The following is a 72,089-nucleotide window of genomic DNA, read 5'->3' on the forward strand; positions in this document are numbered from 1 at the left end:
TACAATATCATATCATCTGCAAATAATGATAGTTTTACTTCTTCTTTTCCAACTTCAATGCCTTTTATTTCTTCGTCTTCTCTGATCGCTGTGGCTAGGACTTCCAGGACTATGTTGAATAAGCGTGGTGAAAGGGGGCACCCCTGCCTTGTTCCTGATCTTAGGGAGATTGCTTTTAATTTTTGCCCATTGAGTATGATGTTGGCTGAGGGTTTGTCATAGATGGCTTTTATCATGTTGAGGTATGTTCCCTGTATTCCCACTTTGCTGAGAGTTTTGATCATGAACGGATGCTGGATTTTTTTTTTTTTTTTTTTACAGAGACAGAGAGAGAGTCAGAGAGAGGGATAGACAGGGAAAGACAGACAGGAATAGAGTGATGAGAAGCATCAATCATTAGTTTTTTTTGTGTGCATTGCAACACCTTAATTGTTCATTGATTGCTTTCTCATACGTGCCTTGACCGTGGGCCTTCAGCAGACTGAGTAACCTCTTGCAGGAGCCAGTGACCTTGGGCTCAAGCTGGTGAGCTTTTGCTCAAACCAGATGAGCCCGTGCTCAAGCTGGCGACCTCAGGGTCTCGAACCTGGGTCTTCCGCATCCCAGTTCAACATTCTATCCAGTGAGCCACCGCCCGGTCAGGCCGGGTGCTGGATTTTATCAAATGCTTTTGCTGCATCTATTGAAATTATCATGTGGTTTTTCTCCTTCTTTTTGTTTATGTAATGAATCACATTATTGATTTACGAATATTGTACCCACCTTCCCTCCCCAGAATAAATCTCACTTGATGATGGTGTATGATTTTTTCCATATATTGTTGGATCCGGTTTGCTAATATTTTGTTGAGGATTTTAGCATCTATATTCACCAGAGATATTGCCCTATAATTTTCTTTCTTTGTGTTGTGTTTGCCTGGTTTTAGAATCAGGATTATGCTCACCTCATATAAGGAGCTTGGAAATATTCCTTCCTCTTGAATTTTTTGAAATAGCTTGAGAAGGATAGGAGTTAGTTCTTTGAGTATTTGGTAGAATTCTCTTGTGAAGCCATCAGGCCCAGACTTTTCTTTGTTTGGGAGTTTTTTGATAACTGTTTCGATCTCATTTGGTGTAATCAGTCTGTTTAGGTTTTCTGATTCATCCAGATTGACTTTTGGAAGATTGTATGTTTCAAGGAATTTGTCCATTTCATCTAGGTTGTCTATTTTTTTGGCATACATTTCTTCATAGTATTTTCTTACAACATTTTGTATTTCTGTTGTGTCAGTTGTTATTTCTCCACTCTCCTTTCTAATTTTATTTATTTGAGTCCTCTCTGTCTTTTTCTTGGTGAGTCCAGTGAAAGGTTCATCAATCTTGTTTACCTTTTCAAAGAACCAGCTCCTAGTTTCATTGATCCTCTGTATTGTTTCTTTAGCTTCTATGTCATTTATTTCTGCTCTGATCTTTATTATTTCCTTCCTTCTACTAGCTCTGGGCTTTACTTGCTATTCTTTTTCTAGTTCTTTTAGATGCAGGGTTAAGTTGTTTATTTGAGCTTTTTCTAGTTTCTTAAGGTGTGCCTGTAGTGCTATGAACTTCTCTCTCAGGACTGCTTTTGCTGTGACCATAAATTTTGAGTTGATGTATGCTCATTGTCATTCGTTTCTAGGAATTTTTTTATTTCTTCTTTGGTCTCATTCTTAATTCATTCGTTATTTAACAACCTGCTATTTAGTTTCCATGTGTTTGAGAATTTTTGAGCTTTTCTGCTGTGATTCATTTCTAGTTTCATGCCATTGTGATCAGAGGAAGTGCTTGATATGATTTCAATCTTCTTAAATTTCTTGAGACCACTTTGTGCCCTAACATGGTGTATCCTAGAGAATGAACCATGAGCACTTGAAAAGAATGTATATTCTGCTGCTTTAGGGTGAAAGGTTCTGAAGATATCTATTAAATCGAGTTGATCTAGTGTGTTCTTTAAGTGTTCTGTTTCTTTGTTAATTTTCTTTCTTGAGGATCCATCTAGTGATGTTAGTGAGGTATTGAAATCCCCTACTATTATAGTATTGCTGTTGATCTCGCCCTTTAAATCCATCAAAGTCTGCTTTATATATTTGGGTGCTCCTATATTAGGTGCATAGATATTTATAATAGTTATATCTTCCTGTTGGATTACTCCCTTTATCATTATGTAGTGGCCTTCTTTATCTCTTACTATATCCTTTGTTTTAAAGTCCATTTTGTCTGATATAAGTATTGCTACCCCAGCTTTTTTTTCATTTCCATTTGTATGAAATGTTTTTTTCCATCCTTTTACCTTCAACCTATGTGCATCTTTTGTTTTAAGGTGTGTCTCTTGTAGACAGCACATGTACGGGTCCTGTTTTCTTATCCATGCAGCTACCCCATGTCTTTTGATTGGATCATTTAATCCATTTACATTTAGGGTTATTATTGACATGTAGTTGTTTCTTGCCATTTCATTTTTTAAAGCTGTATTCCTTTTTTGCTATATTCTTTTTCCACTTTGATCTGTTTACACCAGGCTCCTTAACATTTCCTGCAGCACTGGTTTGGTTGTGATGAATTCATTGAGTTGTTTTTTGTCTGGGAAGTTTTTTATTTCTCCTTTGATTATAAATGATAGCCTTGCTGGATAAAGTAGTCTTGTTTGTAGGTTCTTGTTCTTCATTACTTTGAATATTTCTTACCATTCTCTTCTGGCCTCATGTGTTTCTGTTGAGAAGTCGGATGTCATCCTTATGGGGGCTCCTTTTTAGGTGATAACTTTTTTTTCTCTAGCAGCTTTTAATATTTTCTCTTTATCACTTAGCTTTGGTATTTTAATTATGATGTGTCTTGGTATAGATTTTTTAGGGTTTCTCTTTAATGGAGTTCTCTGTGCTTCTTGAACTTGTGAGAGTTTCTCCTGCATTAATTTAGGGAAGTTTTCAGCTATGATATGATTGAACAAAATCTGTATCCCTTGGTCTTTCTCTTCTTCTTCAGGAACCCCTATGATGCAGATGTTATTTCTCTTTATGATGTCACATAGCTCTCTAAGAGTTTCCTCAGACATTTTGAGTCTCTTTTTTCTTCTCTGCTTTCTTGCCTTCATTGAAGTTGTCCTCTAACTCGCTGATTCGATCCTCAGCTCTATCCATCCTGTTTTTAATTCCTTCCATTATGGTCTTCATTTCTGATATTGTATTTGTCATCTCCAACTGATTCTTTTTTAATATTTCAATATCCTTTTTTATACTTGCTATTTCTTTATTTAGATATTCATAATGACCATCCATTGTTGTTCTAAGATCCCTAAGCATCCTTACAATCATTATTTTGAACTCCGCATCTGGAAGTTTGATTATTTCCATATCACTCAGTTCATCTCCTGAAGGTTTCTCTTGTGGTTTCATTTGGATTGCACTTCTTTGTCTTCTCATTATCTGTGTTTGGGTGTTTTGTTTGTAGAGTTTTTAAGTCTAGGCTTGGTGTTGTCTGCCTCCAGTTTTCAATTGTGTTATTTCTAGGTCTTCTTGGGTTGGTATCAGCTATTATTTGTAATCCACTTTCAGATTTGGGCCGCTTTGAAGTCTTGATTTGTTTGTTTTCTTAACAGGTGATAGTCTTGTTTACTGATCTCAGCAGGGGGCTTCCTTGAAACTGTATCCAGGAATGGGATGGGTGTAACCTGAGACTCTGAAGGCCTCTTCCATCAACTAATCTCTCTGGGGGCAGGGTGTTTTCTCAGCTTCAGTAGGGGGAGGTGTATCTCAGATCTCCATGGAGACCTGAGTTACTGCTCCTCCTCCCCATTTCTTGTTTTCAGCTGTGTCTTTTTGCGCTGTTTGGAGCTGGAGAGATGTCTGGAGATCTGTGATCCGGAAGCAATTCAGTCTTCTTTTTTGTGGAAGGATCAGTTTCTCCCCCAGCTGTGGCTGCCTCCAGCACAAATGAGTCAGCTTTTTAGGTTGTCTCCTGCATTCCTTTCCCCCTCACAGTCTGTTCCTCTCTCTCTCCTTTCCATTTGGGAGATAAGCCAGTCCTTTCAACACACCTCGCTCCCTTGTCGCCAGGCAAGTGGCTGTGAGCAGTATTTTTTGCTCTTTTTTCTGGAATGAGAGCCACTCTGGGCTTTCAGCATCACCCCTCCCCACCCGTTCCTGTAAGCAGGGGAGATTCAGGTGCTCTCTACCAGGTTTGTTGTGGCTTCTTCTCTGCTCCTTGGTTTTTGAGAGCTGTTCTTGTAGTCCAGAGTTGGTTTCTCACACTGATTTTTCCTAAATTGATTTGTATTCCAGTTTGGTGGTGAGAGCTGGGTGTCTGGCTGTCTGTCTACTTCGCTGCCATCTTTGTACCATCTATCTTTCCCTTATTTTTTGTTGTTTTATAAAATGTAAATATGTGCTACGACTTGTCTTGAGACAGGAACCCCATAGAAGTGTCATTGTTAACACCGTATTTTTGGAGGGAAATCACACAGCCAGTAGTTTTCAAAAACTGAGGTTTGCATACCCTTTGTTGTAGAAATTCTACTTCTAGGAATATAGATGTAGTTACCTACCTTTTTCAGGATGTTCACATTGCAGTCTATCTGTAAGAAGGAAAACAGCCTGACCAGGCGGTGGCACAGTGGATAGAGCGTCGGACTGGGATGCCGAGGACCCAGGTTCAAGACCCCGAGGTCGCCAGCTTGAGCTTGGGCTCATCTGGTTTGAGCAAAAAGCTCACCAGCTTGGACCCAAGGTCCCTCGCTCAAGCGAGAAAGTCCCTGGCTCAAGCGAAGAGTTACTCGGTCTTCTGAAGGCCCGCGGTCAAGGCACATATGAGAAATCAATGAACAACTAAGGTGTCGCAATGCTCAATGAAAAACTAATGATTGATGCTTCTCATCTCTCCATTCCTGTCTGTCTGTCCCTGTCTATCCCTCTCTCTGACTCTCTCTCTGTCTCTGTAAAAAAAAAAAAAAAGGAAAGAAAACAAAACTAAAAACAACTAAGTGTCCATCAAAATTGGACCACTTATCTAAATTATGATACTCATAATTAATAGTACTTGAGCTGCACACTTGAAACCTGCATGACTTTATCAATGCATGTCACCCCAATAAATTCAATGACAAAACAAAATGGGTGGTGTCTTGGTAGGAGTTGGCAAGAAGGAGAAATTGGGAAAGGAATGAGACTTCACTTGGGCTATGGCCATTCCATGCAGCGTGAAGATAATGTTTTATTGAGTTGTACACCTGAACCGTGTATAGTTTTGCCAACCCTAGTCACCTGAATAAACTCAATTATAGAGAAAGGATGGATGTATTTATATATAGACATTGTCTGAGAAAAAAATAAAAGTTTATTAGCCATATTGTAGACTATGTATAGTATGGAGTTTTTGTGTAAAATAGAGGATATCCATATTTATACAAATAGATATTTATATGCACTATACACTCAGAGGGAAGGTATGTTTTGGAACATATGTATCGGAAGGACCACACAGGAACTGGGGAGTGGGACTTAACTTTTCACGTGCTATAGTTTCGAATCTCTGGAGTGTGCAGAGAGAACTCCTCCACCTGCGCTTCCTGCCACAGGTGAGGTCGGCTCCTCAGCCACTAGGGCCCTGTATGCCAGTCAAGGACCGCGTGGTGATGTCATCACCCCCGGAGATGGCCCGTGAGCATTAGCAAGGAAGGGTGTATGGGTGGGGGGGGGGCGGTAGTTGGAGCTTCTTGAGATGCTGTGGAAGTTTCAGGTGTGGTAGGAAATTGCCACGCAGGCACCTGCACTGGCGACCTGGGTTCTTTTGGCGTTCGGTGGGCGGTTTCTCGGGGCCGAAATCCGCCAACGGCGTGGATCCCTGGGGGGCTGGCACCAGGGACGCGTCTTTGGTGGACAGTCCTCGGCCAAGAAGAAGAAGGGCGGAACCCATGATAGGTAACGTCTTTGGCCCCTGGGGTCGGCCTCTCCAGCTGGTAGCTCCTGGGCCGGGGCGTTCCCTCCTGTCACCCCTCCTGTCGCCATGTCAGCCGCGAGCAATCCTTGGTCCCGACGGTCCCTGGGGGGCGCTGCCCCACCCACGGCGCTTTCTGAGGCCTCCCACGCTTTCAAGAGCAGGGCTCGGGCGGTTGCCCCTCGGATACAATTGGGAGAGGCTGCTTCCTCATTCTTCGGTCTGCCAGTGTTAAAGACACCTCTTATTTCTCCAAAACAGAGCCCCCTCGAATCCCGAAAACTGTGTTATATTGGCGCATAAAATGTGGTTATTGAGTGTGAAGTTTGAGTGAAAAAACCAACCAGTATCGCTGAAAATTTAACTGAAAAAGTTAGTTGCTTTGTCTATGGGAATCACAGAGGTCGTACTGTGCATCGTGACGGGTCTCATTTGAGAGCTCTTCTTCTGTGGGTTCAAATGATTAGTGTTGAGATGGCTCATATGTGCAGAGAACGCTGCTTTATTCCTTGAGCTCTTGCTTTCCTCCACCTGATACCTCATTGAGTTTCCTTCATTTTCTCTCCTGAAACCATGTTGAGCCTTTCAGCTGTTCTCTGTCGGTATCCTAAAACTGAACTTGCAGGATCCATTGCTGTTAAGTACTAAGTAGTGTGCGGATATCTGCCTACTCTTGTTTCCTTCTAATCCATTCTTCACGTAAGAAAGGATTGAATGGGAAATTGGAACATTATTCATAAACATCACTGGAAAACATTGCTTGAAGAATGAAAACAAACTCTTTACCAGGGCTTTAAGACTTTGTGCTGTCTAGAGTCCAGTCGGCTTCACCAGCCCCAACTTGTGCTACTTTTACCCACTCTTGCTACGCTTCAGATAGACTGGATTAACCTTAGTTAATTCTGACTCATCTGACTGAAGTCAGCTCAAATATTACTGTTCACTGTGACTCCTAGCATTATTAAGGGAAGGTCCCTGTTCCTTTTCTTTCAGGTTTTCTATTCAGTTATGAACTTGAATTTCCCTCCTGACTGGTTTGGTGCTACAAGTTGTATTGAAACTAGAAATGAACTCTGAAATCAAAGAACGAATATAAACTATGCCAGTCCATAAGTATGTATTAAAGGCACCTTTGTGTTCATTATTGTGTTGGTTTTACCAGGCTATTGGAGATCTAGTCATCTTTGGGTTCAGAGATGCTTTATTTATTGAGACCTTTTTGTACTGTTTGTTGTCTGGTATGAGTTTTTAAGGTGGGAAACAGAAAGAAGGGAAGTACAGTTTATTAGAGAAAGGTGAATAAACGCAGCACCAAAATGCAAAGTAAAGAATGAGGATTAAGGAGTCTGCATTATATGCAGAGAGGCTAATAATGATTTTGTTCACAACAATGTATTAACAGGTGGACAGACCGCTTCCAGTGGGACAGAGGATGCCTTGGACTGGTTTCATTGCTTTCAAAGTTCCTTTTTAAAAGGTAAGCAAACAGGCCCTGGCCGGTTGGCTCAGCGGTAGAGCATCGGCCTAGTGCGGAGGACCCGGGTTCGATTCCCGGCCAGGGCACACAGGAGAAGCGCCCATTTGCTTCTCCACCCCTCCGCCGCGCTTTCCTCTCTGTCTCTCTCTTCCCCTCCCGCAGCCAAGGCTCCATTGGAGCAAAGATGGCCCGGGCGCTGGGGATGGCTCTGTGGCCTCTGCCTCAGGCGCTAGAGTGGCTCTGGTCGCAATATGGCGACGCCCAGGATGGGCAGAGCATCGCCCCCTGGTGGGCAGAGCGTCGCCCCTGGTGGGCGTGCCGGGTGGATCCCGGTCGGGCGCATGCGGGAGTCTGTCTGACTGTCTCTCCCTGTTTCCAGCTTCAGAAAAATGAAAAAATAAAATAAAATAAAATAAAATAAAATAAAAGGTAAGCAAACATTAATTCTTCTTTTCATAAGTCTGAAGTCACCATGTAGAAAACTGATTCTTAGTCTTGTTACACTCCATTTACTTTTTTTATAGCACATACTTTGTAGTACGCCCTGCATTAATAGATAAATATAATATACTTCCATACTTAATTAAAAAATCAGTGTAATGCTCTAAATATACTACAGGAAATAGATTTTAAATATTTATTATAAAGGAATGTGTATTTACCTTTCAATATGTAAATGTTTAACCACTTATATACTAGAGATAAAGGAATAGTCAGTTACTTGCACCATGAATGCTAATACTTGAAATGCAGACTGATTTAGATGGGTTATATTGCCTTAGTGGTAGGAGTTTTTATGCCAGTGAACAGCTCTTAGTAAATTTCTGTAGAAAACCAAGTTAATTCTTCCCTTAGTTAATAAAGTGATTACTTTCTGAGAATTCAGTGTGCGTTATAACTGCAAAAGAATCCTGATATTTCTATGTGCAATGGAATTAGTTTGTAAGGCTTAGATAATTATAAACAGTTGTTTCACCTCTGTGAATGTTGAGTAGGACATTCAAGAGTCCTTCAGGTATGAGACACATTTGTAAGCCAGTTCTTAGGTTGACAGGCTGTCTAGCACCCATGACCCCACCCACCAAATGCCAGAAACCCTTTGCTCCCATCCATCATTGCAACCAAAAAATGCCCTGGAGAAGCAGGATTTGGATTTCAGCATGGATGTTCTTAAGATTATGTTTTTGTTTGAACTAAGAAAAGAATTGGTGGGGAATGCATTTGAGAAGAGTCTCACTACACTGCCCATTGTACTGTGGATTAGCCTCAGAAAGAGCCTAATTTAAATGTATTGGGAATGTATTTATTATGTGACTCAGAGGTCAGGCTTTCTTTCTTACCTACAGTGTCATTTTTGCTACCTCTCTGGACTTAAAAATTAGTTGTTTCATAAAGATAATGACATGGGTAGTACATCTACCAACACCAATCTAAGCGTTTGATATACAATAACTTGTTAACAAGTCTTTGTTGAATAGTTGAATAGACTCACCACCCACAGTTGCAGTTACTGTGAGTGTTCTCATATATTCCTCCTCTTGTCTGTGCAGTTTTTCTAACTCCTCGAGTCCCTATTCTCTGGCCTTTGGAAGTGAATTCCTGAGATTTTACAAAGATCTCTGTTAATCCTCTTGCCTGAAAGTACATCAGCAAGAGAGAAAACAAGGAGATTCTTTCTTTATTTTCTTCACAAAGCCACAGATCTTTCCTGTATGCTGATGTAATTATGAACAGCTTATTCTAGCTCTTGGTACTTAAATCATTTTATTCAGTGTTGGGATTGTTTAAGACCCAGTAGACACAAGAAAGCTGTATAACTGCTTCCAATGTAGTACCTGTTCCTGCAGTAGAATTAGGGAGATGGATTATCCCTGTGTGTTTCATCTGTACTTGTGTCACCCTATTCCGTATTATTTTGAAGTAGATTTTAGATACCAGTCATACCATTTTACCTATAAATTTTTATATATATCTAAAATAGAGGAATTTATTTCTTAATGTCATTCTTTAATGCTAACTATCCAGTTGACATGCAGGTTTTTATTTATATTCTAAATCTCATTACAAAGTTATATGTGAGAGTTTGAATTAGATGCAAATGAGGTCCACACTTTGCATTTGACTGTGAGGTCTCTGAAGTCATATTTATAGTTTAGTCTGTAGGTTCTCCCTCACGTCTATCTCCCTTTCTCTTATTTCCCCTTTGAGTTTTGTTTTCTGTGCTTTACTGAATTTAGAGAGAAGAAGGGACAGAGAGATAGAATTATCAGTTTGTTTCTGAATCTGCCCTGACTGGGGTTAGAACTGGTTACGTTTGCATATCAAGATGTGCTTATTTCTTAGAATCTGAATGGTGGGAAGAAGAAGTGTTTCCCAACCTTTTTTGTGCCATGCCCCACCTTAACCTTTCTAAAATTTTTATGTCCCCCCCTATGGAACATACATAATTTTTAATATTAAAATAATATTAAAATAATTAAATTAAGTGATTTATTCACTTAATAAACATAAATGATAGGTTCTAGGAAGAAATCACTATGAAATTGTTAACAAAACACAGTAAGTAAAATTTCAAAACATATAATGAAAAACAGAAATTTAAATTCCAAATAATTTTAATACAGATTTTTCTATATTAATTTATTATTTTCATTTAGTGTGATCCTTGCGCTTGATGCTTGCTGCACAGAGATTTTATATTAGGTTCCAATTTGGTTAGCTTTAGTCTCAAGTCTCCACGTTGTGTTATATCCAGCCAATTTCTTTTTTTTACCAGTAAATCATTTACAGCTCTAAATCCACATTTAGCTAAAAATGAAGATGGAAACGGTAGCAATAGTTTTCTTGCACATTTGGTTGAATTTGGGTATTTGATTTCTGTTTCCTCACAAAGCCATGCCATAGCTCCTTTGATATTAAATAAAGCTTTAACTGAGTCATCATTTTGCAATTCTGCGAGTTCTTCTTGATACTGCATATTTGATATATCAGACAAATCCACTAACATTGGCCGCATCATCCATGTTGGGAAATCAATTTGTTTTAAATCAGAAAATCTTTCTTTTAAATCAGCCGATAGAATATTCAAATGATTGACAATAACAAGTAAAGCGGTATCAGTTACTTCACATTTTTGGAGCCAATGAAACTGTTTAAAGTTTTTGTTGTTAATATGTTTCTGACATAACTCAAAATTGGTAATGAAACCAAATATCTTTGCTTTTGCATCGACAAGAGTTTTATTTGTTCCTTGAAGTTGCTTATTTAATATATTTAGTTTTTCAAAGATATCGGCTAAATAACTCACAAATGCTTTACCATCTATTGTTAACAGATACTTCATTTCAGGTTTGTCGCTTAAAAAATCACTAAGAGTATCAAACAGTTCCATAAATCTTTTCAAACAGTTTCCTTTAGATAGCCATCTTACTTCAGTATGAAGTAAAAGTCTCACATGGTCTTCATTTTGTTCTTCACAAAATAGCTTGAAAAGACGCTCACATTTGGCACTAGCTTTAATAGCATTAACACACTTTATTACTGTATGTAATACTTCATTCAGAACAGGCGAGATGTTTTTAGCTACCAAGTTTTCCCTATGAATAACACAATGCACAAGAATCATTTCTGGATTCGCATCTTTCATCAATTTTAAGCAGCCATTTTTCTTGCCCATCATATTGGGAGCACCATCTGCAGCACAAGATGTTATATTTTTCATTGGTATATCATTGACATCTAAGTAGTTTTTTAGCTTATTATATATATCTTTGGAGGTAGTGGTGCTTTCTAATCTTTTACAGAACAACATTTCTTCAGCAAAATGTCCTTTATCAATATATCTTACGTAAGTTATCAATACTGCCTCACTGTCTCTCAAAGTTGATTCATCCATTTGCAAGGAGAATTTTCTTGTTTTCAGCTTTTCAATAAGTTGTTTTTCAATATCCTCACTCATTTCGTCTATTCTTCTGCTAACAGAATTGTTACTGAGTGGCATAGCTTTTACATCTTTGTCATCTTTTTCAAGAACCGTTTTAAGAAATGCTGATATTGACGGTTTCATTAAATTCTCTCCTATAGTGTGATTTTCTCCAGTTTTAGCGATGAATAAAGAAATTTGATAACTAGCCTCAAGAACACGATTATTAGTTGAAGTATGAGCAGTAAATAGAGACTTTAATGTTGTTCTTTTTTCAAAATTTTCTTTAAAGTTTTAAAGTAACTCAAATCTGAATTAATATGAGCACTATGTTTCGCCTTCAAATGCGCCTCAAGACGACCTCGTTTCATTGATTCGTTGGTCAAGCATTGCTGGCATAAAAGACAAAAAGGAATTTGCTCATCGTGAACAGTGGGTATGAACCCAAATTTTAAATATTCCTCCGAATATTGACGAGTTTTTTTCTTGCTTGCACCACTCATTTTACTATGGGCTATAATAAAAATAAGATCAATTAAAAACTAATATTAAAATATGTGTTAAAATATATTCAATGTGACATAGAGTAAACGTATACTAAAAATTCATATTTATTTAAATGTATATAACACATTTACTACACTACCACCGCAAATCAAAAGGTATCTATATTTTTTCCACTTGACAGAATTTTCTGGAAAGTTATGCTTCTAAAATTAAAATTGTCGTACATGCACTATTATAGCCCCAATAATATTTATAAAATATTAGTGCTTTCTAGCCCCGATGCAAGAAGTACTTAATAAAGAGTTTAATATTGATAAAAATAATATCAAATACTTACCAATTATATCTATACAATATATATATGTATATTTATTAAATCAACGAGCTTTTACAACAGTTTTGACTGACACTTATTTCAAATAACACCAACTGAATGATGTGAAACACTACAGAAGTTGCAATGGGCCAATTAGGTGAGAATAACTGCGTTGTTTAGCGAGTTTTTAAAACGTCCGGGGTTACCCGCGGCAGATGGCACGCTCCGCAGTGAACCCAGGACGAAGTTTACTTGACGGCGCCAATCACCCAGTTGATATTTTGGTCTCGTCAAACAAAATTATACTTAATAATTATTTACCACAATTATTTAAGAATCGCATTTTTTGTTAAATTTGGCACCGATATCTAGCATTGCATTTAAATGGCCCGGGGCGAAAGAGTTCAAGTCGTGTGGAGTCCATTTTCAAATTGCCCCGCTTAACTATCGAATTGCCCCCCTGTGGGGCATGGGCCCCACGTTGGGAAACACTGGCTATGTCTTAGAGTGTATAAGGGGGGAAAGGCAAAGGTTCGGAGTGAGTCGAACCCTGAAAGCAGAACTGGAGTGGATTATTGGAGTTGCACTTTATTATACATACTTACAGTCTTTCTGCTATTATTCCACCTTGGGAATAAGTAAGGAAGTTCTGGATCCCATTTTATTTTTAAGTTTCAGACAGGAAGACCTTTAGAAAGCAGGTGTTTTCTTGTTCCTACATTATGAGGTACCTTACTCTGTTTAAAAAGAGATAGTAATAGCTTTTGTATGTTAAAGAATCTGTTGCTGCCCTGGACAATTTGTTCAGTCATAGAATATCAGCTTGGCATGTGGATGACCAGGTTTCGATTCCAGGTCAGGGCACTCTGGAGAAGCTCCCTTCAGTTTCTACACCCCTCACCTCTCTTCCTTCTTTCTCTCTCTCTCTCTCTCTCTCTCTCTCTCCTCCTTATCTCTCTCTCTCTCTTTCTCTCTCTCTCTCTCTTTCTCTGTTGCACTCTCTCTCCTCTTGCAGACAGGGCTTGATTGGAGCTAGCTGGCCTCGAACACTGAGGATGGCTCTATGGCCTGCACCTCTGATTCCAAGATCTCAATTGCTGAATAACCAAGTGATCCCCAGATGAGCAAAACATCACCCCCCAATGGGCTTTCTGGGTGGATCTTCATGGGATCGCATGGGGGAGTCTGTCTCTGCCTCCTCTCCTCTCACTGAATAATAATAATAAAAAAATTAAAATCTGACATATTGTAAATATGTGTGTGTGAGAGAGAGAGAGAGAGAAAGAGAGAAAGAATATATACTCAAAGAGTAGAGGAGAAAGAATAAAGATGATATGGGAACTTGGGGATGGAAAGGAAGCGGGATGGTTCAGTGGGTTTTAAGGTAAATTTTTGAACTATTCTCTTGTCTCTTAATGTAGGCACTAGTTTGTAAATATCTTAAGCCCTGGTCACAGATCTCCCCTGTACTTTTTACCTTGAAAGGCTAGACTTTGCCTAAGATAACCACAGCGTCTATAGAGCAGGTAAATTATCTTTTTTGTATAAACTATAGACAAAGAGTCATTACATTGAAGATGTTAGGCTGCAGCTGCTGGCCTGCTTGCGGCTTCCAGGCTCCTGGGTGTGGTTCTGATACACGGTGTTTCATCTGTTCCCATGAGGGCTAGAAGATGCGAATGAGAGTGTGAGAACGTGTTTCTAAATCCTGGTGGTTCTCCTGTTGCACAGGCTGACCCCATGTTGGTCTCAGCTTGTGTTGTGCTGACTTCACTGTGTGTTGCCAAGCTCCCTGCCATTGTGATCTCAGGACCTGGCTTATGATGCACTTGCTACCTCCACTGTAAGTCCCTCCCACAGATACCAGGCTCACTGAAGAAGAGGAGACCCGACACAATCCACTCCCTAGAACTGGTAGACTCAGGAGATAGATTGATTCAATAAACACTTGAGGGACTTTTGGGTTCATTGTTAGGGTATGGGGATTTATCTAGGAAGATAAACGTTCAGTAACCATGAGTCAGTGAGTTAATTGTAATAAAAGAATAAATAAAGTGCACTGGGACTATAGAGGAGATACTGAGGAAGGCCTTACTAGGGAGTCAGTGTTTGGGCTGGCTGCGGGGAGCAGGATTTGGCCAGATTAAGTAAAGGACAGCTCAGGTATTGTGAACAGGTACAAAACACTGGGCTTGAACTTGTGTCCGGGAGAAGTGGCTTCTGGTGCCATTAGAGGCTAGTGTGAAAGGACATAGAAGTTATATGTTCATTTTCAAGAAATATTTATATAGCACCTTCGAACGTGAAGGCACCATTCTAGGAAGGAGGAACGGAAGAATGTTCTTGCTTTTCTATATTTTATATAGTAGTGGGGGAGACATAAACAAATATGCAGAATGTCAAATGATGTTAGGTTCTTTGAAGAATAACAGATCTCATTAAGACTTTGATTGAAATTGTTTTAAAAATCAAGTTTTTGCAGTCCGTTTTGTTATTTAATAACGTGCTCTCTCCGCTAAATTCCATGTGTGAAATGCCGATCTTTGAGTCATGTCACACATTTTGTGTAAAGTTACTTTCTTCCTGTCTATGTATGTTTTGGTTACGCTAAAATACAAGTAATATGGTGAGATCAAAAGTTAAAAAGGCTGAATGGAAGTGCGCTTTTGTTCGTAGCGTGGGAAACCTTTGGTGTATAGAATTCCTGGTATTTTGCTTCTAGTTGTCCGTCAGGGCAGCTGTCCATCAGCCGTGCGTCAGAGCTCGCCTCGTCTGTACAACAACGTGATTAGTATGGATTTTACTCATTTTACTTCTGTCGACCTTGTCACGATAAGGGTTGTGTTGATCTTCACTGTTGAGTTGGAGGCTAAATTCCAGTCAGCCTGCTGTTCATAAGAAATGAAAATAATAGTGAAGAGACGTCTAGACAGAGAGTTGATATTTGGCACTGCCTCGTTCTAGAAAAATATGGTTGGAGTCACAACATATTAGTAATCAAAGGTTTCTCTAAGTTAAGTGATGACAGTTTTGTGTGCATCAGATCAGGAGGATTCCTCTAAATTATACTGAAATCAACTGATAAAACAGTAGGCATGGATATTTCTGTGCTAATTCTTCCAATAAACTCCTTGAGTATAGAATCCACGTCTTTTCCATATAACAGAGCCAGCCTGGTTCGTAGAACTACCCTTATCACATGCTTATTCACACACTCAGAAAGAGTTTGCGGTTCAGGTACTGATAGTAGTCAAAGTGATAGAGGTATGGACATGAAAATAAAAAATAACTGAAACTTTGCTAATGAATTTTTAATATTATGGCTACTATTAATCGCACCATTGGGTACTAATATCATTAAAAGTAAAATTAGGAAACGTGTGGTATGGTTTAATCTCTAGATGTTTGAAATATTTATAAAATGTGTGGTAATAAAACTCTTCCCTTCCGGGAGGATAAAATTACCAAATAATTATTGGGGGGGGGGTTGTGATCATTTGAAATAATTTAAGAAACCATTTAATTCAATAAACATTTATTTTGCTGTTTCTGTCGCACAAACATTTCTGGGAAGAGAAATAATAACTATATTCCTAAGGAAGGCAGATGAGCCTGACTGAGTGGTGGCACCGTGGGTAGAGAATCGGACTAAGATTCGGAGGACCCAGGTTCGAAATTCTGCGGTCATGGGCTTGAGTGCAGGCTCATCAACTTGAGCGCAGGGTTGCTGGCTTGAGCGTGGGATCATAGACATGACCCTATGTTAGCTTAAGCCCAAAGGTCACTCACTGGATTGAAGTCCAAGGTTGCTGACTTGAGCAAGTGGTCACTAACTCTGCTGTACCCCCGCCCTCTGGTCAAGCTACATATGAGAAAGCAGTCAGTGAACAACTAAGGTCCAGCCACGAAGAAGTGGTTCTTCTCGTCTTTCTCCCTTCCTTTCTGTTGTCTGTCTGTCCCAATCTGTCCTTCCTTCTGCCTTTCTCTCTGTCACAAAGAAAAGAAACAAAAACAAAATGATGACAAGACAGCAGTGCTAATGCTCTAGGATAAATGATTCACGTCTCTGGGAACAGCAAAGAACAACTGATTCTGTAAGGAGGGTGCTGTGGGCAGTGACATTTGAACTGGACTTTGAAGAATGAGGACACTCCAAGCAGAGAACGGAGTGTGAGCAGAGGCAGAGAAGTGTGAAATGATGATGGGATCTCCAAATAGTCCTGACTGGCTGGGACTCGGGAGTACGTGGCTGAGGGTGCTCTGTGGCCAGAGGCAGGGGTTGTTTGTGTGCCATGCTGGAAGTCTGAGCTTGATTCCATAGGAATGAGGTGCCCCTTAGAGCAGAGTGCTCTAGAGGGGAACTGGTGGATGTTAGGAAGGAGTCGTAAGATATAAACGGTAGGCAGAGCGACCCTTAGGATATGAAAATAAGAACCCCAGCAGGGAAGACAGCAAATGGGAAGGTGCTTCTGATATAAAAACTCCTGGGTTTTCTGTCTTTTTTCTTTTTTTCTTAGATTTTATGGGCTTTGAAAAAATTTGGTATCTCAGCAAATGACATTTCAATTTTCATTGTTTACACTGAAGATGGAGAAGAAAAAATAGATGAAGATGACCTCAGGTAGAAGGTCATCCAGTTTCTCTGAAATGTTTCCCTGAAATAACAAATATTACAGAAGTCAAAAAGGTAATTCCACATTTGTAGAGTGTGATAGATGAGGACCAGTAGCAATGCTGATGGCTGTTGCTCACCAATGCTGCTATTTTCTTGTGTGTGAAGTTTTAAGAAAGATTAATGTAATTAAAAATTAGTTTAAAAATAATTACAGATGTAAAAAATTGGACGATGTAGGTTTATGTAAAATGGTGGTGGAGGGAATAGGGGTGATAAATGCGGATGGACAGACCTGACTTAGGTGGTGAACACACAATACAGTGTTCTGATGATGTGTTGTAGAATGAATTGTGTACCTGCAACATTTCTGATTTGGATTACTAGTGTCACCCCAAATAACTCAAAAAAAGGAATAAAACGTACTTGCTAAAAAGCATTCTCATATTAAGAAAGAATAGAAAACTAAATATCAATCTTACAGAGTAAGTTCATTTGTATTATAATATAAATAAGTGAAGTATGAAGTTAATGTCTAGATGCATGCTTTTAAAACAGGTACAGATTTGATGTCTTTGTTTAGAGATTTAACACCATAACTGCAATTTAAAGGGCACTTTTGACCTAAGTGGTGAATTGCCATCTACTGTGCATTATTTTAATCACATTTGTAATTTCATACATTTCACAGTTATTGAATGGTAATAAATTTCACTTGTGTATGTTTGTATACTATAGTAGTACGTGAATAATTAGCTTGTCATAAATTGTCTTTTATTTTTATGAATATATCAGCTGTGTTAGGAATAAGTACTGGGGCATTATTGAAGGGTGTCATTTGTAGGATGTCAACAAAAGATGTTTTGTAAAATGACAGAAATATTAAAAAATGTCAGCACTTATTAAAACCATTAAAATTTCCTTTTCTGATTATAAAATTCATATATGTTCATCATGAAAATTTATAACACAGAATTCTATAAAAAAAAGGAAAAAGCCCTTCAAATCCTACCAGTTAACATCTTAATTAAAACAAAAAAATTTTTAGTGAGATGAAGCAAGGCAAGGACAGGCTCCTGCATGCACCCGTACCTTGATTTACCAAGCAAACCCCAAGGGGGTGATGGTGTGCCCTATGGGGCCCTTGCTCCTTGTAACCGGAGCCATTTAAGCTCCTGACAGGCAAGCCATAAAGCCATCCTCAGTACCTGGGGACAGCTCACTCTAATGGAGCCCTGGCAACAGGAGGCAGGAAGGAGAAAGAGAGAGGGAGAGAGAGAAGCTATAGGGGGAGTGGTGGAGAAGCAGATGGGTGCTTCTTCTGTGTGCCTTGAGACACCCACATGCCATACTGACACTCTACCACGGAGAAAATTGGCCAGGGCCCTACCTGTTAATATTTTAAAAGATTATCACTGTTAATAGCATTTCTTATTTTATTCTTGTCTTCTATTTCCATTCAAATATATTTTGGTTTTATATAATTGGATAGTAATTACCATCATTGCTTGGATGTCTAGAAGGTGCTAGGTTTTTGCCTTACTGATTTTCTATGCACCAGCTCATATCCTCTCCCTTACTTCAGGATACTCCTGCATCTCCCTTGCAAAGCCTCCTGATTATTCATTCTCATAACACTTTATAGGATAAATGCCGTTATTGCACCCATTTTTCATACAACCACTAAAATAGCAAGTACCTTTCCCAAGGTCTTACCGCTACTGTAAAATCATGTTTTACAAATGGTTTGGAGGTTTTCCTCACTTTATGTATTATGATTGTGTCAGTCAAGGTAGATTAGATCAGAGGTCAAGGAAACTTTCTGTGCAGGGCCAGATAATAAATATTACAGCTTTGCAGGCAGTGTGGTCTGTGTTGTATCTACTCTTTTGCTGTTGTAGTACAGAAGCATCCACAGACGATATGTAAATGCTGGGTGTAGCTGTTTCCCAGTAAACTTTATGTAGACAAATAAATGACGGGCAAGACTGACTCCAGGGCTGTGGTGAGTGGAGTGCTGGGGTGGATTAGGCTGCAATTCTGGGCCCAATGCTCACTGGCTTCACGTGACAAAAGTTTGTCTTGCTCACTCTCCAGTGCCTGTGGGAATCAGTGGGAAGACTCGTTGCTGTGACTAGTGACCCTGTCTGCTCAAGGCTTCTTTGCAAGATGTGCTCCATGTTGTTTTGTTTTTCGGCTAGGAAGGAGGACAGATGGGATTCTGTTTTCAACTTGTTCAGGAAAGAAGATAAGAAGAAAAGGAGAAAGGGAAGGAAAGGATACACATTCCTGAGCAGATCCTGCCTGCAGGCTCTCCTCTACCTGCCCACAGGCTGATTCCACCTCTCACAGTGGCCAATGTCCCTCTCCCCGTGAGCTCTTTCAGGTGTTGTGATTTGCTTGTGTTTTTCTTTTTAATTTCTTGAATTTATTGGGGTGATGTTGGCTCACAAAACCATACAGGTTTGAAGTGTATACAACTCAACAAAACATCATCTCTGCACTGTATATCCTGCACCCATTGCACAAAGCAAAGTCCTTCTGTCTTCATTTATCCCAACTGTGCCCGTGTGCACTTGTCCCCTCCCCTGTTTTTCTCTGGCTATCCCCACACTTGTCTATGTCTATGCATTATTTAGACATCGTTTTCTGCTTAATCCCTTCACCTTCTTTCATCGAGCCCCTCAAACCACCTCTCCTCTGACAGCTGTCAGTCTGTTCTAAGTAACCAGGCCTCTGTTACAGGGGTTCATATATTCTTTGGAATTAGTGTCTTGGGTTTTTCAATGTTCCCAGAAGTGGGAATGTTGGGTGAAAAAGGTCAGTTCCATTTTTAATTTTTTGAGGAAACTTGATAGACTTTTTACAGTCTGCATCCCGCCCACCAACAGTGCAGGAGGGTTCCCTTTTCTCTCCATCCTCCCCACCTCTTGTTGTTTGTTGAGTTAGTGATGATAGCCATGCTGACAGGCATGATGTGATCCCTCACTGTTGTTTTAATTTGCATCTTTGATGATGAGTGAATTTGAGCCTTTTTTGATATCTGTGGCTCTGGCCGGTTGTGTCAGTGGTAGAGCATCAGCCCGGTGTGTGGATGTCACGAGTTCAATTCCAGGTCAGGGCATATAGGAGAAGCAACCCTCTTCTTTTCCACCCCTCCCTCTCTCTCTTCTCTCTGTCATTTTCTTCTTCTCCCACAGCCATGATTGGGTTGGAGCAAGTTTGCCTTTGGCATTGAAAATGATTTAATGGCCTGGCCTCAGGCGCTATAAGAGCAGCAGAGCAAAGGTGCCAAATGGGAAGTGCATCGCCTCATAGAAGGCTTGCCAGGCGAATCCCGAATCCAGGTTAGAGCGTTTGGGGGAGTCTTTCTCTCTGCCTCCCACTTCTCACTTAAGAAAAAGAAAAATAAGATATGTCTATTGGTGATTTGTTCTCTTTGGAGAAGTGTCTATTCATGTCCTTTGCCCATTTCTTAATTGCATTTTCTTGATGTTGTGGTGTTTAAGTTCTTTATATACATTTTGAAAATTAACCCCGTATCCAAAGTATCAGTGGGTAAAGATGTTCTCCCATTCAGTGGCTTCCTTTTTCATTTTGTTTATGGTTTCTGTAGCTGTGCAAAAGCTTTTCAGTTTGATGTAGTTCCATTTATTAATTTTTTTTTGTTTCCCTTGCCTTAGGGGCTATATTGGTAAAAAGAGTGCTGTGAGAAATGTCTGAAATTTTATTGCCTATATATTTTAGGATTTTTATGGTTTTTCTAAATTCCATTTAAGTCTTTAATCAATTTTTGAGTTTATTTTTGCGAATGGTATAAGTTGGTGGTCTAATTTCCATTTATTTTTCCCGGATCTGTCCAGTTTTAATTTCCAACACCATTTATTGATGCGAGTTTCTTTACCCCATTGTGTATTTTTGCTTCCTCTGTGATATACTGACCGTAAAGGCATGGATTTATTTCTGTGTTCTCTATTTTGTTCCAATGATGTATATGGCTGTTTTTTTTCAGAGAGAGAGAGGGATAGACAGGGACAGACAGACAAGAATGGAGAGAGATGAGAAGCATCAATCATAAGGTGCATGTTGCAACACCTTAGTTGTTCATTGATTGCTTTCTCATATGTGCCTTGACTGCGGTCCTTCAGCAGACCGAGTAACCCCTTGCTGGAGCCAGCAACTTTGTGTTCAAGATGGTGGGCTTTTTTGCTCAAACCAGATGAGCCCGCGTTCAATCTGGCGACCTCGGGGTCTCGAACCTGGGTCCTCTGCATCCCAGTCCAATGCTCTATCCACTGCGCCACTGCCTGGTCAGGCTATATGGATGTTTTTGTGCCAATACCATGCTGTGGTGATATCAATGGCTTTGTCACATGATTCCTCCAATTTTCTCCTTTATTGTCAATGTTTCTGAGACTTTTTGGGACCTTTTCTGGTTTTGTATAAGTTTCTGAAATATTTGTTTTAGATTTGTGAGTAATGCCATTGGTATATTAATAAGAATCACATCAAATCTGTAGATTCCTTTGGTTGTAGGGATTTCTTTTCTGTTAATTTTTGCTGTTGGTGAACATGGTAAATGCTTCCCCTTATTGTATATTCTTCCGTTTCTGTCTTCAGCATCTTATATTTTTCCAGGTACACATCTTTTACCTGCTTGGTTAAATTTATATGTCGGCATCGTATTTGTGGTCATTGTTGTCATGATTGCAATAGTAAATGGGTTTGTTTTTTTAATTCTCTTTCTGATAGTTCAATATTGGTGTATAAAAATGCCATCAATTTCTAAATATTAATTTTGTATCCTGTACCTTGCCAGATTTATTCATTCTACCTGGTTGTTTTTTGGTGGAGTCTTTAGGGTTTCCTTATACAACATCATGACAGGTTAACTTTCTCCTTTTCAGTTTGGATGCTTGTTATTTCTTCTTATTATTTGATTGCTGTGGCTGAAACGTTCAGTATCATGTTGAGTAAGAGTGGTGAAAGCTTTCTCCTGGTCTCTTTTTTGATCTTAAGGGAATTGCTTTCAGTTTTGGCCCATTGAGTGTGTGTTGGCTGTGGGTCTGTCCTATATGGCCTTGATTATGTTGAGCTATGATCCTTCTACTGTCAGTTTCCTGAGAGTTTTGATCATACCTGTGTGCTGGATTTTATCAAATGCTTTTTCTACATCTATTGATATGATCGTGTGATATCTTTTGTATTGTGATATCACGTGTTTATAGATTTTCAAATACTGTACTGAACTAGCATCCCCAGAATAAATCCTATTTGTTCATGGTGTATGATCTTTTTAATGTATTGCTGGATTCATTTTGCTACTATTTTGTTGAGAATTTCATCGTCTATGTTCATCAGAGATGTTGGCTTATAATTTTTTTCTTTGTAGTATCTTTATCTGGTTTTGAAATTAAAAAGTGCTGGTCTCCTAAAAGAGAGCTTGAGGCCCTGGCTGGTTGGCTCAGTGATAGAGCATCGGCCTGGCATGCATGAGTCCTGGGTTCGATTCCCGGCCAGGGCACATAGGAGAAGCACCCATCTGCTTTTCCACCTTCTCCATCCTCTCTGTCTCTCTCTTCCCCTCCTGCAGCCAAGGCTCCATTGGAGCAAAGTTGGCCCAGGCACTGAGGATGGCTCTGCGGCTTCTGCCTCAGGTGCTAGAATGGTTCTGGTTGTAATGGAGCAACGCCCCAGATGGGCAGAACATCACACCCTGGTGGGCATGCCGGGTGGATCTTGGTCCGGAGCAGGCGGGAGTCTGTCTGACTGCCTCCCCATTTCCAACTTCAGAAAAATACAAAAAATGAAAAAAGAATAAAGAGAGCTTGAAATCTTCCCTCCCCTCGAATTTTTTGGAATAGTTTGAGAAGGCTAGGTGTTAGTTCTTCTTTGACTGTTTGGTCAAATTTGCTTGTGAAGCCTCTGGTCTAGAACCTTTGTTTCCCGGGAATTTTTCGATTCCTGCTTCACTGTTTTTTACTTGTAATTTGTTAATTCAGATTTTTGGATTCTTTCTTATTCAGTTTTGGTAGATAATATGTTTCTAAGAATTTATCCATTTTGTTGGCATATAGTATTTGTTGTATTTTCTCACAATCCTTTGTATTTCTTTTGTGTCGGTTGTTACCTGTCCTCTTTATTTTGATTTTATTTATGTGGATCCTCTCTTTTTTTTCTTCTTGATGAGTATGGTTATAGGTTTGTCAATCTTGTTCATCTTTTCAAAGGACCAGCTTTTCAATCAATTGATCTTTTGTATTATATTTTTCAGTCTTTTTTTTTATTGTATTTTCTGAAGTTGGAAACAAGAAGGTAGTCAGACTCCTGCATGCACCTAACTGGGATCCATCTGACATCCCAACCAGGGGGCAATGCTCTGCCCATCTGGGACATCGCTCCATTGCAACTAGAGCCATTCTAACACCTGAGGCAGAGGCCACAGAACCATCCTCAGCGCCCGGGCCAACCTTGTTCCAATGGAGCCTTGGCTGCAGGAGGGGAAGAGAAAGAGAGGAAGGAGAGGGGGAGAGGTGGAGAAGCAGATGGGCGCTTCTCCTGTGTGCCCTGGTTGGGAATCGAAATCGGGACTGCTGCACGCCAGTCCGACGCTCTACCACTGAGCCAACCGGCCAGGGCTATTTTTCAGTCTTTATGTCATTTCTTTCTAATCTCATCTTTATTATTTTTTTCCTTCTTTTCCCCTTGACTTTGTGTGTTCTTACTTTCTCTAGTGTGTCGTGTACTGTAAAGTTAGATTGATTTTTTGGAGATTTTATCTTACATCTATGAGGTAAGCCTGTATTGCCTTATTGACTATTTCCCTCTCTCAGGACTATGCTTATGCTTTAGCCTCCATTGATTTTTGGTTGTTGTGATGTTCTATTTTCTCTTGTCTCCAGGTAACTTTTGATTTGTTTTTTTATTTCATTTTTAAACCTGTGTCATTGTTTAGTAACTTGTTATATAGCCTACATATGTTTGAATGTTTTATATATTTTTTAATTGTAATTGATTTCTAATTTCATACCATTATGGTCAGAAAAGATGCTTTTTCTGACTTTAATATTCTTGAATTTATGAAGACTTATTTCATGTTCTAATATGTTGTCTGTCTTTGAGAATGTTCCATGTGCATTTGAGAAGAATGTATGTTCTGCTGCTTTGGTGTGAAATATTCTGTGAATATGAATTAAATCCCTCTGATCCAGTGCATCATTTCAAGTTGCTGTTGTCTTGTTGATTTTTTGTCTGGAAGATGTATCCATTGAGGTCAGTGGGGTGGAGAAATCTTCTATTATGACTGCAGTGCTGTCGGTGTCTCACTTAATGTGCACCAAGATCATCTTTATATTATTTATTTAGGTGTTCCTGTGTTCAGTGCACATGTTTACAATGGTTATATCCTCTTGCAGCACCAATCCCTTAAGTGTTATGTAGTGACCTTCTTTGCTTCTTGTTATGGCCTTTGTCTTGATTTGAGCACAGCCACCTGGTTCTTTTCTTCTTCCCAATTTGCATGGAATAATTTTTTGCATCACTTCACTTTCACTCTGTGCATACATATTCCTCTTCTGTGATTTCTTCTGTACAGCGGGGACGTGGTTCATATTTTCTTTTTCATTATACAACCCACTGTCTTTTCATTGGATGATTTAATTTATTTCCATTTAAGGTTTTTATTGATAGTCAAATCTTGCCCTCTTATTCTTTATATCTGTGTTCCACTCTCTTTTTTTCTTTACCTTTGTAAAACATGCTTTTAACTTTTTTTTTTTTTTTTGTAATACTGGTTTGTTGGAAATGAACTACTTTAGCCTTTTGGTCTTTATTTGGCCTTCAATTTTAAATGATAGCTCTGTTGGTAGAATAGTCTGGTTGTAGGTATATTTTCTTCATCATTTTGAATACTTCCCACCAATCCTTTCTGGCATAATATTCCTGTAGAGAAGTTAGCTGTCTCACCTTTAGGAATATACACTAAGAACACCAGAGAACACGTTCCAAAAGGAGTAATGCACCCCCATGTTTATGGCAGCATTCGTTCACAATAGCTGAAGATCTGGAAACAGCCCAAGTGTCCCAGTCAGTGGCACGAGTGGATTAAAAAGCTTTGGTACATATATACTATGGAATACTACTCAGCCAAAAGAACTGATGACATCGGATCATTTACAATAACATGGATGGACCTTGATAACATTATACTAAGTGAAATAAGTAAATCAGAAAAAACTAAGAAGTATATGAATCCATACATAGATGGGACATAAAAATGAGACTCATTGACATAGTTTAGAGTCTTATGCGAGCTTCATTGTAGGTAACTAATGCTCTATCTTTTGTTGCTTTTTTATTTTATTTTATTTTTTGTAGGTACTTACCATTTTGTTCTCTCTTTGCATTGGCTAGATAGCTCATTTCGTTAGAGTGTTGTCTGAAAGCACAGAGATTGCTGGTTTGAATCCTGGTCAAGGTACATACAGGAACAGATCTATGTTTCTGTCTCTCTCTTTCTCTCGCTTTCTCTCATGTAAAAATCAATTTATCAAAAAGAAAAACAACAAAATCAGATTCACTCTTTGTCTTTAACCTTTACCATTGTAATTATGGTATGTCTTGGTGTGCATTTCTTGATTAAAATTTTGTATTGTGAACCTCTGGGACTTTTCACCTGTTTACGGAACTTTCAGTCATTATTTTTCAAACAGGTAGGGAAGCAGAGAGACTGACTCCCACATGTTAGTGACCGGGAACCACCTGGCAAGCCTACTAGGTAGCAATCCTCAGCCCATCTTGGGCGTTGCTCCATTGCAACTAGAGCGATTCTACCACCTGAGGCAGAGGCCATGAAGCCATCCTCAGTGCCCGAGCCAACTCTACTCCAATGGAGCCTTGGCTGCGGGAGGGGAAGAGAAAGAGAGAGAAAGGAGAGGAGAAAGGGTGGAGAAGGAGATAGGCACTTCTCCTGTTTGCCCTGACTGGGAATCAAACCGGGTTATCCACACACCGGGCATATGCTGTACCACTGAGCCAACCAGCCAGGTCCTCAAACAGGTTTTGATTTCTTGCTCAATCTCCTCCTTCTTCTTCTACCCTGTGCTGTAGTTGTTGTTATGCTTGATGTTGTCCAAGCGGTTCCTTATAATTTCTTTTATTTTTCTAATCTTTTTGATGATCTGCTTCAGTGTTTACTATAAATAGCTAATAAATTCTGCTTCATCTAACCTGCTACTGGTTCCTTCTAGTGTATTCTTCATTTCAGATATTGTTTTCTTCATTTCTGACTGGCTCCATTTTATGGTTTCTATCTCCTTTTTAAGATTTAGTGTTTCTTTGTTTAAGTTTTCACTGAGATCACCCATTCTTCCACTGAGGTCTTTGAGCATCTTTATAACTGTTGTTTTAAGCCCTGCTTCTGGTATGTTGATTACTTCTATTTCATTTACATCTTTTCCCTGGGATTCTTTTTTTCTTTCGTTTGGGGTATAATTTTGGTCTCCCCATTTTGTCTCTGTGTATTAGGTGGATCAGCTATGGCTCCCAAACTTGTGACGATTGGTTTATTAAGTAGGTGTCTTGTTGGGCTCAGTGGTGCTATGTTCCAGATCTCCTGAGCACAGTGCTCCAGGAATGTTCCTGGTGGGTTATAGATGAGTCTTGAATGCTGTTGGCCATTTCTTGGGAGGACTTAACCCTTCAGTCTGTCTGATTATAAAGATGAACCTCAATCATTATGTTGAGTCCCTGTGCAGGGGCTGCACCCCAATGTGGAATTGTTCCCAGGAAGGAGTGGTGCCTTCTAACATCTTTCTTTGGGTTTTCCACCTGTGTGGCTGGTTGGGTCAAGATCTGGTGTTTACTGTAGCCCACCGCTCTTGTGTTGGTTTTGGGTCACTTAGGTGAGGTGGAGGTACAGGTCTGTTTCAGGTGTTGTGTGTAACGGGCTTTGAGCTACCTGTCTGGAGTTAAATCATGTTATTTCCTATGGCATCTACTGGGGCTGGGTGTGTGTTTGATGGGTAAGTCTGTGTACAATGGGCAGCTTCCTCCAGCTTAGATCTGGGTACAGATTTATAAAGTTCCAGGGCTCTTTGAGGTCCACTGCTACCTATCAGCTACACTGCCTCCCCTTGGGGTTTCATGGTATTCCTCGAGAACGTTCTAAAGAAAGACTATAAAGTGGGCCCAGGTTGGCTGCCACCCACAGTCCCTTCCACAGGTTATGAGCTTGTAGGCAGTGTGACCAGAGTTGGGCGGACAGGGCTAGTGGGTCCCCTGCTTGGGGAACATGCATTCAGGCACTCAGTGAGGGGAAAGTGTATCCTACTTCACAGCCATACTACCACTCCATCTGTGCCAGACTCTCCAACTCTAGCTCTTCCAGGAGAAGCATGCCTCAAGTTCAGTTGGGTGCAGCCAGCTGTACCTGCTGTAGGAACATGTTTAGCTGGAATGTGCTACCAGAACTTGGGATGAAAGATAAAAAGAGTCTCCCCTCGTGTGTGTTGGTGATGGACCCGTAGGAGGCGGCTAAGCACTTCATTCTGGTCCTAGACATTAGCCTCTAAGGGAGACACACTCAGAATCTTTTAATTCTGAGCTATACACCCTTCCCCCTGGGGAACTGAGCGCAGCAGGGCGGGGCATCCAGACATGGAATGACAGATCCAAACAATCTCCCGTTGGGGGTGGTGCCTGGAAGCCTGTCTTCCCTTCACAGGCCAAATGATCTAGTATTCAGTGAAGGTCCTAGCTCTGAGCAGCTCTCCGATGCCCACACAGAACTGAACTCAGCAGGACAGGGCCTCTGTCTGCCAGAAATACAGGTCAAATGAGTCTCCTGTTGGGAGAATAGCAGGGCCTGAGCTTGTATGAATGATAGGAGTGGTCCCCCTGTGATGTACCTACACAGCTCTCCTTCTGGCTATCTTATTCCAGGACGGAACCCCTGGGAGCTGCACTCTAAAAGTATCAGCTGTGTGGGGCCTGATTCCCCTGTCTGAATGGACTCAGCAGAGTGAAGCCACAGGGACTGGAAGGGCGGACTAAGTCATTGATCTGGTGGGGCTGTGGGGTACCCACTGTGCACTTGAGGTGGGAAAGATTGGTCCCATTTTCAAGATTCACAGCCCAATTGGTGTCTAAGTTTCTGCGAAGAATTTATCAAGTAAAAGAGCTCTCCAAAAGAGCCTGCCGGTCCAGCCGCAGACCCCTCTGCAGGACCCAAGTATGGCAGTCATGTCCCCAGTAGTCGGAGGACCAGGTGTAGTACTCGCCAACTGGTACTGTAAATGTAGGAGTGCTCGACCCTAGGAAGGCTGCATCTGTGTCTCTAGCAGACTCCCTTCTCTCCCAGGTGGGATGTATCCACTGATTTTCACCACCAGATGCTACGTGGTTGACTCCGCCAATCTGAAATCAGAAAAGACAGGCCCACAAGACAGATAAAAACTGGAATCTGCTGTTTCAAAATGAGCTAAAAGACATTAGGGAAAACAGTGCAAATGAGGATAGAACATGGCAAAGGAGGGTATGGGGAGTTATTATTGAAAGGACCCCAATTTTCTGTTTGGAAATACGAAAAGCTCTGGAAATAGAACATGCTTGGAAATACTGCCTGTGGATGTTTGTTTTGGGTTGACTGTTTCCATGACTAGATTTAGTGAGTCAGAAACTGTCTTGCTTCCTCCATCTTTCTCAAGTCCCGTTCAGTGTTTTGAATAATTATTTTAAAATTGGAAGGTAGTGAAAGCTATATCCTAGCATGGGCGCACTGAATATGACTGAATTATGTACTTAAAAATAGTTATGGTAAATGATATTTTGCTGAAATAAAAAAGCTGAAAGAACCACAAAGCAGAATTAGGTGATATGACAGAACTCAGTACAGAATTTTCTTTTTAGTGTGAGGCTGGGAGACAGATATGGGAACATCAAGCTCTTCCTGTATGTGCCCTGACCCGGGATCGACCCGGCAGCCTCTGCTCTTTAGAACGATGCTACAGCCAACCGAGCTCTCCAGCCAGGGCTAGGACAGAATTAACAATAAAAGAAAATATTTCAGAAATGAAGACTAAAATATAATACAAGAATGAATGACAAATTGGGTAAGGCCTTAAGAAAACAAATGAAATAAATGAACTTTAGAAGTTAAAAAGAAGATAAAGAGAATATAGAAAAATGGCAAATAGAAAAGAAAGGCCAGAAACCCAGTACATTTCTGAAAAGCATACTAGAAATAGAATTGAAAATTTACTATACCATAAAAGTGACATTATAAATTAGTGGGACAGATTCATGATAAATTGTTGTTCATACATGTTGGAGTTCAAGTATTTTTCTGATAGGATCAGAATCCACAGCATGGCAACTGTAGTGTCCCTAAGGGAGGAGGGAAATTAGTGGTTGGGGAACGTGGGGGAAAGGGTGAAATTTCATTGAATACCCTTCTGTATCATTCTTAAGTTCTATCATGTGAATCTATGACCTCTGAGGTTGGGCCTCAACCACTAGCTCCGCCTATAGCTAGCTCTTAATCTTGGGGAAGTACTTGAAATTCTCCAAGCCTATCTCCTTAACTGTGAAATAGAGTATGTTAGCCCGGTGCTGCCTGTCACAGAAGGAGCTCTCAATAAATATAAATTACTGGTGTAAACAACTCACTGTCCATCAGCTAACGAGTGGCTGAACAGAAGTGGTAGATCCTCTCAATAGACTATTATCAAATGATAAATGGAATGAAGCACTGACACTCTCTATTACATGGATGAGCGTTGAAACATGCTAAGTAATAGAAGCCAGAGAAAACGTCACACATTGTATTCTTTCACACATATATCATCAGAAGAGACAGATACAGACAGACAGAAAGTGGGCTAGTGATCCTTAGGGACTGGAGGAGGAAGAAACTAAGAGTGACAGCTAACAGGTAAGTGAGTATCATTTTCAGCCGATGAATATCTTATGCATTAGATTGGATTGTGGTTGCACAGTGGATAGAACATTAACCTGGAATGCTGATGTCACTAATGCGAAACCCTGGTCTTTCAGGTCAAGGCACATAAGCAAGCAATGAACAACTAAGTGAAGTAATTATACTTTTTGCTCATTCGCCTCCGCCCCTCCTGTCTCAATAAAATCCTATTAAAAAAGTTACGGGCCCTGGCCGGTTGGCTCAGCGGTAGAGCGTCGGCCTAGCGTGCGGAGGACCCGGGTTCGATTCCCGGCCAGGGCACATAGGAGAAGCGCCCATTTGCTTCTCCACCCCTCCGCCGCGCCTTCCTCTCTGTCTCTCTCCTCCCCTCCCGCAGCCAAGGCTCCATTGGAGCAAAGATGGCCCGGGCGCTGGGGATGGCTCTGTGGCCTCTGCCCCAGGCGCTAGAGTGGCTCTGGTCGCAACATGGCGACACCCAGGATGGGCAGAGCATCGCCCCCTGGTGGGCAGAGCGTCGCCCCATGGTGGGCGTGCCGGGTGGATCCCGGTCGGGCGCATGCGGGAGTCTGTCTGACTGTCTCTCCCTGTTTCCAGCTTCAGAAAAAATGCAAAAAAAAAAAAAAAAAAAAAAAAAAAAAAAGTTACGGGTTAGGCCCTGGCCGGTTGGTTCAGTGGTAGAGCGTTAGCCTGGCGTGTGGGGGACCCGGGTTCAATTCCCGGCCAGGGCACATTGGAGAAGTGCCCATTTGCTTTTCCAACCTCCCCCCTCCTTCCTCTCTGTCACTCTCTTCCCCTCCCGCAGCCGAGGCTCCATTGGAGCAAGGATGGCCCCGGCACTGGGGATGGCTCCTTGGTCTCTGCCCCAGGCGCTAGACTGGCTCTGGTTGCTGCAGAGTGACGCCCCGGAGGGGCAGAGCATCGCTTCCTGGTGGGCAGAGCATCGCCCCTGGTGGGCTGGCCGGGTGGATCCCGGTTGGGCGCATGCGGGAGTCTGTCTGTCTCTCCCCGTTTCCAGCTTCAGAAAAATACCAAAAAAAAAAAAAAAAAAAAGTTATGGGTTAGATAATGATGATGAAAAGAAAAAGTTAATGATTATGATTGCACGAGTTTCTAAGTGAACTAAATGTTACAGAATTGACACTTTAAAAGGGTGACTGTTATAGTTTGTAATTTATATTTCATTAAAACATAATTTTTAAAATACAAATTACCTATTTTCCCATGGTAATTTTTCCATTTCTCTCTTCTTTTATTCCTTTTTTTTTTTTCTATGAACTTCGAACTCTCACCAACCCTCACTCCCTCCAGCTGCCCCGGGAGACCTTTCAAGGAGCTTTGTGAACTGATACCTGTGACCTACAGCTGTTCAAGTGGAGACCTAGATCTCATGCGCACCTGTTACTCCTGCTACGTGTGAATGGACGTGTCCCGTGGATTAGCTTGTGGAATTGGCTTTTTGATATCAGTCAGTCAAGAAGGCAGGTGCATCGTCAGACATGGAGCAGACCCTACTGGCCTTACAGTTATGATCCTGGCCTCTCCTAAAGTTTGATCTCGTCTACCAGTAACCTCCGAATCCTGTACTCTGCATGCCTGGTTGGCCACCTACTGGCACTTGTGAATACTTGAGACTTGAAATTGAGGATTTGTTCCTCCACATCCTATGTGACCTCTGCCCATTGCTGAACTTCACAAGTAAATTGGCACAGTGATGCTGGCCATGCGTGTTCTAAAGGTGAAGTGAAGAAGTGCATTAGGGGCCCTTCTGCATAGGTCTTGAGTAAATACTGATTAGATCTTAGTTCTGTTCTGCCTGGGCTTCCTACTGCGGAAGTTCACTTGGCTAGGAGTTCGTCATCAGCTGCCCTCCAGATAACTCTAGGAAGATTCCCCTGGTTTGTACTCACCTTCCCCACTGCAATCATACATGGATAAGGCAACACAAATCTTAGGGAAATGTGTCCTGAATCTGTTTTCTGAAATACTTGTCTGCTGCTCAGGAGACATTAAGACTGCCTCCAGGAGACACTTTGCACACTTCTGGTCGACCTAGGCTTCTCTTCCACCACCTTCAACTCTTTTTAAATGTGGTTCCACTGCACAACCACAGTCCAATCTAATGCATAATTTTATATAAAATTACATTTTGTCTCTAACCTCTGACCCTGCTTCTCACATTTGCCAATTTCCCCTCATCTCTTTTATTTATAAACCCATAACATCTCTTACTTTTGGGCTTTCCAGCATGGACTCTGTTCCTTCCTTTTCTTCAGTTCTTACCCTTGTCTCTGCCAGTCTCATCCATGGCCAATTCTTTATTCATATGTTGACTTTGATTCCCACCCCACCAATAAAACCACAAGAACAGCATGTCAGAAGTCAAGAGAATTCTTTATTACTCATCTAGTAATTCTATTTCACTTATTCTTTCTTTTCTTTTAAAGATTATACTTATTTATTTGTAGAGAGAGGAGAGAAAGAAAGAGAATGAGAAAAGAAGGAGGAAGCATCAACTGTAATAATATGTTCTTTGACCTGGCAAGCAGGGGATTTCAATCCAACAACCTCAGTGTCCCAGGTTGAGACTTCATCCACTGCACCACCGCAGGTCAGGCTAAATATATATCAAAATAAGGAAATGTATATCTATCTATTTGTTTCTCTATGGAATAACATCTGGTATCCAAATCATTACCAACAATTTTAGCATATATTTTTTCAATTTTTATTGATTTCAATTTATTGTGTTTACATAGATTCTAGTGTCCCCCCTAAGACATCCCCCCACCCCTGTGTTTCTCTAACATCTCCCTTGTCCTCCCACCAACGCCTTCCCCTCTTCCCTCCAGAATTTGCATTTCTGCTCTCTATAACGCTGTGTTATGAGTACATAATCTCACCAATCTCTTTCCTTTCTCTGATCCCATCCTCTCATCCCCTTTTCCCTCCGTCCACTTTTCCTCTGGTCACCTTTGATCCCACCTCTGTCCTCTATTCTATTACTCAGTTCACGTTGTCCATTGGATTCCTCAAATGAGTGAGGTCATGTGATATTTTCATTCTCTGCTGGCTTATTTCACTTTAACATAATAGTTTCCAGGTCCATGCATGTTGTCCCAAAAGGTAGGATTTCCTTCTTTTTCATGGCTCCATAGTATTCCATTGTGTGTATGTACCACTACTTTTTAATCCACTCGTCCACTGATGGACACTTGGACTGTTTTCAGATCTTGGCTATTGTAAACAATACTGCCATAAACATGGGAGTGCATTTCTTTTTTTTGAATCAGTGATGTGGTGTTCTTAGGATATATTCCTGAAAGTGGGATGGCTGGGTCAAAAGGCAGTTCCATTTTTAATTTTTTTGAGGAATCTTTATACTGTTTTCCACAGTGGCTTCACCAGTCTGCATTCCCACCAGCAGTACAGGAGGGTTCCCTTTTCTCCACATCCTTGCCAGCACTTATTATGTGTTGTTTTGTTAATGAACGCCATTCTGACTGGTGTGACCTGATATCTCATTGTGGTTTTAATTTGCATTTCTCTAAGGATAGTGATGTTGAACATTTTTTCATATGCCTATTGGCCATCTGACTGTCCTCTTTGGAGGATTGTCTATTCAATTTTTTTGCCGTGTTTTGATTGTATTGTTTATCTTCCTGGTATTGAGTTTTACAAATTTTTTATAAATTTTGATAATTAATCCATTATCAGACACATTGTTGAATATGTTCTCCCATTGTGTGGTTTGTTCTTTTATTTTGTTTATGTTGTCTTTAGCTGTGCAAAAGCTTTTTAGTTTGATACACTCCCATTTGTTCATCCTGTCCTTTATTTCACTTGCCCGTGAAGATAAATCAGCAAATATATTGCTGTGAGAGATGTCAGAGAGCTTACTGCCTATGTTTTCTTCTCAGATGCTTACTGTTTCACAACTTACATTTAAGTCTTTTATCCATTTTAAGTTTATTTTTGTGAATGGTGTAAGTTCATGTTTTTGCAGGTAGCTGTCCAATTTTCCCAACAACATTTGTTAAAGAGACTGTCTTTACTCCATTGTATGCTCTTATGTCCTTTGTCAAATATCAGTTTTCCATAAAGGTGCGGGTTTATCTCTGGGTTCTCTATTTTGTTCCATTGATCTACCTGCCTGTTCTTATGCCAGTACCGGCTGTTTTGAGTACAATGGCCTTATAGTATAACTTGATATCAGGAAGTGTGATACCACCACTTTATTCTTTTTTTTCAAGTTTGCTGAGGCTATTTATATATATTTTTTTGGTTCCATATGAATTTTTAGAGTATTTGTTCTATATCTTTGAAGTATGTCATTGGTATTTTAATGGGAATTGCATGGAATTTATAAATTGCTTTGGGTAATATAGACATTTTAATGATGTATATTCTTTCTATCCATGAACACAATATAGCCTCCACTTGTTTGTATCTTCCTTGATTTCTTTTATCACTGTTTTTTAATTTTTCAAGTACAAGTCTTTAACCTCCTTGGTTAAATTTACTCCTAGGTACTTTTTTGTTGTTGTTGCAATAGTGAAGAGGATTGTTTTCTTAATTTCTCTTTCTGACAGTTCATTGTTGGTGTATAAAAATGCCTCTGACTTATGAATATTAATTTTATATTCTGCTACCTTGCCTAATTCATTTATCAGGTCCAGTAGTTTTTTGACTGAGACTTTAGGATTTTTTATGGACAGTATCATATCATCAGCAAATAATGATAGTTTTACTTCTTCTTTTCCAATGTGGATGCCTTCCTCTTGTCTGATTGCTGTGGCTAGCATCTCCAGAATTATGTTGAATAAGAGTGGTGAAAGGGAGCACCCTTGTCTTGTTCCTGATCTTAAAGGAATTGCTTTTAAGTTTTGCCTATTGAGTATGATGTTGGCTTTGGGTTTGTCATAGATGGCCTTTATCAAGTCGAGGTATGTTCCCTGTATTCCCACTTTGCTGCGAGTTTTGATCATAATGGGTGCTGGATTTTATCAAATGCTCTTTCTGCAACTATTTATATAATCAAGTGATTTTTCTCCTTTCTTTTGTTTATGTGAAGAGTCACATTGATTGATTTGCGAATATTGTACCAGCTTTGCCTATGAAGAATAAATCCCATTTGATCATGATGTATGATTATTTTCATGTATTGCTGGATCTGGTTTGTAATATTTTGTTGACAATTTTAGTATCTAAATTCATCAGGGTTATTGGCCTGTAGTTTTCTTTTTATTGTCTTTGGCTGGTTTTGAAATCAGAATTATGCTTGTCTGGTAAAAGGGGTTTGGAAGTCTTCTCTCCTCTTGAATTTTTTGAAATAGCTTGAGAAGGATGGGAGTTAGTTCTTTTTGAATATTTGGTAGAATTTGCCTGTGAAGACATCTGGCCCTGGGCTTTTGTTTGTTGGGAAGTTTTTGATAACTGTTTCTATCTCATTTGTTGTAATCGGTCTGTTTAGGTTTTCTGATTCTTCCAGATTGATATTTGAAAGATTATATGTTTCAAAGAATTTGTCCATTTCACCTAGGTTGTATAATTTTTTGGCATACAATTCTTCATAGTATATTCTTTTTTTTTTTTTTTTAATTTTATTTTTATTTTATTTATTCATTTGTAGAGAGGAGAGAGAGAGAGAGACAGAAAGGGAGAGAGAGGAGAGAGACAGAGAGAGAGGAGGGGGGAGGAGCTGGAAGCATCAACTCCCATATGTGCCTTGACCAGGCAAGCCCAGGGTTTCGAACCGGCGACCTCAGCATTTCCAGGTCGATGCTTTATCCACTGCGCCACCACAGGTCAGGCTCCATAGTATTTTCTTACAAGCCTTTGTATTTCTGCTGTGTCAGTTTTTACTTCTCCACTCTCATTTCTAATTTTATTTGAGTCTTCTCTCTCTCTCTTTTTAATTTTTTTTTAATTTTTTTTGTGAATCCTGTTAAAGGTTCATGAATCTTGTTTACATTTTCTTTTTTTTAATGAATTTTAATGGGTTGACATTGATAAATCAGGGTACATATGTTCAGAAAAAATATCTTCAGGTTATTTTGACATTTGATTATGTTGCATTCCCATTACCCAAAGTGCAATTGTCTTCCATCACCTAACTGGTTTTCTTTGTGCCCCTCCCCTCCCCCAACATCCTCCCTCTCCTCCCCCCCACCTCATAACCCCCACACTCTTCTCCACGTCTCTGAGTTTTATTTTTACGTCCCACCTATGTATGGAATCATATAGTTCTTATTTTTTTCTGATTTACTTATTTTGCTCAGTATAATGTTATTAAGGTCCATCCATGTTGTTGTAAATGATCCGATGTCATCTTTCTTCTGGCTGAGTAGTATTCCATAGTATATATGTACCAAAGTATTTTTGTGTGTGTGTGTGTATGTATTGTTCCTAAGCTGGAAACTGAGAGGCAGTCAGACAGACTCCTGTATGTGCCCGACCGGGATCCACCCGGCATGCCCACCAGGGGGCGATGCTCTGCCCATCTTGGAGTATCGCTCTGCCACAATCAGAGCCATTCTAGCGCCTGAGTCGGAGGCCACAGAGCCATCCTCAGCGCCTGGGCAAACTTTGCTCCAGTGAAACCTTGGCTGCGGGAGGGGAAGAGAGAGACAGAGAGGAAGGAGAGGTGGAGGGGTAGAGAAGCAGATGGGCGCTTCTCCTGTGTGCCCTGTTTGGGAATCAAACCCGGGACTTGTTCATGCCAGGCTGACGCTCTACCACTGAGCCAACCGGCCAGAGCTTGTACCAAAGCTTTTTAATCCACTTGTCCACTGACGGCCACTTGGGCTGTCTCTAGATCTTCGCTATTATGAACAATGCTGCCATAAACATGGGGGTGCATTTCTTCTTTTGAAACAGTGCTATAGTATTGCTATTGGTCTTGCCCTTTATGTCCATCAAAATCTACCTATATATTTAGGTGCTGCTATATTAGGTGCATAGATATTTATAATGCTTGTATTTTCCTGTTGGATTGCTCCCTTTATCATTATGTAGTGATCTTCTTTATCCCTTACTATAGCCTTTGTTTTAAAGTCTATTTTGTCAGATATAAGTATTGTGTTATGCCACTTATTTTCATTTCCCTTTGCATAAAGTATTTTTTTCCATGCCTTTACTTTCAGTCTATGTGTATCTTTTGTTCTGAGGTGGGTCTCGTATAGACAGCATATGTATGAGTCCTGTTCCTTTATCCACGCAGCTACCCTATTTCTTTTGAGTGTAGCATTTAATCCATTTACATTTAGGGTTACTATTGATATGTAATTGTTTATTGCCATTTTATTCTTTAGATCTATGTTCCTCTTTTACTAGATTTTCCCCCCTTTGTTCTTTTTACAACAAGCTCCTTAACATTTCTTACAGCATTGCTTTAGTTGTAATGAATTTCATGAGTTGTTTTTTTTTTTTGTCTGGAAAGCTTTTTATGTCTCCTATTTTAAACAATAGCCTTGCTGGATAAAGAAGTCTCGGTTGTAGGCTCTTGTTCTACATTACCTTGAATATTGTTTGCCATTCCCTTCTGGCCTTAAGTGTTTCTGTTGAGAAATCAGATATCGTTCTATGGGGGCTCCTTTGTAGGTGATTGACTGCTTTTCTCTTGCAGCTTTTAGTATTTTTTCTTTATCTCTTAGCTTTGGTATTTTAATTATGATGTGTGTTGGTGTAGGTCTCTTTGGGTTCCTTTTTAATGGGATTCTCTGTGCTGCTTGAACTGGTGTGACTTTTTCCAGAATCAATTTAGGGAAGTTTTCAGCTATGATTTCTTTAATCAGGTTCTCTATCCCTTGTTCTTTCTCTTCTTTTCAGGAATCTCTATTATGTGGATGTTGTTTCTCTTCATATTGTCACAGAGCTCTCTTAGAGTTTCCTCAGACATTTTTTTTTTTGCTGTTTTACTTTCGTGCTTTTGCTTATCTTGTCCTCTAAATTGCTGATTCGATCCTCTACTTCATCCAGCGTGTTTTTAATTCTTTCTAATATAGTCTTCATTTCTGATATTGTGTTTGTCATTTTTGTCTGATTCTTTTCTATGATTTCAATGTCCTTTTTGATGCTAGCTATCTCTTTGTTTAGGTGCTGATTTTGTCCATCTATTGTTGCCCTAAGATCCTTGAGCATCCTAGGAATCATTATACTAAACTTTGCGTCCAGTATCATAGTTATTTCTATTTCATTCAGTTCTTTTCCTTGGGATTTCTCTTGTTGATTCATTTGAATTGCATTTCTCTGTCTTCGCATTTTGTCTCTGTATAGACTGCTGCTTTGGATGTGTTGTTTGTGTAGCTAGCTGAGTATAGGTTGGTGTGATGTCTGCCTCCAGCTTTCAGTTGTGTTATTTTCTCAATCTTCTTGGGATGGTTTCAGCTGTTTGTAATCCACTGTGGGCTACATGTCTGCTGCTACTACTCTTTTTGCTGTTTGTGACAGCGTTTTCTATGTCTTAGCTGGGTCCTGTTTTAGGAGCCTTTCCTTAATTAAGATACCACTCTATGGTTGTTAGGTCCTGAGCTGATGCTCTTCATATCTGCCTGCTGGATGTACCAGCCCTGGATCTACCTGGCCGAAACCTTGCGTAGACCTGTGGGGGTCATTGCTTTTGACTGGCCCTTATCCATGTCCTTGGACCTACAGGTGATCCAGAATTTGTGTTTGCCTCTGCTGGGCCATGATGCCATTGTAACTATCAAGTGCACTCCTAGCTTGGCTTTTATCCACTCTTGGCCAGTGTGTGTGGCCTCTCTATTCCTGAACAAAGGTGTTTCCACAGGCCCGCCTCTGCCTCCTCAAGCACTCAGGCACTCGGGGACAAGTGTGGGCTCGCGGGCTGCACTTTGGGCTGCTCATGGGCGCGGGAGACTTCTTTCTTCCCTGGATTCAACTCCTGTGAGTGTGTGGGCTGCCTCTCTGGGCTCTGACCCTGTGGACATGAGGGATTTTTCTTAGGGCTCTACTCCTTTCCTATTATTGTGGTTTGCTGTGCTAGGCCCTTTGTGGGTGCTCAGGCTGCCTCTCCAGGCTCCACCCCCATTTCCTCTTTGGGTAAGCACCGCAGCTAACACCACAGCTGGGCCTTTCTGCCCATTTAAGGGTACTCAGCAGGTTGGGGGGACTGTGTAATTCAGACCTCACCACTCAAAACCTGTGTCCCTGATGTGCCCCCTGCTTCTAAGTGATTCTTTGTGCTGACTGCAGTAGGAGAGCCTCCAGTGGGCGAGGTAATTACTTCCCTTTACTGGTGCTGCTACTTTCAAGAAAAATAGCCACTTTAGATTTGGGGAACGAGTCAGCCAGGAATTAGAGTGGCTGTCTCTCGTAATCTTTCCCTGTGCCTCCGATATTACACTCACCTCTTGCAACTCCAGTCCTCTCAGCGCCCTTCGCTTTTGCTTCTGGACCCCCAGGTAAGTGGCTATGAAGGAGGTTTTCTGCGCGGTCCCTTGAAGACAGAGCCTGGGTCTGAGAGTTCTGTCTCTCTCCTGCAAACAGTAATCCAGCTTTTCTTTCAGCTAAATACTGTTCATACGCATACTCTAGTCTCTGGGGTTCCAGGCTGGGTTTCCGGTCCTGTGGCTGAGGGCCCACAACTCTCATGAAATATCACCCACCGTGAGAGACCTCCAAGTCACTTCTCGCTTTTGAGATCGGGGCAGCCCTTTCCATGTCTCCGCCTTTCCTACCTGCTCATTGTGGTTCCTTCGGTGTTACTTGGTTATAGATTTCTCTTAGTTAGTCCAAAGTTGGTTTTTCAAGATGATTGTTTCTAAGTTAGGTTGTCTTCCACTTTGGTTCTGGAAGGTGGGAATTGCAACATCCGCCTACTTCATTGCCACTTTTCTATCTGTGTTCTAGGATCTCTTATATCGCAAAGCCACAGTATTGAGAAATTCCCATTTACTATTCCCTCTCATTGAGGTATTTCCCCAATTCCCTCTCAAAGAGGTCTTTCCCCAATACAGTACTTTTGGAAGCATTTTTTTTTTTTGCTGTAGTTGAGCCATTTTCTTCATGGTTTCTCGTTCTGTCCTCTGCTGCTCTGTGATGGGCATTGACAATACTGATCCAGGAACATTGTGTTTCCTCCAGGGACCTGGTTCCAAGACAAAATCATGGAGTAAATACTGGTTCTGAGGCTTAGTTAAGGCCCAGGACTTTGTCACAGCAATGTGAATGGGCTCCCACTAGAACAACATGCAAGATGATATTTTGTCGGGCACAGTTCTAGAAGCAGCAGACTGTACAGCACTGGGACTGGTAGAATTGGTCAAACCTCGTCAGCCTGGTTTTTCAAAATTGGCCAAGCTTGTCTGGAAGGAGCTGCCAAAGATGCAGGAGTTTCCAGGAATGAATTGACTGCTATAGTATAGTGCTGGTGGGTCAAGTACAGAACAGATAGGGATTGGATATAAGCTGGCCCAGCAGTGTTGGTTAAAATTGTCTGAGCTGGCCTGGCAGGGGTTGGCCGAGATGAATGGACTGCAGTAGCCTGAGCTGAATTAGATAGAACCCAGGCAGGGTCAGGCACAGCATCCCGATGTGATGCCAGAGACTGTGGCCTGCAAGGAGCAGGTGGAGCTTGAGGCCTGTCCAAGGATTGAAAAGCCAAAGGTACCAAATTGACCTTCCCAGTAGGAGGCAGCTCCTTCTCAACACTGCCGTCTGGCTTCTGGGGTTTGACTTGAGTTTTCTCAGGATCATTGGCTTCATACAGGGTATCTAGCCATGGATTGATACCTGGGAGTAGCTGGGGGCCTTTGAAGTTGCTTGAGTTTCCCAGGACTCGGGAGGATGAGAGTTCCGTTTTATTATCAATCTTCTTCCTCAGAGCATGAAAAACCTGCACAGACTGCAGCATGTGCATACCTAGGTAGCTTCCAGCTTTTTGAAGGTTCGTGGATCATCATCTCAGGTTGATTTTTTCTTCGCTTCATCTTGGGAATGGTTGGCTTCTCTTGTGACTTTTTCTCTGCTTCTTTGCAATATTCTGCTTTCCTTGGGTTTTTTCTTTGGTTCTTTTTGTCTTTTCCTGCTCGTGGCCATTATGTGTGCTGAGCCTGCTGGATGCCCGTTCCTGAGGTTTGCTGTTGGAATCCTTGGCCATGTTTTCAGGAGCCGCATCACTGGCTGCAGCCTTGCACATCCCCACTTCTCCCACGAGCACGCAGTCAGGGAAGTCAGGCTTGAATTTGGCCTTGGGAGCATCACTGTTAGGCTCAGAGGCTGTACGTTTGTTCCTCCTGGCTTGAACAGAGAAAGCCTGTGTGACACTTGACCTTCTCTGCACTTCATTGAACTGGATGGCTCTGGTGTCTTCGGTTTTGCTTACCATGGGACTTTTAGATTGATCTAGATTATCCAAGGAACTTAACAGCTGTGGAAGGCAAATATCCTCCTCTAGTGCAACGATTTCTGCCAAACCATTATTAAGCTCAATCCTATTTTCAAATGTCTGTTGATCCTCTAGACTCAAGCTATTGTTTTCCATCCCAGTGCTTTCACAGCCCAGGTGCTCTTCTTGGCCAAGGGGATCAAGGCAGGCCAAGAACTGGTGGTTATCTGGGATTTCTAAAGGGAGCAGTGGAGGATTTGGTTTTCTGTTGGAACTTGATATGTATCCAGGTGCTTTGAAAGCTTGGTTTTGATATAATCCCATTTTTGCTCTCTTTTTGTTCCTGGCTTTGAGCTTGAGGTAGTGACAGGAGATCACTAGAGCTCTGGACTGGAATCACTGAAATGTCCCCTAAATCAGGTGATGGGTTAGTCTCAAGTATGTGGACATTTCTATTAATGCAACACTTGGGGAATTCTGGAGTTGATGGTAGACAGAATGTTTGACTTGGAGGTTGCAATCCCAGGGAAGTCTCCATCACTACAAAAGAATCGAGGAGAAGTCAGTCAGTTTGTGCAAGTATAATGCTGTGCCTACCAACAATGCAGCAATCGTGCGCCTTCCAACAATGGAAAAGGCATTTCTACAAACTCCTCTTATGGATTAGGAGAGTGCCCTGCACTAAGAGATAGGAGGAAAATGTTCTAGTTCTTACTGATCACCGTTTGATGTCTTATTTCATGGTTTTCTTTGTGTTTCACAGGCTTGTTGTAAGTCACATAATAAGTGAGGATGGTTTTTAATTTGTTTTAAAAGTGTAGCATTCTCAATGGAATTCCTTTAATTCTCTCCACTTTCTTGAGTAGAGAGAGTACTTCATACCACAGAGTAAGGGAGAGAAGGGAGCTCTTCCTGATGAAATACATAAAGAGTGATCTATTTATAGTATGCTTCCTGGACAATGTCTTGGCCAGCAACTCCAGACAACATAGTTGTGCTAGTAGAATGCTGGTAAAGGTGGGCACTTCCCATGAGTGGCTGGAAAGAGATGCCGGAGGCTGATGGCTGTAGCCGTGCTGAGCTCCCAGCTGGAGTAGAGACCCCAAAGATATTGAGACACTTCTTTTTAGGGAAGCTGCGTTGCTTACTACCAGAAGAGAGCCTCAGAGAATTTGAAGTCCCAAGTAACAGTGAATATTGGAAAGTCTATGTATGAACAAGAGGGTGGTAAAAATAATCAGTGAGATTGATAAACTCTCACTATGTTTGAAGAAAGGCATTGTCTTAAGCTTGTTGCTATCATAAAGCCTCTAATTGCAGTCATCTTTGATATCAAAAATCCAACCACTTTTGATGGTTCTGAAAGCTGGAGGAGTTTTCTGCCCTGTATCAACTGCCTGTGCTCCCAATGTGGACACAGAGTGCAGAAGACGCAAGGGGTGTGGTTCCTACTCTGTCCTCTAGGCCTGATACAACCACTCGCTGCCCTTTCTGCCTTTCCCTTGAGCCTGCACTAGTATTGATGTGTCTGCTCTTTTTTGGAATTGAAGCATTTTGCAACCAAGCATTGTAGAGAGCTTCTGTTTTAACATTTTTATTATATGAGTGAGGCAACTGAGTCTCAAACAAGTCAGATAGACTTGTTCATTTTCTTTCATTATGGTACTATTATCGCCATATTACATAATCTCAGTATTCGACTTTTCTCCCGGGACTCTGCTCTGAGCCCAAAACTGAGTGCAATAGAACTTCTAATACAGATGCTTTTTTATTCTTTAGAAAATAGTGTAATCTTCAGCGTCTCATTTGGCTCTCACAGTTTTCATGCTTTGGCCTTGAATTCCCATATAGGCAGTTAGTTGATAAATTTAAAGGGTCACCTGACCAAGATGTGGCACAGTGGATGGAGCATCGGGCTGGGAGAGGAAGGATCCAGGTTTGAACTCCGAGGTTGCCGTCCTGAGTGCAGGCTCATCCAGGTTGAGCGCGGTCTCACTGGCTTGAGCGTCGAATTATAGACATGACCCCATGGTCACTGGCTTTAGACCAAGGTCACTGGCTTAAGCATGGGTCACTCACTGTGCTTTAGCTCCCAGCCCCTGTCAAGGCACATGGGAGAAAGCAATCAATGAGCAACTAAGGTGCCCCAGTGAAGAATTGATGCTTCTCATCTCTTTTTCTTCCTTTCTGTCTTTCCTGTCCCTCTCTCACTCTTTCTCTCGCTGTCACAAAAAAAGAATATAGAAGAATCTAGAGATATACTAATATAAAAGATAGGCCAGAATGTCAGAATAATTCATATGAATATTAGTATACCCTAAAAGTGACATTTCAAATTAGTGGGACAGATTCACCAGTATACTGTGATGCATATATTTTGAAGTATAAGGAGTTTTCTGGTAGGATACACAGCATGGACAATGTAGTGTCTCTAAGGGAGGAGGAAAAATCAGTGTCTGGGGATGTTCGGGGAAAGGGTGAATTTTCACTAAAGAAACATTTGTACATTTCTGTGTTTGTATCATGTCACTCAGTTACATCTGAAGTCTGTAACTGAACAACGCAAACCTAGGTTCAGGTATCTGTTACCAAAAAATAAATAAATAAATCTCGTGAGATTGGTGCTGGTGTAAAAGGAAAGTGGTTTATTCAGGTCCCACAACCTGAAAGAATGGTGGACTTCTGTCTCAGACACCATCTGGTTTTCCTGTTCAAGCCCATGGCTCTTATGCTGACAGGGAGGGGGATATATAGTTTTTATCCAATTTCTTGCTAGATTTTGATACACTAGGGCCCTGTGCATTCATGTTTCTAGGTTTCAGTTCATTCTTTGAGAGAATATTTTCTTGCATGATCTTGGTCAATATCTGAGACTCCTTGGTGCTCCCTGATTGTCTATGGCAGTGGTTCTCAACGTGTGCACCAGGGCACATGGTGCGCCCTAGAATATTTCCAGGTGTGCCTTATGGGATTCCAGAGAAATATGTACCTATTGGGGGCCCATAATCCAACAGGGTTTTTTGGAGTTTAGATTTTTGTGGGACAGAGGTGTGGGGAATTGGCCATAAGCTGACAGTCTACCAAACCCCCCACCTCACTTGGCTGATTAGGTTGCAAAAGGCTGTTAAGCTGTGGACCTGGATTGTTTACAATATCCTTCATGTTCCCCGGAAAGACTGGAGGCAAGTTTCTTCTAGCCTTTGTTTGGTGTCAAGATAAGATGATATGTATACTGGGTGTTTTCTGCATTCAACACAATTAAGAGTAAAAAGAGAGTATTTCTTCAATGTATTGATGAGGAAATGAGAGTTTCCCTTTCAAATATATGCCCAAACATTGAAGAAATCTCTAGGACACATCAAGCTCATGTTTCTCATAAACACAAGAATAAAAAAACTAAACACGTTCACACCAGTACTGCCGAATTAATAAATCTTACAAAGAATGTATCTATATATGTATAAAAAAGATAACTTTATTGTCATTTCCTTATTTTTTAATCCCTATTTTATATGAATTCTAAAAAGCATAACTAAAAAAATGTTACATACAAGTGTTTTTTAATGTCAGAATAAATTTACTTTTTTAATATTTATTTCATTTAATTACCATAAAAGCATGCATGTACTTTATATTTTTCTTTATTATTTGACTTAATTATTATAACATTTCTCAGAAATTTGTATATAGTATGCCTACAGTTATTTGTAGGATTTTAAATGCACCCCGACTTCAAAAAGTTTGAGAATCACTGGTCAAGGGTACAATCTGACTGCTTGAGTTCAAATCCTAGCCCCCCAATTCCTAGCTCTTAATCTTGGGCAAATACTGGACACTCTGCAAGCTTATCTTCTTATTTGTGAAATGCAGAAAAAATTTTCCTGGTGCCTTCCTGGCACCAAAAATACTCTCAATAAATGTAAATTACTGGTTGAAACAGCTAGATGTCCATCAACTTAATGAAATGAATAAAACAAAGTGGTAGATCTGTTCAACAGAATAGTATTTCAGTCAATGAAGAGGAGTGAGGTAGTGACAGACACTACAAACTTGGATAACTTTGACAACATGCTAAGTGTAGAGAATCAGACACCAAGGTCACACACTGTTATTCCTTCACATATATAAATCACCAGAAGAGACAATCCAGACAGACAGAGGACTAGTGGTCACCAGGGGCTGGAGGGAGGAGGAAACTAAGAGTGACAGCTAACGGTAAAGAGAGGATCATTTTCAGCTGATGAATATTTTAAGCATTAGCTTGAACTGTGGTGCAGTGGATAGAATGTTAACCTGGAATGCTGAGGTTGCCAGTTTGACACCCTGCACTTCCCAGATCAGGCACGTATACAAGCAGTGAACATCTTAGTGAAGTAATTATACTTCTTGCTTACCCACCCGCGCCCCTCCTCTCTCATTAAAACCTTTAACAAAAATGTTATAGGTTAGAGAACGATGATGAAAAAATATATAATGATGATGGTTGCACGTGCTTGTAAGTGTACTAAATGTACTGAATTGACTTTTTAAAATAATGAATTTTATACTGTGTAAATTACATCTCGATCAAACAATTTTTAAAATGGAAATGACCAATTTCCCTGTGGTAATTTTTCCATCTCTCTCTGCCCTTATTCCTTTCCCTTTTAAGACCCCCCAATTCTCGGCCACCCTCACTTCCTCCCACTGCCCCAGCAGGCCACTCTAGGAGCACCTCTAATCTGATACTTGCAACCTATGGATGTTCAAGCAGAGACCCAATGCGCATGCACACCTGTTGTTTCGGCCCTGTGGGAATGGACATATCCCGCGAACTTTATGGTGGGTTTTGCTTGAAGGCGGCACTTAGACAAGGCGGCAGTTGCAGCTGGGTCATGGAGGGATCCCTGGCTGGCCCTTAAGTTAATATGTAGGCTACTGAACCTGGATGTCTCCACCAGTAACCACTGGATGTTGTGCTCTGAAAACCGTGTGTTGTGAAGGGTAGCTGAAGGACTGCATTAGAGGGCAACCTGCACTGATGTTGAGTAGATAGTGATTTATATCCCAACCCTGTTCTGGGTGGGCCTCCTACTACAGCAGTTCCCTTGCCTAGGCCCCAAATCTTATGGAAATGTATGTGTCCTGAATCTCTTTTCTGAAATACTTGTCTGATGCTCTAGGGACATAATGCCCACCTCCACAAGACACTATTTTACACTTCTCCTGGTTGACCTGGACTCCTCTCCTGCCATCTTAAACTCTATCCAACATTTATCCTTTTAACCTTCACCTCATACTCTGCTTCTTTCTTTTCCCATGTTCCCTTCTCCTGCTTGTATTTACAAACCCATTACATCTCTCCCTTCTGGCCTTTCTGGCCATGGACTAAGTTCCTTCTTTTTATTTCTGTTCTTACCCCTTGTCTCTAGTTGACTTATCCCACTGCCAATAATTTACTCACATGTACGCTTTGATCCCAACCCCCACCAAGGAAAACCACAGTTAACAACATCTCAAAACTCAAAAAGCTTCTTTATTACTCATCTACTAATTTCATTTCACTTATGTATTCATTTTATTCAGTTTTAAAATATATCAAAGTAGAAGAATTCATGGAATAACAGCTGGTATCCAAGGTGGCACCAATTATTTTAGCATCTCTTGTATTGCATAGCTGAAGTGGAGAAATCTCCATTTTTTTATTCTTCTCTGATGATTTCCCAAGAAGGTATTTTTGGCAGCATTCTCTTGTTCTAGTTGAGCCTGATTCTTCATGGCCTCCTGCTCTGGCCTCTGCCAGACCGTGATGGACTTTGACCTTACTGGTCCTACAACATTGGCTTTTCTCCATGGAATTGGTTACAAGGCCAAATGCTAGAGTTGATATTGGTTCTGAGGCTTTGTTAGGGTCCGGGACTTCGTCACAGCCATGTGAATGGCCTCCAACTGGAACAACATGCAAGATGATGTTTTGTAGGGCACAGGCCTAGAAGCAGCAGACTGCAGGGCACTAGGCCTGGTAGGGTTGGTCAAACCTCGTCTGGCCTGGTTTTTTGAAATTGGCCAAGCTTGTCTGGAAGGAGCTGCCAAAGATGCACGAGTTTCTAAAATGAACTGGCTGCAGTACATTGAGCTGGGTCAGTACCAGACCAGGCTGAGTTGGATAAAGCTGGCCAGCTGTGTTGGTTGAAATTGGCCAAGCTGGCCTGCATGAGATGGCCGAGATGAATGGACTGCAGTAGCCTGAGCTGAGGTAGAACCCGGGCAGGGTCAGCCACAGCATCCCGATGTGATGCCAGAGACTGTGGCCTGCAAGGAGCAGGTGGAGCTGGAGGCCTGTCCAAGGATGGAAAAGCCAAGGTACCAAATTGACCTTTTCAGTAGGTGGCAGCTTTTTCTCAACACTGCCGTCTGGCTTCTGGGGTTTGATTTCAGTTTTCTCGGGATCATTGGCTTTATACAGGGTATCTAGCCATGCACTGATACCTGGCAGTAGCTGGGGCCTTTGAGGTTGCTTGAGTTTCCCAGGGCCCTGATGGAAGAGAGTTCAGTTTTCTTATTGCTCTTCTTCCCCAGAGCATGAAACACCTGCACAGACTGTAGCATGTGCATACCTAGGGAGCTTCGAGGCTTTTTGAAGGTCTCTTAGCTCAGCACAGATTGATTTCTCCTCTGCTTCTTTTTGGAATGGTTGGCTTCTCTTGTGCCTGGACTTGCTCCCTGGTTGCTTACTCTCTTCAGCTGGTGGAATTGTTTCTGTCATCCTTTTGGTCCTTTCCTGCCCATGGCTCTTAGTTCTGCTTTGCCTGCTGGATGCAGGTTTCTGAGGTTTGGTGTAAGAATCCCTGGCCATGTTCGCAGGAGCCCTGTCAATGACAGCTGCCTTACAAACACCCACTTCTCCCACGAACATGCAATCTGGGTGCTCGGGTTGGATTTTGGCCTTGGGTGCACCACGTTCAGGCTAGGAAGCTTTAAGTTTCTTCTTCCTGGCTTGATCAGAGGAAGCCTGTGAGATATGTGACATTTTCTTTGCCTCATTCAACTTGTTGGTTCTGGTGTCTTCGGTTTTGATCACCTTGGGACCTCAGGATTGGTCAAGGCCATCCAAGGAATTTAGAACCTATGTAAGGCAATGTCCTCCCGCAGTGTAGTGATGTCTGCAAAACCGTCTTAAAATCCATTCTCACTTTCAAGTGTTTCTTGGTTTTTAAGACTCAGTGTATCCTTTATCAGATCTGTGTTTTCACAGCCAGGCTGCTCCTCTTGGCCAAAGGGATCAATGCATGCCAGGTGCTGCTGGATATCTCGGATTTCTAAATGGAGCAGTGGGGGATCTCTGTTTTCTGTTGGAATTTGGTACACATCCAGAGGCATTGAAAGCTTGGTTTTGATGTAATCCTAAATCTTATTCTCCTTTTGTTCCTGGCATTGAGCTGGTGGTAGTGGCAGGAGATCTCTAGAGCCCTGGACTAGAGGTTACACTGAAATGTCCCCTAGCTCAGGTGATATGTTACTCTCCAGTATCTGGACATTTCTACTACTGCAGCAGATAGGGAATTCTGGAGTTGGTGGTAGACAAAATGTTTGGCTTGGAGGTTGCAATCTCAGGGAAATCTCCATCACTATGTAGGAATCAAGGAAGAGTCTGTCAGGTCGTGTAAATATAATACTGCCCATACCACCAATGCAGCAATCATGCACCTTCCAACAATGGGAAAGGCATTTCTACTAGCTCCTCTTAAGGATCAGGAGAGTGCCCTACACTAAGCGATAGGGCCCAAAGGCAAGTTTTCTCATTCTTACTGATCAGCATTTTGATGTCAATTGTTTTATGATTTTCTTTTACCTTCACGATGGTTGTTAGTAAGTCAGCTAAAAAGGTGTAGGGTGATTTTTAAAGTATTTTACAAGCGCTAGCATTCCTGCAAGTGGGATGCCACCCTTATAATTCTTCCCTTTGGCCTACACGAAGCATGAACACTGACGCCGTGGACTAGGAGAGGGAAGGGAGCTGTTCTGCATGAAACACACTAAACTAGACTGCTATTTTGAGTATTACTGGCTCGACAATATCTTGGCCAGCAACTTCAGACAAAATAGTTGTGCTAGAATGCTGATACGTTAGGCACTACCCATGAGTGGTCTGAAAGGGGTGCCTGAAGCTCGATGGCGCAGCCATGCCGAACTGCCAGGTGGAACAGAGACCTTGGTGAAATTGCAGACATTAGCTGTCAGGGAGGCTCCACTGCTCACTACAGGAAGAGGAGCTTCAGAGAATTTTAAGTTCCAGGTAATGGAACTTAAAATTGGCCATTCTCTATAGGAAACAAGAGGGTAATGGGGAAAAAAATCAGTGAGACCCATACACTCTCACTGTGTTTGAAGAATGGTATTATCTTAAGGTTGGTGCTATCAGAAAACCTCTAATCACAACCTCCTTGAGATAGCAAAGCTCAAAAGTTAATGATGGCTCCTCTGAGTGATGACACACATTGCTTCTGTTTCTTTATTAACTGCCTGCACTCCCAATAGTGGCAGATGTGTATGTAAAATACCCCAAGTGTTTTTGGTTTCCACAGAGTCCCGTAGACCCAGATGCAAGCGATCACTGCCTGGTTTTGTCTTTTGCCTTGATACTCGCGCATTGTATTGATGTGTCTGTTCTTTCCCTCCGAATCAAAAAATTTTAGAACCAGCTATTGTAGAGAGTCTCTGTTTTAACGTCATCATATGAGGTGAGGAATTAGGATCAGACAGAGGTCAAATAGACCTTGTTCATATTCTTTCACTATGTGTAGTATTATGCACCAGGTTCCATACCTAAGGATCCGACTTTCCTGCCAGGACTCTGCTGTGAGACAAAATCTGAGTGCAATAAAACTTCTAATACAGGTGCTTTTTTGTACCTTAAAAATATTGCAGCTTTCACTTATGTAATCTTCAGCTTTTTGCTTTGCCTAAACAGTACACATGGTATTTGCTGAAATTCACATAGAGCTGAGTTTAGTTTGTAAATTTAAAAAGTTATTCTTCCAGCCTGACAAGGCGGTGGCGCAGTGGATAGAGCGTCAGACTTGCATGCGGAGGACCCAGGTTTGAGACCCCTGAGGTTGCCAGCTTGAGTGTGGGCTCATCTGCTTTGAGCAAAAAGCTCACCAGCTTGGACCCAAGCTCGCTGGCTTGAGCAGGGGGTTACTTGGTCTTCTGAGGGCCTGTGGTCAAGGCACATATGAGAAAGCAATCAATGAACAGCTAAGGTCTTGCAGTGAAAAACTGATGATTGATGCTTCTCATCTCTCTCCGTTCCTGTCTCTCTGTCCCTGTCTGTTCCTCTCTCTGACTCTCTCTCTGTCCCTGTTATATATATATAAATTATTCTTTCTCTCTTAGAATCGAGTTTCTGTACCTACCTCAAATGACTATCTGAGATTGAGATTCTCCAGAAGTGCATTTGTTTTATTTTAATTCAATTTTATTTATTCATTTTTGTAATAAGAGAAAGAGTGAGAGAGGGACAAACATACAGGAAGGGAGATGAGAAATATCAATTCTGTGTTGCAGCTTTTTAGTTGTTCATTGACTGCTTTCTCATACATGCCTTGACCACAGGTGTTCCAGGCAAGCCAGTGACCCCTTGGTCAAGCCAGCATGTGTTTCCTAGTGATACCCTATTTTTGTCTTACTTTCCCTCCTAGTCTAGTCACATAAACATTTGCTAAAATCAACTTAATTGTGCCGTCCACTGAGCATTAGACCCTACACTCTTGTTCTGCTACTGTTGAAAATCTTTGCTTTCCCTCAATCACTGAACCCGGGTTTTAAGCCAGTGACCTTTGAGCTCATGCCAGCAACCATAGGGTCATATCTATGACCCCACACTCTATCTGGCTACCACACACTCAAGGTGGTGAGCCTACGCTGAAGCCAGAGATCCCGGAATATTTAACCTGGTTCCTCAGTATCCCTGGCTGATGCTATATCCACTGTGCCACTCCTTGCTTAGGCCCAAGAAGTGAATTTAGAAAGAAAGTGTTATATAAACTCTCTGAGCTGTGGCTTCTCATCTATCAAATGGTTATAATAACATTAATAATTCAAACATCAATAAGTGATAAATTACATCTAATTTTATACAGGTGGAGATATTATAAGTACTGGAAAGACAAAGAGAAAAATCATGAAAAAATCACAGAACTGGAAATAAAAATATAGATATCAATGAGAGCTCAGGCATGCAGCAAGCACCAAAGAACAATAATTCACTAATAATTTAAGTTCTGTTTTATACATATAACACTTTAAAATTGAATATGGGTATTTTATTTTAGTGAATACTATAAACCAAAAATCAGCCAAAAATGGCATGTAACACTGAAGGAATTCCTAGCCAGTACATATGAACAGAGAAGGTACTCAGTAAAATATGCACAAGTAGTGAAATGCAGTAAATGTGGGTGTGTAGGCAGCCCCAATGTGTGTAGACCAGTGGTAGTCAACCTGGACCCTACCGCCCACTAGTGGGCGTTCCTGCTTTTATGGTGGGCAGTAGCAGAGCAACCAAAGTAAAAAGATACATTTAACTATATAGTAAGTTGTTTTATAAAGATTTATTATGGCAAATGTAAAAATCTGATTTAAAGTACTTGGTAAGTAATTGTTATTATATGCTTTAACTTGCTGTAACTCTGCTTTATAAATTTTATAAAGTAAAGTTATTTCCCTATTTTATAAATCACCATTACTGTGGAACCAGTGGGTGGTTACAAAATTTTACTACTAACAGAGATACAAAAGTGGGCAGTAGGTATAAAAAGGTTGAGTACCCCTGTGTAGACAAATATTTCAGTAAAAACTGGTATAAAACAGAGAGTATGTAAATTAAGTGTAAAGGAATTCCATTATTGCAATCATTCATGCTTTTCTGAATATTACCTGGCAACTAAGAAAAATATCTATAGAAATATGTATTTCAATTAATATAAACATAGAACAAACAGAAAAGCGCTATTAAAAAGTATAATGAAGATTATGTAGCGTTATCTTCAAATATAGACTCTATAATCCATCTCTCAACCATCCTGGAAACCTGTCCATACTGAAAACCTAAAAAACCAATGTATTTGCGAGAATCCAATTTTAAGAAAATAAGGCAATATCCTGAGAGTCTCCACAGAATTGGTTTTCTAGATAAATCACCTCCCAGAAAGTAGGAACTTGATATTCTTCATTTTAACTTCTTAGGCGAACTAGAAGTTCTACGAAGAGGTGGTCGACTGCTTTATCAAGTGTGCTGTGTGCGTTAGGAAGACAATAACTGTGCGGATGAACATCAGCTCTTGACGTGCGAACATACTTATCAGACACAGAAACTACTCTTTCTTATTCAAGTTAGGACATATCATTGTTCAAAAAAAAAATCTCAATTTTATTTTAATAGACAAAGCATCAACATCAATTAAAAAAAGGCATGAAGTGCAACACAATCTTCTGTTTCCTCCAACCCCTAGATAGCCAGCTTTGTGAGTTTCGTGTTTATAGGAAACATCTTTTCTAAAAATATTTTTTAAATGTTTATGTTCAAAACTGTCAAGTGCCATGTGTGTTCAAAGAGTTATAGACAAGGACAGCTGAATAATTTTTTTGTAAATTGCGTTTCCTAGTGATACCCTATTTTGGTCTTACTTTCCCTCCTAGTCTAGTGACATAAGCATTTGCTAAAATCAACTTTATTTTGCCATCCACTGAGCATTAGACCGTATACTCTTCTTCTGCTACAATTGAAAATCTTTGGTTCCCCTCCACCTTCTGTTTGAACCACCTTTTTGGCTCCTGAGAGCTCCTCCAAGCTCCCTTCTTCATCCGTTCAGCTTCCCCTCCTTCATTCTTCTGATTTTCTCCCTCCTGGTGTCCGTTGGCCTGTGCTGATGAACACAATCCTCAAGTTTCTTACATTTAAATACTTGTCTCCCTATAGCCCATTACTCTCCATCTTCTCTCCCTGTTTTCTCTTCTCACCTAGTTTGGATAGAAAACTCCAAAATCAGGTGAATATTATAGTTTGAACAGCACTACACTGAAAGTACTGACGTTCAAACATTCATCATGGGAGACGATTACACATGAGACATCTGGGATATATAGTGCTAGTTCTCTCCACCATGCCAGTTTTCTCTCTGCTCCTCTTAAAACATGTCAAGAAGTGTTGATTTCATTTTCTACATAGGTGCTCTTTTAAGACGCTTTGGTAGAAAAGTTAGGGATTAGTGAGAACAACCAATCCAACATGGTGATTTATTAAATAGATGAGGGAAAAACATATTTAGTGAGAGTAACCTACTTGTCCATGGTCACATAGCCAGTAAATGTCAAAATTAAAACTGAAACCAGGCTCAGCGGTAGAGCGTCGGCCTAGCGTGCGGAGGACCTGGGTTCGATTCCCGGCCAGGGCACACAGGAGAAGCGCCCATTTGCTTCTCCACCCCTCCGCCGCGCTTTCCCTCTCTGTCTCTCTCTTCCCCTCCCGCAGCCAGGGCTCCATTGGAGCAAGGATGGCCCGGGCGCTGGGGATGGCTCTGTGGCCTCTGCCCCAGGCGCTAGAGTGGCTCTGGTCGCAACATGGCGACACCCAGGATGGGCAGAGCATCGCCCCCTGGTGGGCAGAGCGTCGCCCCTGGTGGGCGTGCCGGGTGGATCCCGGTCGGGCGCATGCGGGAGTCTGTCTGACTGTCTCTCCCTGTTTCTAGCTTCAGAAAAATGAAAAAAAAAAACAAAAAAAAAAAAACCTGAAACCAGTTTTTCCAATTTCTAGATCAATACTTTCCACCATTTTTCTGTGCTTTTCTGGCTCTACTGCTAATTTAGGGGGGAAATATCTAATAAAACGTTAGGAAGTCTTTTCCTTACCTGACATGATTAAAGAAGAGGTCAATATATCAGTAATAGATTCATTGGATGAGAAGACAATACTAGATGTCTGACTGGCTAGAGCCAAAGAGGACATGTGTCCAGTACAAAGGTTACTGGTGACACTGACCACTGTTCACTAGTCACTGGTTCATGGTCACTGGCCAGTTGCGATGATCCAAATGTATTTACACATCCATGGAAACCCCATGATTCTCACAGGTGGTGATAGGTTTGGTGGAGAATGATGTCACAAAGCAGTCAGTAAAGTTGAAAGGGCTGAGAGAGCCAATATGTTGGTCAGATTGCCAACAAGAGAACAGGATTGCACAGAGGGAGCGGTAGGGGAACTAAACCAACACCTTTACGGCTGAGCTCTGGAGTGTGACATGATCGTCAACAAGACACCTGTGATTATCTCATGTTCCCCAGGCTCTTATGTTAGGGAAATAGTCTCATAATGACATTCATTAACATTATTAACTCATAATTATAATCTCTATAATATAGTGTCTAAATATATATCTTTATCATTATATATATTATTAATATCTTTAGAAATAAATGGGACATCTAGGTTGCACAATTACATTTGTCCTGAAATGACGTCAGTCCATCTCTAGTGAATTTGCAGCAACATTTGAGGAGCAAAGGAATTGGATTCAGGAGTTCTTTTTGTCAATTTCTTAGAATCAACTGAAGTTTGATGAGTGTGTTTTGTGGAGAATGATGTGGTCCTAGGCTCTTTTAGTTTGTTCTAGAGTGCTCCCTTTCTTGGGCTGGGCTGGGCTTGCATTTGCCTCCTGCTCATTTTTTTCTTCTTCTTCATTTAGGCATTGTTTCTGAGACCATCTTTGACCGTGCGTTCTTACACTCATGGATGTTGCTTTCTGTCAGCTTCCAGCAGCAGGAGTCTTTTTTTCAGTGTCCAGTGCTTCCCCTAATGGACTCTGCTTATTAAAAGCAAATAACAGCCTGATCAGGAGGTGGAGCAGTGAATAGAGCATCAATCTGGGACTCGGAGGACACAGGTTTGAAATCTGGAGGTTGCCGCCTTGAGCAGGAGCTCATCTGGTTTGAGCTAGGTTCACCAAATTGTGCCCAGGGTCGCTGGCTTCAGCACGGGGTCACTGGCTTGGCTGGAGCCCCAGAGTAAAGGCTCATATGAGAAAGCAATCAATGAACAACTAAAGTGTCACAATTACAAGTTGATGCTTCTCATCTCTCTTCTTCCTTTCTGTCTGTCACACACACAAACAGAGCAAACACAGTACCAAAGGGCAGGAGGGCAGCTGATGGCAAGCCTTTCCTCCTGCAGCCTTTGGTTGCAGTTCCAATGCCCGTAATTTTCTACATATGGTTCCTTGGGTTATGTAGTCACCCTGCCATTTTGCTCTCTCATACATGTGAGGCATTCACGAGATTTGCCTTTCTCCTTCTCACCTAAACTCCATCCTGTGTGGCAGCTACTGTAGTCTCCTGCCCTCTAGCCAACAGGCGCTGTAGAACTTTATGCCTCTAGGGTTCTCAGTCAGCCATGCTGGTGCCTGGCCTGGTAGAAAGGAGAGAATACTTAGACAAAGACAAGGACATTCATGAGGAATAGGAACAGGGAAGGTGAAGGTGGACAGCAAAAAAAGATACATGTGGGTTTATTTTTTAAATTTAAAAAAGGTTTTTTTGGTTTGTTTGTTTTTTTATAAGAGAGACAGAGACAGACAGGAAGGGAGAGAGAACAGAAGCCTCAACTCATAGACTGTTAGTAATCCTGTGTCCTTTGACTCAAGCCAGCACCATTGGCATTCAAACCAACAACTTTTGGGCTCAAGCCAGTGACCATGGCATCAAATATATGATCCCATGCTCAATCCAATTACTCCAAGCTCAAACTGTTCACCTTGGGATTTCAAAGGTAGGTCCTTAGTGTCCCAGGTCGGTGCTCTAATCTCTGTGCCAACCGGTCAGATCTGCATGCTTTTTTCTTGATGACTTTACTTAGAAGGATCATGGACTAACTTGACATGATGGATGTTGTGGAGAATCAGCCATTGTAGTGTTACATTGTGCGCCCAAGCACAAGAACTGATGTGTGCAATTAGCCAGGCATGGCCTGGATTGCCTCTGTTTTTCTTTCCCCTGTTCAATCCTTTTTTTACTAACCACTGTTATGACTGTGAGTGAGAGCTGGCTTGCTAATGACTTATATGGGGTGGGGCAAAGTAGGTGTATGGTATTTGCATAGAAAAGAGTACAGTTATTAATAATAGATGAATAAACTCTATTTTGAGTACTAACAGCTGTAAACCTACTTTTGTAGTTCCCCTCACCTCCATATATAGAATAAGTTGGTTTTGGGGAAGAAATCTGTAGATCTAGGTCATTTTTCTTTGTTTTGGTTTGTTTTCAAGATAGAGCGAGAGAGAAGCATCAAATCATTTTTTCAGAACTAGCACCTTCAGGGCTTGATCCCGTGACCACAGACAACACTCTAGGACAGTGCTATTTCCACTTTGCCATTGGCTAGGGTACTTGTAATTTTTCTTTACTGTAAGCTTTCAGGGAAACCTAGATCAATCTCCTTGGGGTCTTTTTTAGTACCAGTGATTGGGAAGATTATGATATAAGTGCCAAGACCCCACAGAACTCATTGATGGGATCTTCAAAGAAACATACTTCATCTATAGACCTACTTTTCCTATTATAATACATGAGTCCTTTCAAAGATGATGTATGATGCTGATATGAGAAATTGAGAGCGGTGTTGCAGCGTAGAGATATAGCTTAAGCTTACAAGTTTTTAAAAAATTTTTCTTCTTAGCTTCATGCCAGGTTCCACGATACCAGTTTGTAACGTGAGGTTAACAATCTGTGCTTAATAACTGCAAGCCATGCCACTGTCTTCTTTTATGACTCCATAGCTACTGCAACTTAGGATGGGTGGTGTAAGATTGGCGTAAATGTGGTAACATAAAGTCTGGTAGCAATAAAATGTGTACATGTTAAAATACCCAGTTCCAACATTGAATTCTATTAGACAAACACTTAATTAGGATTTTCTGGCCCACCGTCTCCATAGCTGTTTTCTCTCTATAGTTCCAGCCATTTAACTTTAGCTTGCTGGCTCACCACCATCTTAACCTCTACAAAAATATTAAATGCCAGAGGAGGAACCTAAAGAAGTTTAGTCCAACACACTGAAACTTAGAATCAAGCTCTACACTGACGTAAAGCCAGACTTCTTTGTACAGTTAGGGTATTGTCTTGTCCCATGGACCAACTACTCGCATTTTTTATCCAGAGGGATAATAACTAGGATTTGTCTTGATGAAACATTTCTAGTCACTCTACCTCTGGACTATTTGTTACTCTCACTTTTGAATCATTAAAGACTGGAATCACTGGACCCCCTATATGGTTGGTACATGGAGCCCTACCAGATACTGCTAGATTTTATAGAAGCAACTACTTAGCTGTTTGGAGCTCCAAAAATCCCTTGCTCTTATTTTTTTTTTGTCCAATGTACTATATATCTATTAAGGCATTATATTACCTCATGGTGGATTTACTCTCATCCAGAGGCCCACTCTTTGCTAATTCTCATACTTTCTGGAAACCCTATTGTGCCTAGAAGAGATTTTCTTGTGTCAATTATAACTGAGTTTCTTCCCATCTCAAGCTTGTGTCTTTTAGCAAATTAGAAGTATAAGACCAATGCTGTTAATCTAGTTTCAGATAGGTTTATTTCACATTTTGTATTTGTTTTTATGTCTAAGATATTTGTACCAATAGTATTTTTTCACCATTACATGCCTAAATTCCAAAAGACTATTTTATGATTTAGGTCCAAATTTGAATAGATTAGTTGTAGGTTTTCAAATTGTGCTGTGCTAAATTAGATATTTTTTTCTAAATAGCAATTTACTAATATTAACTCATTTTTAATCACATGAAAGTTTTCAGAATTGCAACTGCTTATGGATATAAACTTGGTTAGAATATGATTGTTGCAGGAATGTTAAAACTAATCTTTTGACCCATTTATTCATTCATTCATTTATTCAATAATTGACATTTATGGTCCTCAGTTTACCCTGATCTGAAATGTTTGTGGAGATTATTATTAACCGTGTGGATAGGATACATTCAGAAATTTGAAACTAAAAGTTAAAAAGCTAGGCCCTGGTTGGTTGGCGCAGTGGTAGAGCTTCGGCCTGGTGTGCAGGAGTCCTGGGTTTGATTCCCGACCAGGGCACACAGGAGAAGCACCCATCTGCTTCTCCACCCCACCCCCTCTTCTTCCTCTCTGTCTCTCTCTTCCCCTCCCGCAGCCAAGGCTCTATTGGAGCAAAGTTGGCCCGGGCACTGAGGATAGCTCTATGGCCTCTGCCTCAGGTACTTGAATGGCTCTGGATGCAGCAGAGCATCACCCCCTGGTGGGCGTGCCAGGTGGATCCCGGTCGGGCGCATGCGGAAGTCTGTCTGACTACCTCCCCGTTTCCAACTTCAGAAAAATAAATAAATAAATAAATAAATAATTTTAAAAAATAAATGCATTTACTAGTATAATTCTCTACATTTTAACCTGAAATTTGGTATTCTATTGCCTTTGGACCAATGTATGACTTGCAGTCCTTTGCTGTTTCAATCATAGCAAAATTAATAGATTTTCCCTATACCTGATACTCTGTGGAAATCTTAGTCCTGACATCTACCTTTGCCTCAATTACTGTTTGGTATTTCTAAAATCTAAATGCATACTAACTGACACATGATAGGAACAAAATACAAAGTTCATTGTTCATGGAAGTGTACATTAACACAATATGTTTAAAGGGTAATAATGCTTATTTTTCAAAATATTTAGTTTGTGTATCCTTCATTCCAGGAATTCTACTTCCAGGACTTTAGATATACTTGTATACATGTTTAGGAATATTACATTGCAGCCTATCTTTAACAGAAGACCAAAACAAAAAAACTGAAAACAATTAAAAGTCCATCAATAATGGACTGGTAAAAATAGAAATAAAAATATTGGACTGGTTCTATAAATTTTGGTACTTATTAATGGGATACTATGTTACCATTAAAAACAATAGAATGGGATGACGTCAGTGTAATGGCGTGGTAGGAAGCAATACCAATAAATCTCCCCCAAAACTCAACAAGATCTTCAACCAGAAACAGAAAAACCTATCCTTGGAGCCTCCAGATGTTTTGCAATACACCCGAAGGTATGGTCAAGTGAAAAATTGGCTAAATATATAATCAAACCCCGAAGGAAATAGGGAGTAAGAAATGCTCTGCCTTCCTCACTAACCTAAACAGGGCGCCTTTCACTGGGAACTGAGAATATAGAAACTAAGGCGGGCAAAGGGGGTGAGTAGATCCAGGCCGCAGCACAAACGGCCGAACCAGGCTGAGGAACGGAGATCCAAGCCGAGGAAAAACTGTTCCTGTGGCAACTCGGGCAATACAGCTAACACTCGCACCAAACCCAGACAAAGAAAGACAAGTGGGGCAGCCATTTTTCCCGATCTCCGGCTCAGCGCACGCAGATAGTGGGCGAGAGATTCCTTCCAAAGCCCCGGTAGTGGGCGCCCGTGTTGTCCCACAGAGCAGCAGAGTCAGGGGCCTCTGTGTGGGCCAAAAGCAGAATCTCGGGCCGCCCAGCGCCTTGAAAAAGCTGCGTACGGGGACAGAGCGAGAGCCAATTCCAACACTGGAACTTTTCCGTGCAGGCAGGGGTTTCACTCAGAGCGTGAGACTTCCGGCCTGATATCCTGGTCTGCGTACGCAGATAGTGAGCGAGAGTTTCCTCCAAGCGCCCCGGGAGTAGGCGCCCACCCGTGTTACCGGACAGAGTGGCAGAGCCAGAGGTTTTTGAGTGGGCGGAAGCCTCGCCTGATTATGCTAGCAGCTCTGACTGACTGAGCCTTACCCAGAGCCCTTTGCTTAGTGGGAACAGAGTGGGGAGTTGCCAGCTCTTTGAGCCTCTTACTATCCAGGCAGAGGCAGCAGCAACCCCATAGCTGGATTATCAGGCTACTAATTGAGGAAGGAAAGACTAGGAGAAAGGCTCCAGGAACACGGACTCTCTCACTGGTGGAGCGTATAAACGCTAATGAGCCTCGACTGCCAACGAGACTAAAGCACAATACATGACATTGCCATAGAGACTTATCAACTGCAAACCTCTACCTGAGCGTGCCAAAGGGGCAGAACCCGGGATACAGGGTCACCAAACAGGAAGAGGGAGAGAAAAGAAAAAGCAAGAAGATAACCTCTCAAAATCAAGAATAACACACAGACTTTATAACCTATCCCATTTTATTATATTTGTTCGTTTGTTTCTCTTATCTTCATTCTTGATATTTTTTTTTCCTCCTCCAATTTGGTCATTTAATTCTCTGCCGGTCTTACTCTCTCCTCTCCTTGAACTACACTACCCATAAGTGTTACATCTCCCATTATCTTTTCTTTCCTCTTCCTTTCTCTCTATGAGGGTTGCACTCCAAAACCCTTAACTCTCTCTCTCTCTGTCTCTCCTCTTTTTTCTTTTTTCTTCTTTTAGTGGTTCCCTCTTTTTCTTCTCTCTCTTTCTTTTCTCCCTCTATATTAGTCTCTTCCTTTCTCCTTTACGTCTCCTCTCATTCAAACCTCAATAACGAGCAATATCTTATCTGGGACTCAAACTTATGTTTGTGGCATTTTGGGGGGTTTTTACTTCACCTTTTTAACACACTAGTAGTGCTCCCATCCATGGCTCTCCATTTTATCTAGTTCTTGTTCCACTAAATACAATAGTAATTTTTTAATTTGTTCCCCATTTTCCTATTTCCCTCTTATTCCTCTCATCATAACTCTTAGTCAACCAACACCTAAAAGCAAATCATTTTATTCTTGACCGAATTTTTTTTCTTATTTGCTTTTTTTGGGTTCATACCCCCCCTTTTTTTGACCCTTTATTACTTCTTCCCAATTCAGGCCCTCCATCACAGGCATTGTTTGTTCTATTTAGTACAATATAATTCACAGTTCACCAGAAGATTTTCTCAAGAAAGAGGGGAGAGGAGAGGAGAGGAAAAGAAGAGGGGAAGGAAATAATTTTCTATTTTTTTAATTTTTATTTTATTTAATTTTTCTTTATTTCATTATTAATTAAAAAAAACTCTTCGATTTTTTATTTTAACTTTTTATTCTTTATTAAATCTCATTAATACTATCAACAAAACCACCCTCAGATGCCATTAAGGAAGAGAAAATCGAATATCATGGATACAAAAGAAAGAGAGGTAACACAGATAGATGAGGAAAAATCTATGGAGAAAAAATTTAATATATTGGAAACCTTGGAGCTAAATGACAGAGAATTTAAGATAGAAATCCTAAAAATCCTCCAAGATATACAAGAAAACACAGAAAGGCAATTTAAGGAGCTCAGAAAACAACTCAACGAACACAAAGAATATATTTCCAAGGAAATTGAAACTATAAAAACAAATCAAACAGAGATCAAAAACTCAATTCACGAGCTGAAAAACGAGGTAACAAGCTTAGCTAATGGAACAACCAGATAGAAGAGAGGATAGTGAAATAGAAGACAAGCAACTTGAGGCACAACAGAGAGAAGAAGAAAGGGACTCAAAAACTTAAAAAAAATGAGGTTAGCCCTACAAGAATTATCTGACTCCATCAAAAAGAATAACATATAGAATAAATAGGTATATCAGAGGGAGAAGAGAGAGAAAATGTAAAGGAGAACATATTCAAACAAATAATAGATGAAAACTTCCCAAGCCTATGGAAAGAACTAAAGCCTCAAATTCAAGAAGCAAACAGAACTCCCAGTTTTCTTAACCCCAACAAACCTACTCCAAGGCACATCATAATGAAATTGGCACAAACCAACAGCAAAGAAAAAATTCTCAAGACAGCTAGGGAAAAGAAGAATATAACATATAAAGGAAGACCCATTAGATTATCATCAGATTTCTCAGCAGAAACTCTACAAGCTAGAAGAGAGTGGACCGCAATATTTACAGTCCTGAAAGAGAGGAACTTTCAGCCACAAATACTATACCCATCAATGCAATCCTTCAAATATGAAGGAGAAATAAAAATATTCACAGATACAGAAAAGATGAGGAAATTTATCATCAGAAAACCCCCACTCCAGGAATAACTAAAAGGGGTTCTCCAATCAGATACAAAGAACAAAAAAAACAAAAAAAAAAAAAACAAAGCCACAAGTAAAAGTTCCAAGAAGAACACAATAAAACCAAATTTAAACTGTGACAACAACAAAAAGAAAGGGGGGGGAGAGGATGGAGATTAACAGTAGCAAAGGATGATGGAGTGCAAAAGTACTCACAAAATAGTACGCTACAATGAACAGGGTAGGAACTCTTTTCATTACTTAAAGGTAACCACCATTGAAAAAACCACCACAGAAGCACATGAGATAAAAAAGATAGCAACAGAGGAAAGATGTATGGAATACAACCAAATAAAAACAAAAGATAGAAAAACGAAAGGGAAGGATCAAACAAGACACAAAACTAACAGAAAGCAATATATAAAATGGCAATAGGGAACTCACAAGTGTCAATAATTACACTTAAATGTAAACGGATTAAACCTCACCAATGAAAAGGCACACAGAGTAGCAGAATGGATTAAAAAAGAAAATCCAACTGTATGCTGCCTACAGGAAACTCATATAAGTAACAAGGATAAAAACAAATTCAAAGTGAAAGGCTGGAAAACAATACTCAAAGCAAATAACATCCAAAAAAAAAGCAGGCGTAGCAATACTCATATCTGCCTGACCTGTGGTGGCGCAGTGGATAAAGCGTCGACCTGAAAATGCTGAGGTCGCCAGTTCGAAACCCTGAGCTTGCCTGGTCAAGGCACATATGGGAGTTGATGCTTCCAGCTCCTCCCCCCCTTCTCTTTCTGTCTCTCCTTCTCCTCTCTAAAAAATGAATAAATAAATAAAATAAAAAAACTCATATCTGATAATGCTGACGACAAGACAGCAAAAGTACTCAGAGACAAAAATGGCCATTTCATAATGGCTAAGGGGACATTGAATCAAGAAGACATAACAATTCTTAATATATATGCACCAAACCAAGGAGCACCAAATAAATATATAAGACAGCTACTTATTGACCTTAAAACAAAAACTGACAAAAATACAATCATACTTGGAGACCTCAATACACCGCTGACAGCTTTAGATCGGTCATCCAAACAGAGAATCAACAAAGATATAGTGGCTTAAACAAAACACTAGAGCACCTGGATATGATAGACATCTACAGGACATTTCATACCAAAAGTGACTGAGTATACATTTTTCTCCAGTGTACATGGATCATTCTCAAGAATTGACCATATGTTGGGCCACAAAAAACAACATCAGCAAATTCAGAAAAATCGAAGTTGTACTGAACATATTTTCTGATCATAAAGCCTTGAAACTAGAATTCAACTGCAAAAAAGAGGAAAAAAATCCCACAAAAATGTGGAAACTAAACAACATACTTTTAAAAAATGAATGGGTCAAAGAAGAAATAAGTGCAGAGATCAAAAGATATATACAGACTAATGAAAATGACAATACGACATATCAGAATCTATGGGATGCAGCAAAAGCAGTGATAAGAGGGAAGTTCATATCACTTCAGGCATATATGAACAAACAAGAGAGAGCCCAAGTGAACCACTTAACTTCACACCTTGAGGAACTAGAAAAAGAAGAACAAAGACAACCCAAAACCAGCCGAAGAAAGGAGATAATAAAAATCAGAGCAGAAATAAATGAAATAGAGAACAGAAAAACTATAGAAAAAATTAATAGAACAAGGAGCTGGTTCTTTGAAAAGATCAACAAAATTGACAAACCCTTGGCAAGATTTACCAAGGAAAAAAGAGAAAGAACTCTTTATAAATAAAATCCAAAATGAAAGAGGAGAAATCATCATGGACACCGTAGATATACAGAGAATTATTGTAGAATACTATGAAAAACTTTAGGCCACTAAATTCAACAACCTAGAAGAAATGGATAAATTCCTAGAACAATACAACCTTCCTAGACTGAGTCAAGAAGAAGCAGAAAGCGTAAACAGGCCTATTAGTAGAGAAGAAATAGAAAAAATCATTAAAAACCTCCCCAAAAATAAAGGTCCAGGCCCTGACGGCTACACCAGCAAATTTTATAAAACATTCAAAGAAGACTTGGTTCCTATTCTACTGAAAGTCTTCCAAAAAATTGAAGAAGAAGCAATACTTCCAAACACATTTTATGAGGCCAACATAACCCTCATACCAAAACCAGGCAAGGATGGCACAAAAAAAGAAAACTACAGACCAATATCTCTAATGAATACAGATGCTAAAATACTAAACAAAATACTAGCAAATCGAATACAACATATTAAAAAAATAATACATCATGATCAAATTGGATTCATCCCAGAATCTCAAGAATGGTTCAACATACGTAAAACGGTTAACGTAATACACCATATCAACAAAACAAAGAACAAAAACCACATGATCTTATCAATAGACACAGAAAAGGCTTTCGATAAAATACAACACAATTTTATGTTTAAGACTCTCAACAAAATGGTATAGAAGGAAAATATCTCAAACATGATAAAGGCCATATATGATAAACCATCAGCTAACATCATATTAAATGGCACAAAACTGAAGGCTTTCCCCCTTAAATCAGGAACAAGACAGGGTTGTCCACTCTGTTCCACTCTTATTTAATGTTTAGTACTAGAGGTTCTAGCCAGAGCAACTCAGACAAGACAAAGAAATAAAGGCATCCGTATTGGAAAAGAAGAAGTAAAGGTATCACTCTTTGCAGATGATATGATCCTATACATCGAAAACCCAAAAGAATCCACAAGAAGACTACTAGAAACAATAAGCCAATAGGAGTAAGGTCGCAGGATACAAAATTAACAACAGAAGTCAACAGCCCTTTCTATATGCCAACAATGAAACATTTGAGAATGAACTCAAAAGATAATCCCTTTCATGATTGCAAACAAACAACAAAATAAAATGCTTAGGAATAAAATAACAAAGAATGTAAAGGACTTATATAATGAAAACTATAAACCATTTTTAAGGGAAATCGAAAAAGATATATGAGATGGAAAAATTTACCTTGTTCTTGGTTAGGAAGAATAAATATAATCAGATGGGCCATATCACCCAAAGCAATATACAAATTTAATGCAATTCCCATCAAAATTCCAATGACATTTTTTAAAGAAATGGAGCAAAAAATCATCAGATTTATATGGAACTATAAAAAACCCCGAATAGTCAAGCAATCCTCAAGAAAAAAAAAATGAAGCTGGCGGCATTACAACACCTGACTTCAAACTATATTATAGGGCCACGACAATCAAAACAGCATGGTATTGGCAGAAAAATAGACACTCAGACCCAATGGAACAGAATAGAAACCCAGAAATAAAACCTACATATTATATTAGTCACATACATTTTTGATAAATGGGCCAACAACTACACAATGGAGAAAAAGAAACTGCTCCTCTTCAATTAAATGGTGCTGGGAAAACTGGAAAAGCACAATGCAAAAGAAATGAAAACTGGACTACAGTTTTGTCCCCCTGTACTAAAATTAACTCAAATGGATCAAAGATCTAAACATAAGAACTGAAACAAATAAGTACATAAAAAAGAAGACAATAGTACTATAACTCATGGACCCTGGGTTTTTTAAGAGCATTTTTATGAATTTGACTCCAAAGGCAAGAGAAAGTGAGGCAAAAATTATGAATGGGACTACATCAGACTAAGAAGTTTTTGCTCAGCAAGAGAAACTGATAACAAAATAAACAGACAGCCAACTAAATGGGAAATGATCTTTTCAAACAACAGCTCAGATAAGGGCCTAATATCCAAAATATACAAAGAACTCATAAAACTCAACACACAAACAAACAAGCAATCCAATAAAAAAATGGGAAGAGGACATGAACAGACACTTCTCTCAGGAAAAAATACAAATGGCCAACAGATATATGAAAAGATGCTCATCTTCTTTAGTTATTAGAGAAATGCAAATCAAAACTGCAATGAGATACCACCTCACACCTGTTAGATTAGCTATTATTAACAAGACAGGTAATAGCAAATGTTGGAGAGGCTGTGGAGAAAAAGGAACCCTCATCCACTGTTGGTGGGAATGTAAAGTAGTACAACCATTATGGAAGAAAGTATGGTGGTTCCTCAAAAAACTGAAAATAGAACTACCTTATGACCCAGCAATCCCTCTACTGGGTATATACCCCAAAACTCAGAAACATTGATACGTAAAGACACATGCAGCCCCATGTTCATTGCATCATTATTCACAGTGGCCAGGACATGGAAACAACCAAAAAGCCCGTCAATAGATGACTGGATAAAGAAGATGTGGCACATATACACTATGGAATACTACTCAGCCATAAGAAATGATGACATCGGATCATTTACAGCAAAATGGTGGGATCTTGATAACATGATACAAAGTGAAATAAGTAAATCAGAAAAAACCAGGAACTGCATTACTCTGTACGTAGGCGGGACATAAAAGTGAAACTAGAGACATTGATAAGAGTGTGGTGGTTATGGGGGGAGGGGGAGAGGGAGAGGAAAGGGGGATGGGGAGGGGCACAAAGAAAACTAGATAGAAGGTAACAGAGGACAATCTGACTTTGGGTGATGGGTATGCAACATAAGTGAACGACAAGATAACCTGGACTTGTTATCTTTGAATATATGTATCCTGATTTATTGATGTCGCCCCATTAAAAAAATAAAATTATTAAGCAAACAAACAAACAATAGAATGGATGTTCATTTAAATTGATTGGGAAAATTATAAAATATTTGTAGCCATACTGTTGTAGACTATAAGTGGCAAAAAGCCTTTGTAAATTTAAGGCTTAGCAAAAGGCTAAGTTCTCCCCCCTCCACCTCCATATTGGCTCTGATGCTGAGTATTTGCACCCACTTCACTTGCTTTGTTAAGTTGCTGGAAGCTATTTACATGCCATTTCTCTCTTTGTTCTAATGTTGGTTGATTTCGCTTATGGGTGGTAGGAGGATTCCTGTTTATGCCTTGGGAGAGTTTCTGGTTTTGCCTCAGATGTGTAACTTTGTATCAAAGACTTCCTTATTTGCATAGGCTATCTAATAAAGCAAACCGGGGCTATGGGGCACTCGTATATTGCCATCAGCATTGATGAGGCCTCCCGATCCCATCCTTTTTTCTCAATAAGTCAATTTTTTAAATTCTGCACCATTCTCCCTTAATACTCAGAATTATAAGCTGTGCTGGTCTGAGGCACATACTAGACTATGTGCAGTATGGGGTTTTATATAAAAGAGAGAATATCCGTAGTTTTACAAATAAATATTTATATGCACTATACAATGAATGTGAATGTAAGCACTTGGAAAATATCTGGAAGGATCACACAAAAACTGGGGCGTGGGACTTAACTTTCCATTCCGCATGCTATGGTCTGGGATATCTGAAGGTTGCTTAAAGGAACTCATCTACCTGTGCTACCTGCCCCTAGTGAGCCCTGTCTGGGTGGTGGTGCCTGCGCATTAGAAGGAGCCAGTGCTATGCTAGGTGGGTTTGTGTGTAGGAGCATGGGGTGGGCTCAGGTTTGGGCATGGGGGTTGCTAGACTAGAGTCTTGGGCACTGTTGGCATTGGATGGGTGGATTCTCGGGGCCCACATGAGCCAACGGCGTGGATTCTGCAAGGCTGGAGCAAGGGACAAGTCTTCTCTAGACAGTTCTTGCCATGAAGAAGGGCGGAACCTACATACCCTGAAAGTTAAAATCTTTGGCCCCTGGGCATGGCCCCTCCAGCTCTATCTCCTGGGCCTAGGCTTCCCCTTCTGTGACCGCTGCCTGTCGCTGTGCTGGCCTTGCACAGTCCTTGATCCCGGAGGTCCCTGGGAGGTGCTGCCTTGCCCAGGGCGCTTTCTGAAGCCTCCCACGCTTTCAAGAGCGGGGCTCTGGCCGTTGCCCCTCAGATACAATGGGGAGAGGCTGCTTTTTCAAACGTGGGTCTGCCAGTGTTGAGGACACCTCTTATTACCCAAAAACAGAGCCCCCTCTAATGCCGAAAGCTGTGTTATATTGACGCATAAAATGTCGTTATTGAGTATGAAGTTTGAGTGAAAAAACTGACCTGTATAGCTGAAATTTTAAATGAAAATGTTGGTTGGTATTGTCTAAGGCAGCAGTCCCCAACCTTTTCTGGCCACAGACCGGTTTAATGTCAGAAAATATTTTCACTGACTGGCCTTTTGCGTGCGACAGATAAATGTATCATGTGACCGAGACAAGCATCAAGAGTGAGTCTTAGACGGATGTAACAGAAGGAATCTGGTCATTTTTAAAAAATAAAACATCATTCAGACTTAAATATAAATAAAATTGAAATAACGTAAGTTATTTATTCTTTCTCTGCGCACTGGTATCAAATGGCGCACGGACCGGTACCAGTCCATGGCCCGGGGGTTGAAGACCACTAGTCTACGGGAATCACAGAGGATCACAGAGGGCGTACTGTTCATCGTGACGGGCCTCATTTTGAGAGATCTTTTGTGGGTTCAAATGATTAGTGTTGAGACAACTCATATGTGCAGAGAACGCTGCTTTATTCCTTGAGGCTTGCTTTTCTCCACCTGATACCTCATTGAGTTTTCTTCATTTTCTCTCCTGAAACCATTTTGAGCCTTTCAGCTGTTCTTCTTCATAATCCTAAAACTGAACTTGCAGGATCCATTGATGTTAAGTCCTAAGAAGTGTACGCATATCTGTCTACTCTTGTTTCCTTCTAATTTATTCTTCACGTAAGAAATGATTTAATGGGAAATTGGAACATTGCTCATAAACGTCACTGGAAAACATTGCTTGAAGAATGAAAACAAACTCTTTACCAGGGCCTTCAAAACTGTGCTGTCTAGAGTCCAGTCGGCTTTGCCAGCCCCAACTTGTGCTACTTTTGCTCACCCTTGCTATGATTCAGATAGACTGGATTAACCTTAGTTAATTCTGACTCATCTGACAGAAGTCAGCTCAAATACTAATGTTCACTGTGACTTCTTGCATTTTAAGGGAAGTTCACAATCCCTTTTATATCAGGTTTTCTTGTTAATTATGAACTTGAATATTCCTACTGATCGGTTTGGGGTATGAGTTGTAAGAGGACTAAAAATCAATAGCAGAGTGGAAGAATTGAATTTAAGCTATTTCAGTCCACAGGTATGTATTAAAAGGCACCTTCATGTTCACTACCGTGTTGATTCTTCCCGGAATTCAGGAGGTCTGCCTTATTTGTTGAGGCCTTTGCACTGTTTTGTTGCCTGGTGTCTGTTTTCAAGGTGGGGAAACAGGAAGAAGGGCAGCACAGGTTTCTAGGCAGGTTGAAGAAGTGGAGTAGCAAAATGCAAAGAGAAGAGGGGTTTAAGGAGTCTGTAGTCTGTGCAGAGAGACAGGCTAACAATTTTGTTAACAAAATGTATTGCCTGACCAGACGGTGACACAGTGGATGGAACATCGGACTGGCCGTGGAAGACCCAGGTTTGAAACCCCAAGGTCGCCAGCTTGAGCACAAGCTCATCTTGTTTGAGCAGGGCTCACCAGCTTGAGCCAAAGGTCTCTGGCTTGAGCAAGGGGTCACTGGATCAGCTGGAGCCCCCTGTCTAGGCACATATGAGAAAGCAATCAATGGACAACTAAGGTGCTGGACAAGAAAGGTGCTGCAATGAAGAATTGATGCTTCCATTTCTCTCCCTAGCATGGTCTTTTTGTCCCTATCTGTCCCTCTCTCTGTCTCTGTCACACACATAAAAATATACATTTCTTACATCCACCAACATCAAGCAAGGTGTTTGACATATAATAACTATTTAACAAACCTTTGTTGAATGAATGAATGAATGAATGAATGGACTTCCAGCCACATTTGCAGTTCCTGTGAGTTTTCTCCTATTATTTTTCTTTTGTCTGTGCAGTTTTTCTAACTCTTTGAGTCCCTACTCATGGCCTCTAGAAGTGGATTCCTAAGATTTTACAAAGGCCTCTGTTCAGCCCCTTGCCTGAAAGTATATCAGCAAGAGAGAAAACAGGAAGACTCTTTAGTTTGCTTTCCTCCACAAAGCCACAGATCTTTCCTGTATGATGATGTCATTATAAACAGCCTGTTCTAGCTCTGATACTTAAGTGATTTTATTCAGTGTTGGGATAGTTTAAGACCCATTAGACACCACAGAGCTGTATATCCACTCCCAGTGTAGTACCTGTTCCTGCAGAATTAGGGAGACGGATTATCCCTGTGTGGAAGTGAGATGTGATATTTGTTCCTGTGTGTTTTGTGGAAGTCAATGAAGGAGTCACCTCACTACTTGACAGTCCCTTCTTAAGCACACTGACATAGAAACTAGAATATGGTAAGTGTCAAAAAAATGCCGTGATAAAAACTCTCGGAATTGAAAAGGGAGAAATAATAACAGGGTTTATTAAGGAAGGCTTTTCTAAAGACCTGGAACTTAGTTATCAAAAATTAGTTATTGTTCACGTAGCTGGGGATGACCATTGATCCATCAGCTCCAAATCTTTAAGAAACCTACTAGGGAGATTTTATGCCCTGTAGTAATTAATTTATTCTTTAAAGCTTTTGCAATATTCTTTGGAAGACTCGACATCATAAACTTATTAAATCTTCCTCACTTAATTCTTAAAATTAAAATCATTTTAAAAATCTAATACTAATTCATATACGAAAACAAACTTAAATAGCCAGGAAAATTTTGAAAAATAATAATAATATTGGAAGGATGTCATGGAGCCATAGTAGGAATTAGGCCTGATTGAAAGTATTGCTGGAGCCTGAACAGTTGGTGGTCAGTGGATAGAGCATCAGACTGGGATGCGTGGGATCCAGGTTCGAGACCCCCACCCCCCTGCTTGAGTGCAGACTCATTTGGCCTGAGCGTGTGGTTGCTGGTTTGAGGATGGGAACATAGGCATGACCCCAAGGTTGCTGGCTGAGCCCAAAGATCACCGGATTGAAGCCAAGTTTTAAGCAAGAAGTCACTTGCTCTGCTGCAGCCCCATGGTCAAAGGCACATAAGAGAAATCAATCAATGAACAACTAAGGAGACTAAGAAGCTGTAACGAAGAATTGATGTTTTTCATCTCTCTCCCTTCCTGTCTGTCTGTCTCTATCAGTCCTTCTGCCTGTCTCACTTTCTCTGTCACACCCACAGAAAAGGAAGTGTTGCTGGAGTACAGGAGATTTGAAGGTAGTGAAACTATTCTGTAGGATGCTGTAAGGGTAAGTACAGGTCAGTAGAAATAGGTCAATCCCATAGAATTACCATAAAAAGAGTGGCTCAACATAAACTATGAACTTTAATTGACAATGATGTGTCATAGTTGGTTCATTGATTCTAAGAGATGTACCACACTGGTATGGAATGTCTGTGTTTGGGCGGCTGTGAGGTGAATGAAAGAAGGTATGTGTGAGAACTGTGTACTTTCTGTTCAATTTTATTGTGAACCTAAAAGTGCTCTAAAAACGACTGTATTCATTAAAAAATATGTATGTTGGCTCTGAAATAACTAATAAAGTCGAAATAACAGAGTACACAAATATGCCAAATACCTAAAGAACATTTAGCAATAAAAGCCATTCTTCGTGTGTGTGTGTGTGTGTGTGTGTGTGTGTGTGTGTGTGTGTACACACATATTTAATCAGTATTTATGTGTGCCTGTTTATAGGCACTTCAGTTGGAGGTCCCTGCCTTCTGGGAGTTTATAGTCTCATTGGGAGACCAACATGAAACAAACACAGAACTAAATATAACAGGAGCTTATTTTCTTTGCTTTAGTCTCTGGATGAAATGATTATAATATAGCTTGTAAGTTCCAGGAAAGTGAAAACTTTCCTTTGAAACTTATTCTATGTCAGCATCACAGGGCTTGACTAAATGAATTACGTAATACAAGATTTTGTGCACAGTATTGTGGTTTCATATTTTATTCTTTCTGACAGAGTTCTGATGGG

At 40.6% G+C, this 72,089-nt stretch overlaps 1 long non-coding RNA gene, 1 other non-coding gene and 2 pseudogenes across 3 annotated transcripts; 3 read left to right on the top strand and 1 right to left on the bottom strand.

Moving 5' to 3' along the window:
• The first annotated feature begins 6,992 nt into the window (after window positions 1-6,992).
• LOC136400790 (uncharacterized) lies at window positions 6,993-32,246 on the top strand. Of its 2 annotated transcripts, none has more exons than XR_010750393.1 (3): window positions 6,993-7,055; window positions 7,345-7,419; window positions 31,022-32,246. It is a non-coding gene; the product is annotated as an uncharacterized lncRNA (long non-coding RNA). The 2 variants fall into 2 exon arrangements; XR_010750394.1 differs by lacking the exon at window positions 31,022-32,246 and adding an exon at window positions 16,682-16,845.
• Window positions 7,432-7,505, top strand: TRNAL-UAG (transfer RNA leucine (anticodon UAG)). Its single transcript has one exon. It is a non-coding gene; the product is annotated as a tRNA-Leu (tRNA).
• A 7,749-nt stretch (window positions 32,247-39,995) lies between the features above and the next one.
• Window positions 39,996-41,622, bottom strand: LOC136397393 (uncharacterized protein C2orf78-like; annotated as a pseudogene).
• Window positions 41,623-67,678: 26,056 nt separating this feature from the next.
• Window positions 67,679-72,089, top strand: part of LOC136397394 (RNA/RNP complex-1-interacting phosphatase-like) — a 17,183-nt pseudogene continuing 12,772 nt past the window's right edge.

Source organism: Saccopteryx leptura, chromosome 3 (genome assembly GCF_036850995.1).
Source record: "Saccopteryx leptura isolate mSacLep1 chromosome 3, mSacLep1_pri_phased_curated, whole genome shotgun sequence".
Classification (NCBI taxonomy): domain Eukaryota; kingdom Metazoa; phylum Chordata; class Mammalia; order Chiroptera; family Emballonuridae; genus Saccopteryx; species Saccopteryx leptura.